The sequence below is a fragment of the Brachyistius frenatus genome, unplaced genomic scaffold (assembly GCF_029030835.1).
Source record: "Brachyistius frenatus isolate BFR_SWC_R1_liver_20210118 unplaced genomic scaffold, ASM2903083v1 Contig_101, whole genome shotgun sequence".
Classification (NCBI taxonomy): Eukaryota; Metazoa; Chordata; class Actinopteri; family Embiotocidae; genus Brachyistius; species Brachyistius frenatus.
Genome location: NW_027210700.1, coordinates 418,445 through 490,533, shown reverse-complemented (window position 1 = coordinate 490,533; position 72,089 = coordinate 418,445). Strand labels below are relative to the sequence as shown.

General features: G+C 42.6%; 1 protein-coding gene across 1 annotated transcript; it reads right to left on the bottom strand.

The window, feature by feature from the left end:
• Window positions 1-23,194: 23,194 nt before the first annotated feature.
• On the bottom strand, window positions 23,195-67,181 carry foxo6b (forkhead box O6 b). The gene is made up of 2 exons (XM_069711487.1): window positions 65,871-67,181; window positions 23,195-25,850 (listed from the first exon to the last, which is right to left on the bottom strand). Exons 1-2 carry the CDS (start codon window positions 66,366-66,368, stop codon window positions 24,123-24,125), a joined length of 2,226 nt encoding a protein of 741 aa, XP_069567588.1. The 5' UTR covers window positions 66,369-67,181; the 3' UTR covers window positions 23,195-24,122.
• Window positions 67,182-72,089: the final 4,908 nt, after the last annotated feature.

Genomic DNA, 72,089 nt, shown 5'->3' with positions numbered 1-72,089 from the left:
CATGTATCGGAGGTTTAAAGAGTATATCCACCAGAGGGCAAATTGTGGCCTAATGATCACTTGCTGAAAACAGAGTATCTTTCATATGACTTGCGATGGTGGTGACTCTGTAGAAACTTTTCCCCGATGGACAGCTGTAAGGTTTTTTTCCTCTGCGCAGCTTCATACCCCACCAGGAGCGTTTCAGAAATGAAACCTTTCATCTGCCCGGTTTTATTGTGTTCCTGATTTGGTCATGTTTGCTTGATTTTTGTAGCCTGGTGCAAACCAGAGATCAATTTCACTGCATGAATATATGTGTCTGGGAATACTCCCTAGAGAATGGTTTGCACACGTTTCTTCCTACTGGGCATAGACCTCGGGTTAATTTTAACCAATCAGCTGGCTGACCCTCTACCACCGCTGCAACTATCTACCTTGTCCACCGAGTTTTTATTCCTGAGCACAGCCTTCAGCGTTTTTTCAGGCCGCTCCCTCCAACATCGAGAGAAAAAAAATACTACTTTAACATTTAAAACATGAATTGATTATATAATAATAATAGTTTACTGGTAAAATGCACCTGTTAGTCTGTTCGCGCCTGTAAGCATTCACTGTTTACAAATTGTATTTAGTTCATTTCTGTGTAAATACATGTACTTCCTGGTGCGAGGCGCCGGCCAAATGAGAGTGAATGGAAATCCTTCAACTTTTGTCAACCACAGCACCTGAGGGTGCTTTTCAATTGGCTGTTTCAGATTTTCCACTGGGCAGATTTTCTATTGGCAGTGACATTTTTTTTAATCTAATTTGATTGGACAACTCTCAATGCTGTTCACCATTACGTAATTACACGGTTGCTCCTGCTTCTCTACTCAAGTGGAACTGTGAAAGATTTGGTTATTTCTCAGGATGAGACCAGTACTCGGCTGAAAGGAGTATCCGGTACCGATAATTTACTTTTAACAAGTACGCTCAGAGCCCGTCTCCTCGTCTACACAGACTGAGACATACTGCCGATGCTGTCAATGGAAAAGAAGCTGGTGACGAAGATGACTGATGTTTTTGTCCTACAGCTGTTTTGTCCAAAATCGAGCTGACCAGCGGTGTAATTTGATCTTAGTGACAGACATTCGCTTTATAGTTCTGGCCCACTTGTTCCATTCCAGGCAAAAACTTTGTATTTATGTTATTTCCCTAATTTATGAGCACCCATTTCTTTTCAGCTCAGTGAGAGCCTCTGCTGTTTTGCATGTTGCAGATCGCGTTTCTGTCCTCTGATCTCTGTGTTTCTCAAAAGGCAGAGCTCAACCTCTGCTGCACTGACAGGTGCGGAGCAGACACGGGTGAAGGGGAGTGAGGGGAGATTGTCTACTCATTAATCGATCGTGTCGATAGTGTTGTTCTCTTGGACACGTTAAAAATAGATAAATAAAAAAAATGCTAAAATGATCCCCAAATATACATGGGTGGCCGTTAATATACCTGGGAGGCCCGCCCCAGTAGATCTATGTATGGGAAACACTGCATGTTCTTCAAACCTTCAGCGAGCTACTCAGAAATGGGTATGAGCTACTGGCAGCTCGCAAGCGACGGGTTGGAGGCCCCTGATGTAGATTTACCTCTTCAAAACAAAAAATACTCAAATGCAACAATCTGTGAAGGTTTTGCAAAAAACAGACACGCTTCAAGGTCCTTGTGAATGTGAATCAATATAGAAAATGAACGGATGTCCACATACTTTTGGATACTCCCTATCTGGGGCTGTTTTCATGGCTACCAAAGGGTGGGTTCTTTGATTCTGAATCAAATCTCAATCCAAAAGTGTTTCAATAGGTTTAGTCAAGGTCTTACTCAATCCAGTGCACATTTAATTGTTACATGAAACATAACGATCTACAAATATCTCACTAAACCATGAAAGCAGAGAAAGGTTTTTGAGAGTGTGCAGAAAAAGGAAAGTTCGTTAATTTGGAAAAACTTAATCTTCTGCCTGTCATTATGGACACTGAGTCCACAGCATCAGAGAGCATCGCCTTTGCTGCAACAAGAGTCGCACAGAAACCAACTGTTATCCTTAGTGCTGTGAGGATGCAGATCATTTAAATTGGAACAGGCTGCTTCACACTCAGTTTCTTTGTGCGATTAGAGTCAGCAGAGTTTACAAGTTGTGTTAGTGTTGGAGTTTTGTGTTTCACTTTGCACACATCAGTCTCTTGGTGATGTCGAACATGTTTCTACAAAGTGCTTAACCTTCACTATGGGGTGTTAGTAGCTCAATAAATCTAAACTCTGGATGTCTCCTGTGTGTGCATGGAGTACACCTTGTAGGTGTTGCTCAAACTACAAAAACAGATATTTTAAATCTATGAATAGATTCATGACTGTAGAGGAAAACCATCACTGTTCTTATGTGAATCAATGTTTCTACCACCAGACCCCAACCAACCAAATGTGGGGCAAAGACATGCTTATGTGGGACAATGTGGAACATGTTAGAGGTAGTCGGAAATTGTTTACCATTAGAAAATCAACACACACAGATTATACAGGTTACAGTTCAGGCCTGTAACATGTAAAGGATTAACAAATAATTTATTTAAATGTAAATGTTTGAAATCCCACGCTCAGTCAATACAGTAAGCTTAAGTAAACTAAAGTTTCACAGGAAATAGTTTTACGGGCGCCGGCTTACTACCACAGCCTGCTGTGGATAAAAGCCAACAGTGTTAAAAATTCCAGCTCGTCAAAATGTTCAATATGTGGGACAAAGGACAAGGGAGGAAAATACTGTGCAGTCCCACTTTATGTGTATTTTTTAAATTTTTAACCAACACTAATGCTCGACAGCAAATCTCTTCAGTCAAATTCCAACATCTAGTGGAAAGCCTATAAACAGAGGAGCGGAGGCCATTTTTGAAGAAACATATTTGACAACATTAAACAGTGATCTTAAAAGGAATATTCTAAAGTTAATTTATGATGTTTCTGGGTGTCCACATACTTTTGTCAGTCGGTAGTTCTTGCATAAATGATAATTATTGTGGTGTTTATTTGTTTGAAAAACCTTGACTGACCTGTCCACACTCGTGCTGAAGTACGGAGAGAGTGAGAGGATGAGAGAGACCGGGCTGACCTCGAGAAGAGAGGCAGATAAAGAGATAAAAGGATAAAGAGGGATGAGAGACGAGATGGAGGATGCAACAGAGGAAAGGGAAGAAACAGCTTGCTCGCTTCCTGTCTTCATCTATATTTCACAGCACTTTCAATTAGTACCAGGGTGGCTGCAGTGCGGCCGAGAGATAAAGAGAGAGACGGAAAGAGAGAGAGAGGGGTTTGCTTCAGGTCACTGTGGCCCTGGTAATGGCCTCTCTCTCTTTAAAGGTGTTTGCAAACATGAAGTCTGTTTGCTTTGGCCTAAAGCAAGGCACACGCTCTTGGTTTGTTACATCTATATGCTCAGGTTATTTTTAATGTGGCAAAACTTCTAGCACGCTGTAATTTATCAAGAGAAGCCACATGGATGAGGCCTTTCATTCACAGGTTGAAAAAAATTAGCAGAAAGATTATTTTTTTTCTGTGCGATGGGGCAGTTTACAACTTGTTCACCCAAACAGGTATGAGAAGAGGTCAAGTTCAAAGTACAGACAAACAAAATTCTCTAAATATGATACTGACATGGTGGAGATTTAGTTTGAAATAGCTTTGGAAAGTGTTTTCAGCTGATAGTGGAAAGATTTTATGTCCTGAATTCACCTGACCCAGGCAGAAGGTTTCTTCATTTACACACCAAGTTCACAAGTTTTTAAAAGTTCAAAAGAAAGGTTTGATATTCGAGGAAATATGTTATGTTTTCAATTCTAATTAAACTCAGATTGGGAAATTTCTAACTGTAAGCAGAAGGAGGTTGGCCTAGACTATTGTAGCATTAAATGTGGGAAGAATAGACTGTATTTAAAAGTGCACGTAGCTTCCGGCTCTGAAAAATGAGGCTGATGCAGAAGTGCCTTAAGCTGCAATACCACCGGGTGCCACTAGAGGTTGGCTCCAAAAAGCCTCCGCCTACATAGACTCCCATTCAACTGGTCGCATAAAATTCTCAGTCATTAAAATTTTTCCACGAGTTACATCGGTCACTCCTTCTTGTTAGTTTCCTGACCATCCATCTGAAAATAAACCTGTCAATAATTATATAATAAGCTTCAAAAAGCTGTGTTTTGGGGGCGTGTCTGTTTGATTGACAGGCCTGTGGTGCAGTCAGGTTATGGCTATCGGTGAGCGGAACGTAGTATCGTCGCATTTCCAATCAGATCGACTCAGATGACCTGCTTGCTCCTCTCTGGTTAGTCCAAATATGGTCACTACCGGGGACTAGCAAGATGGCGATGGCCAAAATTCGAACTCGAGGCTTCAACGGCCGTTCACCAACCAGGAAGCGATCGGAAGCAGGCAGGAAACTCTCTCCAAACTTTGAAAATATGCCCAGCAACACATTTGAAGCTAACACATTGTTTCTCATTATCCAGAGCAGCCCCTAGCAGCCATCAGTGGAATTTCACTTTAAGGCCCTGTGGCACTGGCTTCACTTTTCAGACCCAGATATTTTTTTATATACAGTCTTTATTTTTTTTAACCTCTTGGATGCAACAAAAGAAGCTGAAAACATGTAAATGATGTCACCATTTAAAATGATCTGGAATGTGTTAGAAATGAGCAACAAGCTAATTTAAATAAGTTTTGTGTTTCTAGCCTCAAAAACACAAAAACCTCCATCTCATCGAGACCTGTCCCCAATGTTTGTGATAACTCTGTTTATAGCCATTTGAACCACAGTTAGAAACAACTGGCCTGTTATACAGTAGGTTTGTTGTCAGAGCGGATCAGAGGTATTGGGGCAGAACTGATGTTACCTCTTCTGACCCTCCTGAAGCTGCAGCCACTGGGTTTAAGCACTCAGCTGGGTATCACTAGGATCCAATCATCAGCATGGCTTACCTGTAACCACACAGTGACAAGATCCACAATCAGCCACTGAGGAAAAAAGTCATGACTGAAACCAACATCTGCTGCTTTTGTTAGAATACAACTCAGAGGTGGCCTCAAAGCCAAGAATGTCCAGTTCAAATGTTTCCTCCCATGGAGATGGTTCCCTCTCAGGACAAACTTGTTAAAAGCCCAAGGCCAGACACCATGCTGGACGGTGTCCAATCAATCGAGAATTTGTTTTATTTTCAGCAGGTTGGATGACAGTTCAGTGTGTCTTAAGATCGGTTCGTGTTTTAATGAAGCTCCTTCAGTGCATCCTCAGAAAGTAATGCTCCATCCAACCTTCATCTGGTGCTTTGAGTTATATTTAGAGCTCATTTAAATTTTTATTTTTTGAAATAAAATATGCAAATCTCTCTTTTTTATTATCATAAAACAGATCATAGTCTGACTTAAAAAAAAAATACTGATACAAAAATCTGTGTGAAAACCTGATTTTAAAATAAAACTTTTTATTTCATCAATTGTTTCTCGCTTTTTCAGATATTCTGAAAATCATCAACTACATGTTTCCTCACATTTTTTTCCCAGTCTCAATACTCACAGCATTTTCTGAGTGTCACAAGTGGCCAGTGTTGCCCTGCTGATTAAAACATTCCAACTCCTGGATGTAGGCAATTGACCCATTCCTGATGAAAGTATTACTGAACAAACCTTCTGGGCACAGGCCCAGGGGCCCAAGGGATCTAGGGACCCCTGAGCAACATCTTGGCTAAAATAAAAACATGGTTGGGGTTTGGAAACAAAAAACAACTCATGAAAAACGTCATCACCTCCTGGACCTGAACCTCATCAAGTGGCGATTTATGCCACCAAGCTACCCTGCCTGTCGCCTACTGCCACCAACAAATGTCCTTTGTAATTGGTCTCAAATTACTCCAAATCACATTAAGCGTGTAAGTTTCACAATTTCAAAACCTATAATCTTCACGCCTACACAGGCCAAAGCGTCGCCATGTCACGCTATGCTGTAGTGGACCAGCATTTCTATTTCACGCTTCGACGTGATACTGGGTTACCCTAAACCAGAGCTCCTCTTGGAATATATTGTCAAGAAGTCAAGCTACTACAAAGTGACACAAAAAGACGACAGAAGAAGATGGAAACGACAACAAAGAGATACAAAAACTACCACAATCAAAAAGTGAGGTAAAACGTCCATCACTTAAAAGAAAACGTAAAGCAACTACAAAGAGATGCAATACAAATACAAACATACACAAAACAAAAAATAAATGGACAAAAATACCAAAAAAGATATCCAAAATGACCAAAAAGCAGACTGATGACAAACACTGGCAAGGAAGCACAGAAAATGTACTTTGCTGAGCCTTAACTATGTTGTGGTTTTATTTTTATTTTTTAACTTCTGGGCCACAACGTCTTTTTAACAGATAGATCTGCTTTCCATTTAGTCAAATTCACCCCATCTTAACTGTGGTTAACTGACTTGTCGTGACTCAGCTAACAAATAAATGTATCCTGTACAGATGCTTTCATGACTTTCACACACACACGGAAGGTCAATGTCTGGAGTAGGTAGCCTTCATTTTTGTATGTAAAGTGTTTTCTATGTTATGCTTATTGTACGGGGACATTTAAGCTGATGAATATTGTCTGGTATATCAAGAATACCAAAATACCATCATGATATGAAACAGAATCTATGGTACACGACCAGAGTATTAATCTGCGCCACAGTGATCTGGCAGATGTCCTGAAATACAACAGAAGTCTCTTAGTACCACAGGAATTTACTACAGAAACCTGCAGTACACATGATATAGTACACATAGACCACAATTACATGTACATATACAGTACACTAACTTGTAGGAAAATCCATCCAACAGCCAAGACATCTCTTTAAACCACAACTGTCAACTTGCTGTTGGCCCGAGAGGAAAGGTCAGGCAAGCATTAAAGTCATGTGCACCGCAAATATCCCCTTCCTAAGATCTTTTTCAAATTTCATGTCAATCCATCCATTAACCAACAAGCCATTTCACTAAAAACGCAGTGTGAACCCCACAGAAGAGGGTAAGTCAGGGGATGACCTCAGTCAAACGAATGCATCATTTAGGGACGATGACTGAGCATGGCAATCCTCCTAATAGTTGTTAAGCTATTTCTGCTTTGACCAAAGTGGTGAACCAACACTGACATCCCCGGAGCCATGCTGCTCGTGTGACTAAAAATACTAAATCATTTTAGATTTTCAGCCTTTTAATGCCACATGAAAGAACAAGAGTCGAGGCAATAATGGCTTCAACCATTTTTAAAAGAATCAGTGTGTGCCACAGCTCTGGAAGCATCAGAAAATTTCCATTTACTGGTTCATAAATCTGACAACAGTGGAACATTCATTTGAAACTGTGACCGTGACCTCATTTCACAACACCAGGACCAATACCAAACATGTGACTGAAGACATGTGAATGAACAAGAATGCATATTATAAAAAAGGACTCTGAGTATACTGTTGCAAACCACTGGTGTACATAGTGTACTGGCTGGACTAGAGAAGGGGATTTCAGGGTGCATGTGAGGAAAGACCGTTCCTGCTGCATCCAGCAGCTGTTCTCTGGCACCACCTGCTCCTCCAGGGAGCAGCGGTCTACAGAGAGGGGACGCCAGCCTCGAGGCGTAACCCCAGGCAATGTATGTCAGCCATATGCCTGGCCTGCTGCAGGGACTAGTGAGGCAGGGAAAGAATGACTCCAGTGTTGGGACGGAGACAGAGAGACAGTCATTTCAGGCTGCACTCTGGCTGACAGCTCGGCTGACACCAGGCCAGGTCAAACCCGGGCCAGTGCGAGGGGCACACATTTTGTCAGACATTTTTGATAAAAGTAGAGCCACAGGACACAGAGGAGAAGACGTGACTGCAGGGAATGACGAGGAGTGACACGTCAGGAAATTAATTAACGTAGAAAAAGGAGAGAAACACCTGCCTCTGGGTGTGCAGAGCTGAGCAGCCGTCTGAATCAATGAAGCTGTGTTCGGCTCCCTTTGACCAGCCGGCCAACCCGCGGCGGTTAGCAGCATATGAAAGTGTAATGAGATGTCTATCGCCTGGCTCAACATCACCCCTTCTGTTTCAAGCGAGCCAGAGCTGGATGGCACGACCCTGATATGATAGTGCTGGCTGACACCTTGGGAATTGCACAGAATTACCCCCCCTTACAAAAAATAAGGGAGCAGCATCTGGAGGTGGACAGTGTTTTGGGGGAGATGATTCCTCTGTGATAGATGCAATCTACCTGACATCCAATCAGACTCTCTTCCTGCCTCTCAGGCTCCATCTGATACAGCAGGTTTCCTCACACATCCTCTGAAATGCAGTTTTAATCATGGTAGGGTGGAGAAGAATCAGCATTCAACACTCTGTGGCTCGTGTTCGGCTCGTGTCTTACGCAAAAATCAGTTTTCTTGATACATGCAGTGACACACATGCTGTGAAAAAGAAATTCAACAAAACAAAATTAAAAAATCATATGCTTTCTTCATCTTTGGTGTGAAGTGCTTCTTGAGGTGTCTCCACTTTATTTCCTAGAGATTATCTGTGTGTTGGACACATTCTTCTCTCGAGTTGATTGAATGAATGTGATCTTAGATGACCAGAACTATCTCTACCGCACGGTTCCAGCGCTGGAGAATACATGGAGCACTAAATGACTGAAACCTTTCGTAAAATAGAAGTAAAGCAAGAGTTGACATTGCCGTTGCTTTCCACTGCTCGAGACAGTTTATAGCAAGTAATGGAACAAAGCTTGATGCTGAACTAATAACATTTCCTCTTGGCTGGTTAGTAAACATCCGTTAATGCTAACAGTGGTGATGTAGCGATAGTTTAAAAGGAAACAAATTCTATACTATTATTGACTTTGTCAATATGTTTGGTTAGCTGTCTGGAGATTTGTGGTTCAGACCTGTTAGAATAGCTGCATGTGACTAGTTCAACTAGGAAACCCTAACCCAATCCAAGGCAATTTTATATCGCAAACAAACCAGTTATACTGCCCTTAATTGGACGATTCAAAACATATTTTTATTGCAGCTAATGACAACAAACTGTACTGAAAAACATTCTTAATGTTGTCAATATGGTTTTCCGGTGCAGTTCGTGAAGTCATTTAAGACTACTGCGTAGTATGGCCTACTATGCATGCACACGTTTTTGGGGGTTTTAGTTTATTAGTCTGGTGTAAAGGATAAGTTTAGTATTTAAATAAAGCTATTAATATTACCAAATAATATTCTATCTCTTTGACTGAGCTTTAAACAGATAAATGCAGAGAAGACGAGTATTTGCTTTCTTCATGTAGTGTGCACACTATTTACTTACTTTTTAAAGTTACCATAGAGGACACATTATGTGTGTACAACATAAGTTGTGTAAATCAAAGAGGAGTAACATCTTAATGATAATGTAACTGATAATAACTTATAATAATTGGAGACAGGGGTTCACTGGGAATAAACAACCCATTGTGTTAGTCGCTGTGAAGAAACAGTTCTTTAAGAAGACATTTTTGTGTCTTTTTTATCTCCACCAGAAAAAACATCCCCAAATTCAGTTGGTAACACTTCCACAGTCTCTGTGTCCCCATCACCACACCAGAGTAACGATTCAAAAACTCCAGCATAAATGGACATATTTACTTCCTACATATCAAAACCATAAATTTGAGAGTGAATAACAGCCTCATAACAATGAAGTAACACTGATATTATTGAACATCCACGACAGCAACTCTTGCAAATTTAATACAAGAGAAAAGACGTACAACAATGCTGCATCCGTTTTGTAGCAGTAGGCGGCCTCTTCAGTCAATGTGTCCTGATCTACAATCCTCTAAAAATGGGGGTGGATTGCGTTTTAATAGCAGACAGGACCTGGTCGCGCTACAGGGACCTCCAGGGTGTAAAGGCCCACACCTGTAAACATACCGTATGATCACCTGTGACCCCGGCCTTTAAAGTTGGATAGTGAATGAACTGACATTGAAATCTTTGCTTTTATGGGAGTTTGCGAGGGGTTATGAAGTCACTCTTGCTTGCACAGTTTGATCTTCACTCCTCTCCACCAACACTCCTTTTTCTCGCAGCTTTTCCATCATCTGATATGGTGTTTCATTGATCTGTTTTTGCTGCTGCTTGTTTTGGCATCTCAACAGGGAGTCAACAAGAAAACGTCCCAGGGGCAGCAGAGAGTGGTTAGAAGTAAGAGCGCACTTTGTTACAGGCCAAGAAATTATATACAACCAATAGACTAAATTACAGTTTTACACTGGGGGGGTGCACTACAAAGTAAGTTCAACATACTCAGGCTCTCTTTACCTGAGCTGGCTCAACAAAGCAGAAACTCAGTCAGAGATAATCGTTACTATGACGCTGGTTATCAGCTTTCTCTGTTAACTCAGGCTTTCTGCTTTCAGCTCTGAGTGCGTTCACATAAAAGAGGAAGAGTTTGCAGTACCTGATCAATCAAACATTGTCAATTGTTCTGACAGCAGAGCCACATGTTTTAAAAACGAGGAGCAAACTATAATCTTAAAAAACTATAATGAATTTAAACATATAATTCATTTGAAAGCAGCATATCTGTAGTTGCTAAATGATGGAAGGATGTGCGAAGAAATCGCTGACTGTGTGATTGTGTCACTGAAGTTGAAAGACTTATCCTATAATATCACCTTACCATAAAGTGCACAGGAAGATTGTACTAATTACACGTGGATATTTCATTAATTACATGTATTATTAGATGTATTCTCATGAGGTGTATGAACATTTTAGTCTTATCATTTCACCTGCAGCCCTGGAAGTGTCAAATGGACCGAGGAGCAAATAAGAAATAAATATAAAATCACAATTAAAAGCGAGAAGTAGGTTTACTGTCAGATCTGAAAAGTACAAGTGCAATGCTTTAGTTCATCAATCAGTCCCTGTTGTAGGATGATATCAGTAAAGAACTGTGAAATTAATCTATACCTCATATACAGTAAAAATCAATGGGAAAAGACACTAATCAGAAGGTTGGTGGTTCAATCCCCAGCTCCTCCTGTCCACATGCCTAAGTGTCCTTGAGCAAGACACTGAACCCTAAGTTGCTCCCGATGGTGAACCATCGGTGTGTGAATGTTCTCCTGATGGCAGCACCTTGCATGGTGATCTGTCTCATTAGTGTGTGAATGGGTGAATGGGAAAACCATGTTAAAGAGCTTTGAGACCGAAAGGTGATAAAACGCTATACAAGTACAGACCAGTTACCATTTACACAGAGGTTTGTTGGTCTCTGAACACTCTGCCCCCCTCGCAGAGGACCGTCTCACTCCTCAGCAGACCGTCTCGCTCCTTAGAGGACCGTCTCGCTCCTCAGCAGACCGTCTTGCTCCTTAGAGGACCGTCTCGCTCCTCAGAGGACTGTCTGACTCCTCAGAGGACCGTCTCACTCCTCAGCAGACCATCTCACTCCGCAGAGGACCGTCTCACTCCTCAGAGGACCGTCTCACTCCTCAGAGGACCGTTTCACTCCTCAGAGGACCGTCTGACTCTGCAGAGGACCGTCTCACTCCGCGTACCGAACTGCACTTGGCCTTTTATTATATAATTGAAAGCCATCTGTGCTCCTTTCTTAAAAAGATTAACTTTTTTGCTGGTTTTTACGTTGATTAATTTCTTGCATTTCTGTATTTTCTGTCTTAAACTGCACTATAATTTTTAACCTAATTTTAGCTTACTTCATGTTTTAATCACTGTTTTTAATGTTTTAATCACTGTTCTTAATTGTTTTTAAATGTCCTTTTCTTTTGCCTGATGTTATGGTGCTTTAATGGTTTCATGTGAAGCACTTTGAATTACCTTGTTGAAATGTACTATACAAATAAATGTGCCTTGCCTTATGTTTTTAAACTAAATTCAAATCTGTTTTTAGAATGTTTCAATCAGACATTGTTTTTAATTTACTTAATTCAGGAAATTGTTCCACATAAAATATAAACAACCTTATTTCTGAAGATGCGCAAGTGTGTCATTTTTACCTGTATTTGGAACATTTCTCTTTAGCGTCCAGCAATAGTCTGCCAACATGGGGGGTTTTAGCACTTTTACCAGGTGACACTTTGCCCATGTATATTGAACAAAAACAGACAGGCTGATAGAATGTCAGTTTTGCAGTTATTGGGGTGGTGGGTAAATTATGAAGAAGGAAAGCAGCACGACTCTGGAATACATTTGTTTATGTATTCATGAAAGCAGTAGCAGTGTAGTAGTAATGTTACTATTGTTAATGATTACAAAAAAGATGTCAAATCAATAATTTCAGCAGGTCTTTCTACATAAATAAAATTACATTCTCATGTTTTTATTCTAAATTGCTCCTTTTTCACCCTTTTTCCAAAATCTCAATATGGCTTCTCTTTTTTTCTTTTCTTTTTTTTTTTATCAGAGCACATAGATGAATGATATAATGATGTTGCACAATGATTTTGACAATTATCACATGTGAGCAAAGATGGAGAGAACACAGACACCCCAGACGCTGCAGACAGGCAGGCAGGCCACAATAGTAGCTGGACAGAATTTATTTGTGTTTTTTTAAATACCAGCAGACAATTGTGAAACGTATTTAAAAGAAAGACCAACTTCATTAAACACTACATGGAACACTACATGGTTGATTGACATACGCTTTGTATCGTCAGTGTGATGTGTAATGAATGCTTGTACATATGAAACATATAAGAATAATGTAAACTCCCAAACAGATGAATTGAAAAGTAAATGGTAACTGGTCTGTACTTTATCACCCACTTTATCACCTTTTGGTCTCAAAGCTCTTTAACATGGTTTTGCCATTCACACACTAATGAAACAGATCACCATGCAAGGTGCTGCCATCAGGAGCACATTCACACACTGATGGTTCACCATCGGGAGCAACTTAGGGTTCAGTGTCTTGCTCAAGGACACTTGGGCATGTGGACAGGAGGAGCTGGGGATTGAACCACCAACCTTCTGATTAGTGTTCAACCCACTCTACTGTCTGAGCCACAGCCTCCCTGTAAAAGTCTTTGTCTGAAAGTTACTGGACACATTTCGAAATAAAAAATATCAAGAGTGAGCTGGGAAGAAATTTTGAGATTCTGAGGCAATTTTATGCGTTGTAATAGAATCACGTAGGGGACATTTTATAAACTGTATGGATATATATGCTGTTCTGGAAGACAGAAAGATCATCTTTCATTCTTAGTCTTGCAATTTTCCATTCTCACTTCAAACTCAAATAGCAGATTTAGGCTTTGTCAAACACTTGTGTGGGATAACAATAAAGAGGACCCGCATGCTGGACAACCCGGCAGGCAGGAACAGTTCAGGGACTTCATCTGAAGAGAATAATAGGCTTACTGGCAGGTATCAAAAAAGGTAATGCAATAGCAAGAACACCCACAACATGGAGAACAGGAATGATGATCTGGGATATGGCTGGGGAAAAGAGCTGGTAAACTGAGGGATAATGAGCAAATGGGAAGCAGGTGTGCGAGTAGGTGTGTCGAATCCAGAGATCAGAGGTTATTACAGGGCAGGTAGGTGAGGGAGTCAGGTGACTGGAGAGGGAACGAAATCTGCGAGCATACGGTGGGCAGAAGGACACTGGCAGGCTTAACATTTTAGGATTCAGGAAGGAATCGTGACAGACGCTCCTTCTAGTCACTTCAACCAGTCAGGTTTGGCTTCAACCTTTGTCTGCCAATCATCTCGTCATTGTGTTGTCTGATTGATGCAACCATCCCCCATTAGACCCACCGTCCCATTCAGTGAGCTTATCAGGAACTCCACTTCAGGACTGGATGTCAAGAACTATTCATTAATAATAATGCCACAAAACTACAAACTACAATATCTCAAAAATGCAATACATGTCAATATAAGTGCAGGTCAACAACAATATACATAAATATATGAACAAATATACAATTTACCGTGTGCACCTCTTGGACCATGTGCAGAAATAGTCTAGCTTGGGGTTGTTCACTCCTCTCTGCCTCTGTGCCAGCAAACCGACCCACAATGCCACGGTCATGTGCCCACGCCAACTCTGGGTGTGGCCTGTTACTTTACAGCCTTACATAAAGAATTACTGTACCTTGAGTTCAACCATATAAACTCAACAGATTTCATTTGCATGTTAATGAATCCTGCTCATTCAACATGCCTGCACACACAAGGAACATTTATAAATGTATAGCTGGCTTCAACATGTCTGTGACAGTTACAGTCATACTTCAGAGTGTATTATTAAGAATAAGAAACTCACAAAAAATACATATTTGTCATTTATTGAATTTCATGTTTCTACTGTCTAGTCTTGCACACATGTATCTGTAATTTCTCATAAACTGACACCTACCAAACACACATCAGTCAGCACAGGAATCACTTATGGCAGCGTGACTATCTCACAAAGTGTACACTATTCCACTGTTTTGCAGATGAGTACAGATGGATGGATGAGGCAGCGGGAGTTTTCAGCTGAAGCAGTTCTTATTCTAGCCCCCATCAGTTTTTAGAAGTCCTGCCACTTCGTTCCTTTTTTCCAGATGTGGCCACAGCAGGTGAAAGCCGATGTTTAACAGGTGTTTGTGAGATATCGTGGCTGCCCAGGTTGCATTTAAAGGAGCTGGTTCGTGACAGTTGAGGTAAATATATGATCTTGCCACATCAGTCCTTCATGTGGGGCCTCTAATTGGACCGATATTGACCAATGTGTCATTCAGAGTGCACCAGATAACATTTTAATGTTCCGGTTCTGCCTTTAAATGATCTGAATCATGTGCTCTTCATTTACATATCTGTTGTCATCAAAACCCTGTGATCTCAAAGAAAGTTTTGCTCTGCACTAAACTCAGGTGCTGTGCCATCATGTTACTCTAATAATCAGAAATAACAATAATCTCAGGTTGCTAAAGAGCCAAAGCATTAATGTAAAGGTTGATTAAATGCAAAGTCCTTCCTAAGTTCCTAATAACTGCTGAACAGGAAGTCACTCTACCGTCACAGCTGAGAGCATTTACAATCATAAGACTTTATTTTATCTTCCTATGAATGCATGAAGAAAACTGTATGTCTAAGACATCATTCTTTATGTGGTTAAGAAGAAACGGGAAATGTCCAATCATGCTAACCTAGATGAGGTTTTTGGGTCACACATTACTGGCATAATGTTTTTCAACTTGCAGTATATCATGTGAAATATTATTGTGGCCAAAATGACTGTCGCCCACAGCTTCAGTTTTCTTAGCTGTGAATACAGTCTGGAAACTCAGCTCGTATTAGCGTTTGCACAGCCACTCTGAAGGGTGGACCAATCAGCGACCAGTGTTGGTGGCTAACCGTGCTTATCTCGCCTCTCCTTCATTGTGATTGGATGGCTGGTGACAGTGACGAGCGCAACATTAAAAAATGTTGCCGAATATTAAGCGCATAGCGGAGAATAAATGCTCAGCACCTCGTCAAGCTGCTGCCGTTCATTAAAACAATTTTTAAAATATGCTGTTCTGAAAAAATAATTTGGTGGACTCTGTAGGCAGTAGTAGTGGTGGCAGAGTGTCGGCCGGTTTCAGCGAATGCTGATCGGTTAAAATGAACCCGAGGTCTACGCCCAGTAGGATGGAACGACTGCAAACAATTCACTATTCACACAGTGAACTTGGGTCTGGTTCACACCAGGCTAGTGAAATATATCATCTGACAGAACGTCGGTCATGTACAAGTCAGATGTGTCAATCATACTGTATTCCTACTTGGGATCTTCGATTTAAATTGGTTATAATCAAGCTAACATACATTTGTCAGCTACCCAACACTAACACCTGACTGTGAATATTTCGTAAGAATCCATCTCTACATAGCAACTAGTCTGTGTGATGCAGGCATTTCAGGGCAATTTTTGGCCACATCACACAGAAAAACCTATTTTTCAAAGCATTTTAAACACATATTTCACATTTTGTGGGATTTAAATTACTTTATTAAACAGTATTGTTTTAATATTTAATGAAAGTTGAGTTGAAGAAGGAACAGTGCAATAAAAGGGATTATTTATATGCTGCTATAAGGCATTTTAAACTCACTTTACCTTGACGTATGCTCTGCTTCTTCCCTTTGTATTTACTTTACTGTGGATAAGACCAATAACGTAAATAGAATATGAAATACATTCTCACACTGACTGATCCAGACACATTTCTACGCAAGAAAAACTGGTTTCAAGTCTTCACCCTCCCCCACGTAAGTAACAATCAAGTTCCAGATCAATTAGCATTCCGTATCAAATCTCGCACAGTGTGTACTAAGCCCGAGCTGCGTATTATTGAGGGGATAATTGTTGCCTTGCGGTGGTTTGAAGTTGCTTACTGACTGACTGACTGACACTGATACATACACATACATGAACAGTAATTACTAACAAGCACATAAAGACACATACAGATTGAGTGACACTGATAATTAACACACATGCAACACATGCACTCCTCTTTTTTGTGCATTTCAGAGAGGCCTGTGTACGCCCCAGTCACAATAATCCATCTCCATCATGTCGACACAGCGCTCCATCTCTGGGATTGTCACACTCACTAATTACTCTTTAAGATAATCAGCCTGTGTGGCTGGAGATGCAGCTCACCTCCATGGCTTCATCTTCTCAGGGAATGAGAGGTTTAATCTGTGGCGAGATCAGAGCTACTGGGAGCAGGAGGAGGAGGGATGGGAGGCGGATGGAGGGAGGCGGGTGGAAATGAGACAGAATTTGGGCATCTTAACAAACTCTTAATTACGTTCTCTATCCTCTGCTGGTGGCAGGCGTAAATGGCGGTCCCCAGGGAGCCTCTGATCCACTTTCTGATCTGCAGAACTCACAGCCGAGCTGCTGATCAAAAAGATGGAGCGGCCTAGATGCTTCAAACACATGGGACCTTTTTCCAGCGTGGGACTCGTTGCTTGTCATTGAGCGGAAGTTTGAATTGTCGAAATTCATGCTCAAAAAAGAAAAAAATAAACTCAGCTCTCTTTAAAGACAAGAAAAAAAGCGAATTTGAAGAGAGACAGGGAGTGTTCAATGGCTCCATGAATTGATAATGAGCATTCATGCAACGTGCTGAAGGCGTCTGTCCCATATATGAGGCAGAATTCATTGGAGATGACCTCCACCCACATTCTCGCTGTTCTAATACGCCAGGCGCCGCTTTGATGTTCGCCATCAGCTGAATCCCTGGGGAGGCTCCGCTGTAATAAACCACAGCAGCGAGCGCACAGCAACGCACTCACCACAGGAAGTCCCATCAGCTCATCCCGGCAGCTCTCTGGGAGCTGCATGGGGTCAGGAGGCCACTGAGACTGGATCATGACACATGACTCTACAGTATGTCCGGTGACCAACAGTTATAGTTTACGTCCTCTGTGGATGACAAATAAAATGTACAGTACAGAACAATTCTGTAAAAAAATGGTTCTCTGAAAGGTTTGCATGTAGTGGAGAAGCCTGTAACCAATCAGCATTGACTTCAATGTACCGTATGTTGTGCGCTGAAACTCTACCAATGGAGATGTTTTTGGAACAACTTCAACATCATCGCACTCAGCCACCCACACTGGTTACTGTTTGGGCTGTCCTTCAGAGTGGTTGAGCAAACCTTAATGCAAACAGGGTTTCCAGACTATTATCAAAGTGAAGACTGAAGCTGTGGGTAACAGTCGGGCAGAGCCAGGCTAACTATGTGTTCATAAAATTTGCTTTGGCGTCGCCCGGTGCAAATTCGCAGACATTCGTGTCTTTGCATTGACTTTGTATGTAATCGCTCTGCTGGAATAATTCGCTTTGCGTTTGGTCTGAACACACCATTAGTCTTTACACCTGCCTGGGAGAACTGACCCTCACTGTTAACGGTTATTCCAAGATAATCAACATTAGTGACTTCTTCTGTGAGGGGTCATGATGTTTACACTTCTGTATGCAATTGTGCGACCTCTGAATTTAAGTAATGGCTGCATTTACACCACTGAGCTGCTATTTATGGTCCTGATCTGACCATTGGAGGCAGTTTGGTACGTTGATCAGTGGAAAACTTTACTCTACTTCCTGAGCCAACGGTGCCCATTTGTTAGGAACTCATCGCTGCTGCCTGGTAGCACCGTTGCCACAAGCTTTATCGTTGAACAGATGCTCCGACCCGGTCGCCGTGGCCTCCCTCCCCTACGTGCAGCAGAAGTATCCCACTCTAAATTCCAGCCTCAGATGAAGTCACCTCAGACCGTGTCGAGGGCTGAAACGTATCAGCATTTCTTTGAGATCGGTGTCAAATCTTTCAATTGCCGGAAAGCTTTCAATGAGCCGGAAACCATGTTGTGTTTCTATGACAACCGGCAACAGAGTTATGTCATTAGCTGCAACATAACTGCATATTAAACAGAGTTTTTAATGCATTGATTTGATTTTTTTTTTGTGCCTGACACGTCCCATCCATTTGATTGGTGGAGCTTTTTGGAGTTCTACAGGTCTGCAGGTCAGAAAAAACTGCAACTTCTTTGTTTTGTTTGGGGATTATTTATGTTTGGAATCCAGTTGGAAATATTTGTAATCTAGCAAAGCTAAATGGTGTTTCAGCGGTCATGTGTTAATGATACAGCTTTTTACATCAAACGTTTTATCCTTTTGTTAGACTGCACTAAAATGATTATTTAAAGAACAGTCACCAGTTTTTATCATCAGTTTTTCAAATTTGTTTTCAAAATTACACCTCCGGATGGTATGATTAATTCCAAAACAGACTGATTAGTAGTCGTCGTAGTTCCTTTGGGTTCAGTGAGGAATTTTAAAGTCTCTCAGTAATATTTGGTGACAGACCTTGCACATTATACAGCAGCGTACAGTTTATGCAGATATCATACTCGAGTACAGAGCTCGCATATCAGCCTGCAACCTTTGTCAGATCACAAAACGCCATATCCTGTGAAATATGGGGACGCCTCTGAACTAGCTGCAGAGGAACATGGGAGATTAGGGAGGAAAAGTGCATTAAGATGCTCCGGTTGTAAATATATACGAGGAGAGAGAGAGGGAGAGAGAGAGGGGAGAGGGAGAGGGAGTGTAGGTTTTTAAGTTGCTGTCACCAGGCTGTCACCGTGTCTGTCAGAACAGATCCATCAAGGCTCTGACACATCAGGCTTCACATTTGCATAGAGTGCAGCAGGAGCCCATCTTTATTATGCATTCTGTCTCACACTAACCTTCTTCTCTATACCAGATGAACTAACTAGCTTCCAAGAGGCATATTTTATAGAACGGCATGAGCTGGAAATGATGGAGAGCTGTTATGAGCCTCTGACAGTGTGTGTGTGTGTGTGTGTGTGTGTGTGTGTGTGTGTGTGTGTGTGTGTGTGTGTGTGTGTGTGTGTGTGTGTGTGTGTGTGTGTGTGTGCGTGTGCGTGTGTGATGCCAGGTGCCGCCATCTTCCCAGGTGAACCAGGAACAGCCATCTTGTCAGGTGAGCTGTTGCTAACTACTTATGTACTGCTTTGACTTTCTCTCAGCAGGCTCACGCCACACACAGCAACAGAGGTGAGGGGAGCGATGAGGACACAGTCGTGTGTGTGTGTGTGTGTGTGTGTGTGTGTGTGTGTGTGTGTGTGTGTGTGTGTGTGTGTGTGTGTGTGTGTGTGTGTGTGTGTGTGTGTGTGTGTGTGTGTGTGTGTGTGTGTGTGTGTGTCTGTGTCTGTATGTGTCTGTTTGTGTGTGTTGCACAGTATGGCAGTGCAGATGCAGTCAGTCCCTCAGTGAGGAAGCCTCCACTGGGACAGACACAGCTGTGGCACGGCATCGGGTTGCTAACGAGCCTTATCACACAGGCGCTAGACATGACACACACACACACACACACACACACACACACACACACACACACACACACACACACACACACACACACACACACACACACATTGTGTCACGCGCAAATACACATTCAGACAGACAAAAAACTGAGGTCTGGGGTGATATACTGGTGTGTTAACGTCTCTATGATGTACACTCTCATGAATGCATGTGCACACAAACATGAACAAACACACATGTACACACAGTTTGTTCTCTACATATATTCATGCAAATGAATATATATATATATATATATATATATATATATGTATTTATCTCAACTGTATGCATGTAGCTAAGATGTGGGAACAAGGGCTCATCGATAAGTCAGATGAGGCCAGAAACACGAGCAGTCACACAATCGGGCTGGAAACAAACCCCCAGATTAGTGAAAGCTGATTGTTGCATGAAACAAAAGCAAACATTAAACTTATTACAGAAAAAGTCCGTTGCATGTTTCATCAGTTTATGAACGAAACGTTTAGTTCAAATTTGACGTATCTTACTTACACACACAGTTTTCCTGTGCAATGACAAATTATGTCCAATGTTTTAGGATCGAACTCACAGCCTGTACAATCTTGGAGCAATTTCATCTTTTCTCTGAGCCATAATCTTCATTTATGTTTGCACTTAATTGACCTAATACTGTCATTCTGTTTCCCCATATTATAATTGTACTATAGGTATATCTGTGTCATATGTACTTCATGTATATAAGCTGTTAAATTGTGCATGTCTGTCAATACATTCCCTTTTTACAGGACTCTCCAACATTGTTTGAAAAGGTTTCGATCCACTTTCAGGTGCTATTTGTTTGTGGCCTAAAAGCAAACAGACCAACCAGGCGATTGAAATAGAAGATCTGTGACTTACCTTGAATTCAGAAGCTAAACTGCTTAAAAACAAAACAAAATCTGCTGTTTGTGAACTGTTCGGGATGTGATGTTACAATCGATCTGTATAAGTGATGTATATATTCATGCAAATAATTTGGTAACCATGGCAACACCTATTTGCATGAGCCCGTGAGTGCAGGGATTTTACTACAATCAATCAAACAGTCCGAAGCAGTTTAAACTGCAGTCTCTTGTGTTTGTGTCCTCTGTGGACTTTTGTCAGTTCATTAAGTCCATTAAAAAGATAATGATCCCACAGTAATACCCGCAGAATATTTCTCTCATTTCTGCCCTTTATCTACCGGTTTGTCATTATTCATTGATTTGCTGCTTGATAATACTAATAATGTTATTTTCTTCATGAGGTCTTAGAGCCACTGGACAACATAAATACACGCAGCATTAAAAGTGCAGGCTGACCTTCTGTTGGTCAATGGAAGTTGATTTCAAAACCTCATGGCATCACCCAAAGAGTCCAATCAGTGGGTTACCCATTAGTTTGTATGACTTTATATTTACTCATGTTGGTTAATTTATGGAAACTTTATGTGAACACAAACTGGACCAGAACTAAAAACTCAACATTGCATCATTTGTTTCCTTGATGGGGATCAGATGAACCGAACTATAGGAGTAAAAACACCCTAAGAGTTCTACTGCACGATGTACCGTACACCTGACTGGAGTGCACATGTAGTTGTGTGTGCAGAAAACAGAGACACAAAAAACATCAATGTTCTCATTTGTTTTTATTTTACGGTCACCAGATGAGCAGATACATCATTTTAGAAAAGAAATTGATATTTGCAAAAAAAATTATAATACAATTTTCTCAATATAGATTATGTACAGAATGAAATGTCATCAAACTGAAATAGCATTCTGCTTCTTTGTCATCAAGAAGACAAAGCAGTGAGGGGTCTGAGCGGTCCTCCATAGACCCATCTCCCGAACCAATAAATATAAACTGTATATATTATGTATGCTGCACTCAGCCAGGCATGGACAATACCAGGGCAAAGTTAGTTCTCAACAATATTCCCTTAATCACTTCTTGTACATCACTGTGCTACACACACGCACACACACTCGCACACCCACAAGAAGCTTGACACACAAGTGCACACGGGCCAGAGAACAAATTACAGTTGGGTTACAACAATGGGCCATCTTAACTCATGAAAAGGAAGGAAGAAAGCAAAAGAAATGTGTATGGAAATACCCGTCATTGTCCTTGATCAGGAGGGAGAAGTGCCTGTCTGGTCAAAGCTCACTGGAGCTGGCTGAGTAGCACTTGACATTTGGCCTGATTGAAACAGCCAATTCTACAGAAAGCTACTGAGCTGGAAAATCTCTAACAGTCTCACAGATCCAGCCTACTCATCTAGCTCCTTCCCTCCCATTCAGTATCTCTCTGTGGCCATCTACCTTTCTTCCCTCTCTAGCTCCTACTGTCTGTCTTTAGTGGGACAGGTGCCAGAACAAGGGTTGGTGATTGCACCCCCTTTTTTTTGCCTTTTATCCCTCTGCGATTGAAGAAAACCAAATGCACACAAAAGCTCCTACCCACGCTGTATTGGAACAGGACAGACAACTGCACGATCACAGAACGAGCACAAGAAAAGACGACAGCAAAGTAAAGCTATGGTCGGGGCGGGGCGGGAACGCTTGTGAAGAGGATGCTTGAAGGACTTGAAGGACACTGTAGGCATGCCACTCGCCAGCCGATTCACCTTGTCGCTGGGCACCACCTCTCAAAAATCGCCCTCCTTGTGCTTGGTGACGGGAGGGAAGAATTATGACTTTGTGCCAATGAACGAATACACGCACTTGCATAAATCATCCATCTTGTTTGGCGGTTAATTACTCTTGTTTACCCTCCGAGTAACCTCGGGATGGGGCGGCGTGATAGGAGGGAGCCTGGGAAGAGGAGATAGCGCCAAATAGTAATCTGCTGACGCTGTTCATCAGTGAGCAATTCGCAGGAGTAAAAGCACATAGTGGGCTTGAACCTGGGTGTTAGTGAATTAGACAAGGTTGCCTGGGGTCTGAGGACGGCAGCTCCATCAACATCCTGGCCTGACCGCAGCCGTTCGCTAAGCTGTTCTGGGGTCAGCCGGTGAAGGTGCCACGCCGAGGCAGCCCGGCGCAGGCCAATCAGAGAGCTCCTCAGGATGTACAGCAGGCGCTGATCGTTGCTTATTTCATTACGGGGAAAGCTACATAAATCCACAAAATGGAGAGGAAGAGGCACAGAGGGAATATTTGCATTTCTCCTCTCCTATCATTTCCCCCTCAATGCCCCCCTCCCCACCCTCCCACCCCCCTTTCAATCCCTCCCCTATTTAGTGCCGAGTGACTTTAATCATCACTTTCGCCAAAACACATTAAGCCAGTGTGTCCGGAGTTGAAGAGGGAGAGGGGGGTTGAAAAAACACAGAGTGGCGCATTAGATTTGCAATAGTGATGCATCACTCTGTCATTACTTTGGAGATTAAAGAAGGGATGTTGCATTTCAATGGAGCGGTGCTGATGCTGCCCTGATGGATGACTGTCCTCCTCCGCTGAACCCAACAGGAAAATACCACTGTCCACCAAGTAAAGAAGAAATCCCACTGACCCTGGAGTTCCCTTCCTTCCTACCATGGGCCTAATTCCCCCTTCTTCTAAAAACCTCCTTTTTCCTTCATCCTTAAACCTAAAAGCCTGCCGTGCCTTTTAACCCCCAATCCGAGAGCACCTCTACATTGAAGATATTTATGCAGCTGTTTGATCATGTTCTCAAGTCAAGAACAACACCGCCTTTGTAGGAGGAGATAATACTGTAAAGTGGATTGCATACATTAAACTTAAGCCAACACACAACGTGACTTTGCCTGGTCTTTGTGTTACTGCATCTGTATGAAAAGATGGATGTAAAGTGCTTGAGAGCTTAGGACAGGCAGGATGAGATTGGGAGGCGAGCATAAAAAAACAAAAAAACAAAACTGAAGGGCATGTATAGTGGGGGTGTTGGGTTGCCTTAGCACTGGGCTCATTGGGGGCAGATTCAATATGGAGACAGAAGGCTTTATAAACAGGGCGGGAGAGAGAGAAAGAGTACGAGGGAGCGTAGAGTCCCCAGGAAACAAAATGACAATACGTATTGTCTCAGAAACAGAGAATCACAGTCAGTCAGGCCAAGGGTACAGCCCACCGGCAGCCTAGCCCAGTGGGTGAGCTTTCTGGTCATGTGTCTATCCAAACCCTCGGGCCTGAGTTCACCCTGGCACCCAGCTCTGGTTGCTGTGTGCCGGTGGAGGGCAAGCAAAAGCCCCTAAACTCATGCCCATCCCCATGCCCACTCCTTGGGACAAAGAGCCATCAAAGTTGAAGTCCATGCTCTCTGTGTCCATAAAGTCATTGAGTAGAATGGAGTCCACATCACAGTCCAGACTATTAGGGATGTTCTCCATCTCCAGATTGGCAGCCATTCGACTGTGGGAGCTGTGCTGATGCCCCTGGTAACCCGTGTTCCCCGGCTGATGGTTGTTGTGGTAGTAGCCGTGCCAGGAGTCAGTCATACCCTGGTGGTGAGCTCCAGGGTAGGGCTGGTGACGGGGGTGAGGCGCGGATGCCAGTCGGCAGGGGTCCTGGGGAACGTCCATGACGGCGGCAGGGTTGGGTGGCAGGGAAGGGGATGTTGGGAGGTGAGGGCGAGGCCGGTACTGGTTGGAGGTCTTGAGACTGTAGGGCTGTAGAATGTCAGTGCTGACCCGCGGGGACAGAGCCTGATGGTGAGGCCCGCTGTGCATAGGGTTATGAGGATTGTGAGGGGTGTGATTGTGCATGTGGCTCTGACTGGAGCGAGGGTTGTGATCATGGCTGGGAGATACTTTGTTACTGTGACCATGTTCATGAGTCGGACCGTAGTCGTGGGCGGCGTGGGGCTTGTGGGTGTGACTGTAGTCGAGGCTGGCTTGGTGTTTGTGACCCTGATTGTGGTTCTGATGGTGGGTTGTGTTCTGGTCATGGACTGAGCCATGGCCGTTGTGTAGACTAGGATTGTGAGCGTGCTCTTGGTTGTGATTGTGGTTATGATTGTGGCTGCGATTCTGATTGTGGTTGTGCTGGCTGTGAACACCGTTGGTTCCCTGTGTCATTAGTGTGTGTGTTTCCCGTCCCGGGCCCAGCACTGTGTCCTTGTTGCAGTACGGAGGACCTCCGGTAAGCAGACTCTGCAGGGCGTTGTTCTCTGAGTAGCCCCTAATCGGGCGCTGGAAGCTGACTGGCTTGTTCTCCTGGATGGTCTCCATGGGAGTGTGGAGACGGAGCATGCCCATGGAAGGCTGTCCGTACACAGGCCCGCAATAGGAGCCCTCTGCCTTGGGCCCAGGCACAAAGGGATAACCGTTGCATTTGATTTGTGGTGGCTGAGGGTAACCACTCTCATCTAGACTGATAGCCCCGGTGAGGTCGGTCAGCTGAGGCAGCTCCACAGTGGGGCAGTGGCCCCCGGTGCCCAGGGCCGGGGAGCGGGTGCTGTTGGGGCTGGGGTAGAGTCGGGGGGAAGCTGAGCAGGATAGTCCACCCTCCTCCGGTTCATCAGCCTCCGCCTCAGCTAGAATGGGGGACAGGCAGCCACTCAGCGTGGAGGCAGAGGATGAGGTGCGAGAATGGAGGTCCGTCCAGGTGTCATACTCCTCACCACCCATGCCCACACCTCCTTTCCCTGCTGGACTGCCATGCTCTGGGGAGCCCTGCATGGCTGGTCCAGCTCCCTGACCTTGTCCCCGCCCAAGGCCTATGGCTCCCCCTTTCTTCCGGCTGATGCGACCCTTGGTCTTCAGGTAGCGGGTGCCATTGTCTATAGATGCTGCACGTCGTCTGGGTCCCTTCCCCATCTTCCCTCCCTCTGGGTTGAGCATCCACCAGGAACTCTTCCCTGTGCCCTCATTTTGCACCCGGATAAAGCGACTGTGCAGCGAAAGGTTGTGTCTGATCGAGTTCTGGAACGAGAAAGAGGGATGGGAGGGAGGAGAGAGGAGAAAAGAGATAAATATTAACACCCGAGGGAACATTTAGGGTTAAATAATCATTTCTTGAGAACACAAAGTCATTTCAAATTATGGCCAAACTATCAAGGCTGCACAGCGAGTGAGAAAAAAGATGGATAAAGAAAGAGCGGGAGATGGAGGGGAGAGCAAAGAGGGCAGAGAGAGTGAAGGACCAATCGATACCTCCCTTGACCAGCCTCTCCTCTCCACACGCGCTCACTGAGTCATAATATGGACATGGGTGCAGCCTCCACATCAAACCATCACCAAGGTTACAGAAATGAATCACGCGAGGCAACCCAATCACAGACAGCCCGTATCGATTGCAGGGCCTCCAAATATGAAAGCCTGAGATCTAGCCAGAGACGGGGAGGGAGGGAAGAAGGGAGGGAGGAAGGGGGAGGCGTGATTTGGCAGGAGAAGATCTGGAAGAGCACCAGAATGAAAAAAAATTAACCCTCATACGCAGGCCTGGAATAAGATAGAGGGGAAGTAAACGTGGGGGAGGGAGGGGTGGAGGGACAGGCTCATTTAACCTCTTTTAAAATCATGGGACAATTAACATGACCGTGGGCAACCGCGGCGGATATCGTTATGATGTGAGGAAGTCCTCCTGCGAGCAGCTCTGAAAGGGGACGGATGTGGCGGTTGCGGGTGGGTGTGGAGTGCCGGGTGGTGGTGATGGTGTGTGTGTGTGTGTGTGGGGGGGGGGGGTACATAGGATAAGCCTCTCCAGACCCCTGTTTAAGTGTCTGAGTGACGGCTGTATAGTTAATCCACGGCTCCGCAGCAGCATTTGAAGCCGGTGCCAACCTGGAGTGAGTTGATGAAATCTAAGCCTGCCTAAAGGAGAGCTTAGCAGGGATACACATGATCTCTGCTGGCCAAGTTAGTCTAAGTACAGCATGTTCATCCAAATCTTTCCTGCTTGTGTCATTATTCACACTCTCTCCTACTTTCCTCCCTTCGCCTCTCCGCCCTCTCTTTCTTTCTTTCATTCTCTTTTTTTCTCTTTTCTGATCTTTTGGGAGGAAAAGCCCCCTCTCTTCCTCCCCAAACCTCTACCCAGTGTGCACAATCACACACTTTTCTTTTTCCTCTCTGGAGATATCTATCTATTTCTGCCTTGTTTATTACCTGCACATAGCTCACAATCTCTGTCTCCTGATATCTCAAGCCATTCTCTATCTTCATTCACTCGCCGCCTCCTGTCCAATTTTCCTGCTCTCAGCCCCATTCATCTCCCTCTCTGTGTCCCAGCCTCTCTTGATCACGACATTTCTCATTCTCTCCCCTCTCTCCACATCCATCCTCTCATCACCTTACACAACTTCCACCCCCCCCTTCCACACCCCCCCCCCTGCTCCCCCCCCCCCCATCTTTCATTCATTCATTCATTCACAGTGAAAAGGCAAGGGCACATATTGGAAACAAACAGCAGGAGATGCAAATCTGTGTTCAACGGGGGGCCGGCTTACATTTCACCCTTCAACGCAATCTATACAGTCAGCATATGTAACACCCCCCCTCCTGCACACACTTCACTCTGGCAGCACACAGCCGCGTGGCTGCAAACTGGACGGCCAGCTAAAAGAGGTGATGGCTCTTTGTTGTTGCGGCGTATTATGAAAAGCACAGCATCCAGAACAGCAGGTAATAGGTTTCTCGCAAAATGTTTACAGGGGGAATTCAGCTTAAAGTGGGTTTCAAATCAGTCTTGTCTCGTACCTACTACTATTTTCATTCATGCAGAAAAGCCCCCATCCACACACACACATCCCCACAGCATGAGTCCAAACAGGTAATTTTGTCCCATCCTCCACTCAAATCACGCTGCTTTGACGAGACTCTCTTCACAGACGTGGAAATTGGAGAGATATTTATGTTTTTTTTTCTGCTGTTCAGAGGGGTCCTCTCCAAAACACCAGGTCGACAAAATTGCACAAGCTTGACGCTCGGCGACGAAATAAACCAACTGCACTCCTCAGCCACGGCGCGCCACAGAGAGCAGACTTAATCAAAGCCAAACTGAACGATGACGCCGTGTGAAAGAGGCCGCCGGTGGCGACCCGCATCAGGTGATCTGAGCGTGGCACCCTGACAGGTTCCTACACAACATGACGGCTCAGGCTGAGCGTAGCCATGGCAACAGAGTAAACCAAAAGAGGGAGAAATGAAGAGAGGGGAGGTGATGGTAGGGAGGAGAAGTGGGGGAGGAGGTGGGGAGGCAGCTGATGCTGTTTGATGCTGCAGGCAACTCCAAACAGCCTTTTATCTGAGTCTGTCAGATTCCTGCTTCCAATCCACCAGGGAGACTCAATCACCAGTAGTCCCAACGCCTCACTACCTGTACCAAGCTGTGATTAGCAGTCGTGTGTGTCTGTGTGTGTGTGTGTGTGTGTGTGTGTGAGAGAGAGAGAGAGAGAGAGAGAGAGAGAGAGAGAGAGAGAGAGAGAGAGAGAGAGAGAGAGAGGGGAAAGAGAGCTTCCGTACAACGACTCCGGCAACAATTATAACACAGCAGCCGACTGTTCCTTCACCTGCTGATATATTGTACAGTACTCTCATCTGTTTTGCATTGTCTTCTGTATACACGATTAAAGTGACTTTCTTTTGCTGGCAGAGACATTTCTGTATTGAAACTGCTAATGGAGAAACTCTGGTGTTGTTACTTCCCACTCTGTACTACAATATGCCCAGATGTAATGATTTCTGGTTCTCAGCCCTGTCGGAGCACAGGGGAGCAATAAGGATCCAATGAATCATCAACAAACTAAAACGATGCTATAAGAGGCCTCTAAAGGTCTTTAAACTTGATATAGAGTAGCATCCTGACAAATCATAATCACATGCGTGGAAACTGATCAAGATGAATCAATCAAGATATGCAGTGTGCAATTCATCAAATTAAATTTAATATATATGCATAGTCAGTCAAAATAAGTAAAATGAATTGTAAAGCTGTTGAAATGAACAGGCTCAACATTTTGCTTCTTCTTTTCACTTTGTTTTCTTGTTTTTTGAGGAACAAGTAAAAGTTACACGTTCATTTTTTGCAACAAAACTTTACTCCATAGACAGTTTCTTATAGCTACACCAAAATTATTGCTGTCCTGCAATGATTCCTCCCGTCATCAAGCTTTCTAATGTTCAGTTCCGAATATGTTTATTCAGCTGTACGATCATTTTATAGGATGCAGTTTGTGGTGCTATTGATTGTACTGCTTTATACTGACAGCAGTTATGGTGGACTAAGTATCAGAAATCATCTCACTCTCCCAGTGGCGCCTGGTAGACAAAGGTTTGTATCGCTGAATGTTAACAAAGTCACAAAGGTAGCCTTAACTACAGTCATTGATTGTAACTGTTTCTGTGCCTAAATGTCATCAAACCTGAAGCCGAGTTGTGTCAGATCAGAAACCATTTTTGCAATAGTTCAGAAGGCACTGACAGCTCATCTTTTCCTGCCAACTTATTCAAGCTTGCTGCCACGATCATGTAGTCTTTGTTGACAATTCACTGTCATAAATGTAATTGTGATTAAGGATTTAATTGTCTTTTCCTCTTCCCTTTATGCCATTTTAATTAAAGTCTAATCATATATTAGTAATACACATACAACAAAGAAGAAAAAGAAACATTTCTTGGCCTTGAAAACTGGAACATATAAATAAATTTTAAAAAATATCTGTTTACCTTTAATTGCACAAGACATACATGACATAAATAACGACTTGATTAATGAACTATAACTGAAGTACTGACAGTGACAGTCACCAATACTCCAAATAAACAACGTGGCATGGTGGCGCTCACTCCTCACTCATGAGCCATTAAAACATATGAGAGGAAGAGGGAGGCACAACGATATCATTTCAATAAAAGAGCGCCAGTCAAACTTCTAAAGGTGGAAAACGGTGGATCTGACTCGATACGATTGGAAACACGACAACATTACATCCCGCCCACCTATAGCAGAAACCTGACTGCATCTGTCAATCAAACTCACAGGTCCCCAAAAAATACATATTTTGAGGCCTATTTTCTTATTAATGATGTCAGATGGACCGCCAGAAAACTAATAACAAAGTGTGACTTAAGCTAACAACACCATAAGAACTTATGAAAAAGAGAAAAAAAACTTATTGACTTTGTATTTCATGAGAGAAATTGAATGGGAGTCTGAAGGCTTTTTGGAGCCAACCCCTAGCTCCTCTCAGTGGTATGGCAGTTTATGGCACTTACGGATTGCCGTCATTTTTCACACCCCGAACCAACGTCCCATTTTTTTGTACAGTTTACGTTTTATTCATATGAATGGAAAAGATTCTGACACTTATACAAAATAGTTGTGATCAGCTCAAATAGTTGCAATCAGGCGATAATGTTCTAATTGTAACATCATAGCAAGCTTTAATGGCTAAGTGTAACAGTAAGGACAACGGCACAAAAACAAAAACAAAAAATTAGCAAACCCCTTGATAATCCTTTTAAAGATTTAGAACAATTTATAAATTAATTTACAAATGTGCAGAACTGGACCATCACGGTCCAACAGGAAGTTGCAGAGTCTGCAGGTTATAATGACAACCAGAGGATATAACAGTATAGTGGATATGATTAGCCGACAGTCAGCCACAGAGGAGTAAGCTGATCATTAAATCCTCCAGCCGACCCTTTACCTTGAATGAAACCTGCAGATTTGTCAGCCTTGTGTGGCACAAAGCTGCCCATCCTATCCTCTGTGTACGTATGAACTTGTCAGAAAGAGTGATTCTGGAGTGGGGGAACCGGCTCCCTCTGTTCTCAGCCTCTGCCTTTCTGCTAATGCAGGAGGAACTGGACTGTTGCAGTGAGAACGGTGACTGAATCTGTCCTCACATCCAACCTGCTCCTCTACAGGGAACCCGCTGCATCCGGCTCCGCTACTGTATATTATACATAAATAGTGACTGAGTTTGACCCTGACACACTGCTGCTTTCACTGAGTCAGGGGATAGTCAGTCCAGTGGTTAGCTAATGGCCCATGGACACACAGATCTGTCTGTACACACAATTCTCACACTTTTCCCCTTTTTCAAAATGCCATAGCAGGCAATTTTTCATGACCGAGTTTGAGTGTCCTGGTCAGCAAGATGATCCCACTGGCAGGGCGATATGACTTTGAAACACATAATATTTGTATATGTTCTAATTCATTTCACCTGCAACCATAAATATACACTTTTAATACTGAGTGTAAAAGCTCCTTATAGATGTTGGAAATAGTTTGACAAAACAATCACAACTCTATGTCCACTTACTGTTTTTGTTTTGTGTCATCAGGGTTATTTCTTAAACTGTGGACGGCTTTCAGAGCCACATAAGACATTATACAACCGTTTCCACAAACTGATTAGTGCTCCTCGTAATGAACAAATGAAGCTTCCTCTTGGCTTTCAAAGTGAACGTACAGAGGACGGACAAGAAAACAAAACAAAAACAGGGTCATCTGTGAAGTCTATTTCAGTCGGGTACAGGAGAACTTAAATATATGTTTTGTTTCAGATTGTGTTATCAGCGTGTAAAACTAAGACATGTGTTCCCTTCATGGTTATTAACCCTCTGCATCTACATTTTTATTGAGACCCAGCTGTAAAAAGCCTTTTTAATGGTCATAGACTGTGTCCTCGTCAGCAGGAGGCCGTGTGCTCACGTCCTCCGTTTCAGAACAGCAATAACAGAGCAATGGCTAATTTTCTTGATTATTATTATTTCCAACCCTTTTTTATTCTGGGTAACTTAGCTAACACTAATAAAAATCGATGGCAAATTAACCAGTTTGTGTTGCATAGCAACGAGAATGATGTAACCCTTTGCACTCTCTTTCCCTTTTGCTGTCTCTGTGTCGCAAAGCGATTCTCTCAATGGAGCTTTGTGAGCATGAAGAGCCTCGTCTGTTAATTCTACACAGCAGCAAATATAAAAATACATCTGTGTACTGGATCTTATCAGACCACAGAGGAAGAAATCGTTTCCAGACATTTCCACAACTCTTTGCAGATTGTTAACCCTCTCGACCCTGGAGGTTCCTGTACTGGGACCAGGCTGTATCTGTTATGAAAGCACGACGCACCGACACTTTTTAAGGTTGCACAGTCACTTTAGACTCCAGACTAGTACAATAATTTTAATGGATGCAGCTTGTTGTGCTTCATTTCTATTGGTTGCAGTTGAACATGTCCAACATCCATGTTACTGACTCATTATTACAAGGCTGATATTTTTTCATCTTTAATTTACAGTTTTGGTTAGGCAGAAGTAAAAATGTCAGTTTTACTGTTTTAGTCTAATCTCCTTCTGGCCTGGTGATGTGACAAGCAGACTTACTGTGTTTACAGTTTTTGCAAGTGCTGTTCATTTTGGTCTCTGCTGGTACTGCCTGAATTTGGGAATTTGTATTTTATGGTAGAAATTTAAGAAAAGAAAAAAAGAATATCCCAGGTCTTAAGGGGTTAAAATGTGGACATCAGATGAATAATATCCTGTGTTTTCTGGACTTTTCCAACACCGGCAGTACTTGTTATTGTTATTATGGAAGGATTACGGAACGGGGCTACCAGGCACAAGCCTGAGGCTGAGGGGTCAGTGGGACCCGCATCTTCGCCTGCTAAACACCCCAGACAGAGATCACGATGAAATCAGATGCTAAATGACCACAAAGACATGCACAACAGCTGCGAAGAGACACATCGCAAATACACAGCGATTCAAATTAGCTACAAGGAGACTTAAAATGATGCAAAACAGCTGCAAGACACAGTTAGAGACACAGAACAGTGGTTTGTAGTCGTTTTGTGTCCCTTCACTCAGTCTGGGTGTCGTGCTTCTTATGTTGGAGAACTGGGGCCTTTTACATGTCTGTGCCCGGGGCCTGTTGTTTCATTATCCCTCTCTGATTGTCATTATTATTATCTTCAATCTTTTGGTATTTAGTTATTTAAATATTTTTCTTTTACTTGCTGTGTCGTCTCCTCTCTCTCTTCGGTTTCCCTGTGTGTGTTCTGTGCAGCGCTTTGGTTCGACTTCAGTAAAGTGTCATAAATTGAGCCGAGTTGAGTCCACACACCACGTTACACATGTAAACAAACCCCTTCATATGTATTTCACAACTTGTTCACCTCGATGTGCACGCACACACACAGACTCACACACAGCAACCCCACCCCACCCCCCACCCCAAACTGGCAATCATACTTAATCCCTCTCCAGCCTGAGTAATCCCCGACAATCCAAGGCTAATCCTGGTTAATTCTGGGCACTCCTCAGCTGGGTTTCACCCTGAAACCACAGAGACAGGGTGGGGATTGGTCGGATCATGGCGATTGAGGGTGGGCGCGCCGTTGATAGACATAATTGGTCAGGCAGTTATTGTGAGCCAACAAAAACAAGCACAGGTTTTCACGGGTCTTCAAAATATGTCCAGATTGACCCCGTGCTATTTGTCACATCCCAGTCGCTGCTCCGGGTACAAAACATGTTTTTCATCGGAGTTAGGATGTCCAGGCTAATGCTAGGCTCTGGTACTTGCTTGTTATAGGAACATGATCCGGAGAGCAGAGTAACCTTTTCTGTATGATTTGAAGGAAACAAACAGCTAAAACAAACAAACCAAAACAGCAGCGGTACAGTACGAGCCATTCCTCTGCTGTAAAGGGCTTCTGAGAAGTCATTAGCCTCTATTCAATCAGCTCTACCTAGCGATGCTCCATGTTCAATTCTTCCTAGTGGCTATTGATCTTGATTCCGAAATGAAGCACTTAAGACGCCTTGATCAAGCTGCTTCTTAATCTAGCGTTAAGGAGATTGAGACCTTTTCACCTCCTGTCTCAGACAGACTTATTACTTTGGCACAGGGGTACAGTGGCAGTCAAAGCACACTTCACTATCACAGCCTCAGTTTGGGTTTTATAGTCTATTTAAGCCCCTTTGGTGCAGAGCAGGCGGCAGGAACGCTTTTACTCTCTGCCATTTTGAAAAAGCTGTCAATATACACAAAGCCAAGAGTGTTAATGAAGCAATATGTCACTGACAGGCGATGGATGGGGATGCTTTGTTAAAAACAAGGAGGCCTCTGGTGCTTGCAGGCTCCACTGTGTGCCTTTCGATGCCTTTCGATTGAGTTTGCACACGGAAACTACAGGATATGTGTCTTTGAACTGACGGTATACTCATGAGAGCGTGAAAGCAAGAAGTAAAAAAGAAACTGATTTACCTTCTGCTGCAGCTCTGTCAGCAGCGAGACAGGGGAACAGGTTGCAGAGGAGTTCTGCTTCTGGACATTTTTATAGGCTGTTTTTACCTCTCTGTCCTCGCAGGAGAGGAGCCTCTTGGAGGGGATTCTTTAGAGGATTCAGTAGAACATCATGTAGTGGGTTTTATAGTGCTTTCTGCTTCACATTTTAAGGAGCCCACCTCTAATTTATGACACATTCCACGGCACATTCAAGAGGACTGTTACGTTTTAAATTCCATGCAACGCCCCATTAGATGTGGTCCGGCACAATCCAGCCGAGTGTTGTGGGGATTGTTCTACGCCGCCGTGTTGAGAAGTAGTGAGACTAGGCAAAGCCGTTTTCTCCCGTTGCTCAACCATTATTTATTAATCCATTTCACACAGCCAGGAGTCATTATGCACGGTCCTGTCAATGAGTATCTCTCTATGCCGCACATTTATTTGATAATAAGCAGGAGTGGGGGAGAAGATAAAAGCGCTGACTGCGTTCATTGTGGAGCGTTTTCTGCAGGCGGGGAGACTTAAATGAGAGCAGCCAGGCTCTGTGTGGGAATGGGTCTCGTCTGCTAAGCCTGTCTGGAGGCAATCGATGGAAATTAGTCAACGCTAAAGATTCACTTCCTGTGACTGATGTCACGGGCAGCACTTGTCTCTTTGAAGGGAAATAAAGAAGTGGGAGGCTGAGGGATTAATGGGGTTGGAGAAGGTGTGAGCATGCGGAGTTTGGGTGGGGGCTAAGCTGGGAAAAAAGATGCTATTCTCTTGGCAGATTGGAGGAAAATAGTAGGTCAGAGCATCCGGAGGAATGCAGCGTAGCTTGGAACATTAAAGGGACACAATAACTTGGCTGTGTATATGGCCAACAACAACATACACCAATCAGTATCGATGGAGAATAATGCTTCTGCAACTGTTGAAACATCAGTAAAAATGACTAGTAGTGACTGAAATACGTAATTTAGCATCAGAAAAAGGCTCTTTAGACAAACTCCACATAGATCATTTAAAAAAGCTGCAATACTGAATGTAAGGAATTGTTTTTTGGTTTAAAGCGCAGTTCAGAAACACTGTAATTCAGCAGGTTAAAACAAAGACTACACTACATCTGCAAGGCTCTTTGTAACTGGCAGGTTCTTCGGGTCCTCATAGTCTCAGAGAACTCATCAAACAACAGGAACCCTTCTTTTTTTGTGTTGGGGATGAATAACAGTGTTTACAGTTCTAGCAGCAGTTTCCGTTGTGCACTTGCAGTAGCTGTGACAATTGGATCAGAGATAGCATCTCCAGCAGTTGTACTGAGGCCGCCCCCTGAAAGGTGCACCAGTTAGCTTCTCCTCAAAGTACAGCCGAGGGACTAGAGCCAGCCCTCAGGCGACAGAAGGCCTTTCACTCCCCCTTACTCCCTGTGGAGCTTCACAAGCTCCGGGGGGGCAGACATGGAAAGAAGGCAGACAGGGAGAGGAGAATAGACGGGTGGAGAGAGGCAGGAAGCGAGAAGCCGGCTGGGGCTAACCTGAGAAAAGGTAGACGGGAAGAGAGCCTGAGGGGCCGGGGGCGGACAGCAAGCCCAATTCCCAGCGAAGAGGCCTCTAATTGGAGCTGCCGGCCTGCCGAGGCAGCCTCTCCCTCTGCGGATGGACATAAGGAGCCAAGTGAAGGCGGAGAGCCCGGGGGCGGGAGGAGAGGGCAGATAAAAATAGAGCCGGCAGATTAACAAGCATCTGAAAGCAGGGCAGGGGATCGGAAAATCCTCCCTGCGTGCCAGAGATGCCCGGTCCACAGGCCACAGCCGGCTCTGTGAATCTGTGAAGACTGACAGAGCCGGAGTGGCCACGAGTGGTGCTTCCTTCCTGTTGGCCTTCCTTACATCACAAACACTGGAGGGGGGGGGGGTACTATGTCCTGCTCAAGGACTCAGCTTAAACTTTAATGACGTACTGTAATAGTCATCTTTCTGGGCTAAAATTACAATATTTTTTGCTTTGATTGATTCCAACAAAGATTTTCAAATACAATTGTCAGCTATCACAACTCTGTAGCTAATATTTTTCACAGGAAGCTCTTTTATAAGATCTTTTTTAAGGATTTGTGGGAGAAAGTTTTAAAAATAGAAGCAATTCAAGGGATGTGTTCCCTCATCCCTATTATCTATTTGACATTTGTTATATTAAAGCTTCACTTTTTTCTCTCCAGCCATTGTTTTGTAAAAATCTATAGCTAAGCTAAGTCCACTTAGTTGTTTACTCTTTTGGTCCTTCGTAATGTTACTTTTCAAGCTATTATAAATGAATAATGTTCATTTTCATTGTTCATGTAAGTTTTTTGTTTTTAGCTATCAAACTTCTAAAGGTTGGCAAGCTAGCAAGACTATTATATGAGCTATTTGGCTCATTTGCCAGCGTCCAACCTTGTTTTCATTTGATAGCTCAAAACAAAAGAACTGAAGAGTAAATGCTCAATTATTATACTTTATTTTGTGTGTTTGGTCTAATTTGGACTATGCTAGGACTGTTTGATAATATAACAAACTTTATAAATACTCATGCAGACAGTTTTTAATGGATCATTTCCAATAAAACCTCAAAAACAGCATTAAAAAAAAGACAACAAATCCCCTCAATTATAGTAACAGGAGTAGTTTGTCACCTCCACCTTTGACTCATAAAAGGAGTCACCTCCACGGCTGTGATTTCTATCCCTCCCCTGGGAGCTTTCACACGCCAGGTGTAGCATCGTGACACCTATGGGAGCCAAAGGAGAAGCTGATAAACAGGCCTGATCACACCTGCCATCAGGTCTCAGGAGAGCACCACCCACCTCAACACTCAGCTGTCACATCCATCCACACACTGGAGGCTGTGCGACACCTCCAGCAAATGTAGTGATCCACAGTCAAAAGCTGATACACTGGCAGAAACACATTAATAAAAAGCAACAAAGGCTACATTTCCTTGACAAATCTGAGAGATATCCACACACACCAGGCTCTGCCGCACACTTTGTTAGAAGAACAACAACTATCTCTTGTGTTCGAATGAGTTCAATCTGTTGGCCTTTTGTAAGAGAGTTTCCAAACAGAAAGTGGTAGCCTTGAACGAATAAAAGACACCCGAAGACGAGGTGAGCAACTTTCAACGTATGTATCTTAATTTTAGGTTAGTACAAAAAAGCACTGAAAAGATACTTGATCATGACTATGAGTATTGAACACTTTGTAACAAATACTCATTATTAGTTGGAAAGAAATGAGCTATTGTTGAATATTCAGAGCCCGACAACCTTTGCTCTCAAACTGCTGCTCTATTTAAGTATCATACTACTTCAACATTTACCGCCTCAACAGGGAACATCACCTGTCTGGTAATTTGACCAAATTGCCATTTTGTTGCACTTCATTCACTCAGTCTGACAATGTGTTCATATTAACTGATCTTTGTCTGGAAACACATATTTGATCTTGTTTTCTCCTTTAACCACGAGTGACATATCTGTCCTCATAATGCCATTTTCAGTTCACATGGAGGTAGTGTAGCTAGAAGCAGTTGTTTTCACAATGACTGAAGAAATTCTTAAAAAGAAACGTGGCATATAAAGATTCATCTTAATCATCCCGTCTGTCCGTGGCTGTGAAGTGATACAGAAGTGAGTGAGTAGACTACAGCAAAGGAAAGCAAAAGTCCTACAGCTGACAGGATGAACATACCTTGTCTATTTGGGCATCAGGGCTTGTATGGACAAGAGAAATTATTACATGCATCTATAACTATGGTAACAATGGGCAAATGAGTTTTATTAAGATGAACTTAACCCTGTAAGGCTATTTTGTCAAATGTCCACCAGAAAAACATCCCTATGGAGCAGTTACTGTTACTGTCAGTAACAGCTCCATAACTGTGAAGCCAAAATGACATGAAAGACTTTTGTCTCGGAATACAATAAATCTCCTTGTCTCCATCAGGTCAGAGGGAGATTTGAAAAATTTCAGCAGAAATTGTAATTTTTACTTCCGCCTAATCAAAACTGTAATTTAGGAGGTTGAATAACAGCCTTGTAACAATGAATCAGTGACACTAATCTAAACCTCTTCTAAAAATTCTCAACTACAAATCTACAAGATTTGATGCAACAGACAATACGGAAAACATTGTTACGTCCATTTTAATCATATCAGTAGCAGGTGGTCTTTTCATTGAATGTGCCCCGTTTTAAAACCTTTGAAAAGTGTCGTTTGGTTGTGTTTTAATACCAGATAGAGTCTCTCCTGGTTCAGGGACCTCCCGTGTGGAAAGGGTTAAGACTTTGGAGTATATTCTTGAGGAGTTATTTTTATAAGTCAATTTGCAACAACCTGAATAACTGTATCAATTTCATCCACGCTTGTCACTATTTGTGTGGCAATTGTGTCATGGTTTTTCATGAATGTAACATTCTTAATCCTGCCAACTCAAAGCCAAGAGACGTGTGATTCAGTCTGGAACCAAGCCTGAACATCACAGTAGTACACTATAAAACCTTCACAGGAGCTTCATTTCATAAACTAACACAGTTCAGTAAGTTACAGGAATCCTTGCAAAGACCTCAAATCGCTTCCATCCATCAAAAACAGCCACTTTATCCTGTATGTGGTCCCAGGGGGGTCAGAGCCTCAGCTGACTTTCTGTGTTGGTCAACAAAGAAATCATTCACACTATTTAACCTGAAACACATGACTTTGGAGAAGACCACGCAGGCAAAGGAAAACATGGAGACTCCACACCAGAAGCTGACAGTCCGAGTCTTGCAATGAGGTCTTGCAGTGGCTAACCACTGCACCACCACGCATCTCCCCTTATATAGCAACATTTGTCAAAACAAAATGCTTACACACATCTATCTGGATCATGTTTCAGTGCTGCCTGGGCGGCGTGTCTCCACTCATAATGGATCATCATTAGTTGCATCTTTAATTGTTTCCCAGTAATCTGATACCTGCTTTGGGGCCCACACTCAAATACCAGACCTAGTCTGGAATAGTAATGATGAATACTTCACTGTATCGTTTGATCCAATTACTCCTTCTTTTTTTTTAATTCACTCTGCTTTGGACACCCACTTCAGAAAGTCGCTGAATGTGACTTGAGATTGATTGGGTTTTTTTTCCCAGAAAACAATTTTGCCAATTCACACTGTCACAGTGATTTCTTTTAAGAGAAGCACATCTCTCATCAGACGTGTTGTTTTGATGTATGCCAGTTTTAAAAGGGAGGGGGGGGATCACATCTCTTCTACTGTATGAGTGGTTTATGTTGACTGTCATTAATCCAGATCAAGGCTACGTATTTCTGTTTCGTGGAAATGAAAAGAAATTGAAAATATATCGGGGAAGATGATGCACATATTGTAAAGTTGTAAATTTCTCAAAACTAAACTAATTGTGACGTGTTGACGTCACAAAACTCTGACAGCTTGTTTCTCACCCTCGCAAAGACAAAGCCACACAAACACACCAACACACCCATCTCGTGCTTCGCTAGCATGGCATGCTGGGCCGGCTCATTACTACAATGTCAAGCTACTAGTTGCTAAGGAGACCTGAGGGAGAGGGAGGGTTCCTGTTGCCATGGCAGCAAGCCTGCATCCTGCCAACTGTCTTCCCCCATGAGACCTGACCATCGTAGACAGAGAGAGAGAGCGAAAGAGAGACGAGGAGGAAAAGTGAGGGCAGAGTAGAGAGAAGGGAGAACGGCTGGAGGGGGTTATGGTTAAGATGTTGAAAGAGGAGGACTTGTAAAGATGCCTGCGAGGCTTTTTTGGAGAACCACAGAGACTGTTGCAATAATGCACAGAGAAAATTGATGGGGTGAGAAGGAGAAGAGGGAGTCCTTGAAAAAAGACTCCCCCCCTAATCACCCATGCAACAGCTTTCCCATGGCTAACATGCTTGATGCCCGGACGACCACAACTAGATCCAGGCGTTGACAAAGACGGCAAAATGACGGGAAGCGCCCCGAATCCAAAACCCCTTCTCAACTCTTTCAATCCCCGGCCCATAATGCCATGCGTGTCCCCAAGTGAACCGCCCGCCTCTCAGCTTTTACTACACGAGCCGAAGATCTGACAGAGCTTTTGGACGAGTGTTCACAGAGCCCATCCGTCATGGAAAGAAATCTGCTTTGGTGAGAATGAGCAGTAATGAACGACGGATGGGAAGGAGCGAGAGGGATGGGGGGTGTGGGTGAGTGTGGGAGGGGGGGGGGCATCTGTGAGGGATGAGCAGAGAGAGATTAAGCTGATTGGGGAGCGCAGAAGAAGGGCGAGGAGGAGGTCACACGAGGCAAAAGAAGAGAGAAGAAGTCCTCAGTCTCAAATTCAAATTAGCCTTATTGGTTTTCAAGGACACTGAATTGTTTCCATCCTCCATTTCTTCCTCTGTCACTGCCCCCCCCCCCTCCACCCGCCCCACCATCCCCCTCTAGCGCACATCTATTTTCTTCTCGTTTCTTTTTTCTCCTCTCTGACTTCACTGGCTCTTATTAAATCATTCTTTTCATTGCCTCGGACTGGTTCGTCGTACTGAGGAATACATGTGTGTCAGGGGAGCTATAATTGCAGAGCTACAACATATTATTACCTAAAGCCCTCACCACTCAAACACCTCTACACACAGTTTTGCCACCTGATTTGAACCCGAGCACTGCATTTCAAATGGGTTTATAATACCAAAATCTCATTTTTTTTTGGTTTGCAGAAAGCTTTAGACTCACGGTCAGTTGAGGTTAACTTTAAAATGTTATCTATTGATGGATTTCTCTCCTGTGTCTGACTGATCCATAACCGTGTTCATGTTTCCAACCGTAGTGTGGGTTGATTTCTCTGGAAAGACAATATTTTGTAATATCCAATGCTGATGATGTAAAAATAAAGTCTTTGTCCAAAGGTTGTGATTATGGAAAATGGACGATGGTCAAGGTATCGTTAAGATTACGGAAACTATTGAACGAGACATTGGGTGCAAATCATCATTAAATATGAACAGAATTAAGAGATGCTGGTCTGGTGTGTCATGTGTCTCCAGTAGAAATGCAGTACCCAGGGGTAAAGGGGAAATATGACAGTACCAGTAGCCAATAAATTACATTAGCCTGGTGAGGTAATCATTAGGAATAGAGTATATAAATCAAAAACTGAGGCCATGTTGCAACAACTGGTAAAAACAAAAACAAAAAAAAACAGTGGCTGAGAGTTCTGATACACGCCCCTAATTTGACGGCTCCCGACCAAAGTTTAGGTTTCTGGATGGGTTCTGATTGTTTTGCTGTGTAAGGTTTTGGGGTTGGATTGGGTTTGGTTCAGGTCATTTTGAATGTGCTTGATCAAGAAATGTATCTTTCCCTCTCTTGTTGTTTGAAAGAAAGTAGAAAATAATCCGGGGCTTGATGACCCAGGTAAAGCCTGGGTTCTGGTCTCAGATTTAGGCCCACGTAGAACACTACACTGGCCATATAAAGTGTACAGTAAATCTGAACACTGCAGAATAATAATTTATATTAATCTGGAAGGAGGGCTAGGTTATGCTAGAAAAAGAACGTGTTAACACAAAGTCCGAAAGCAAAAGTATCCATAGCCTCTCTGAAGGGTCATTGTAGAGAGGGGGGAACTCTTTTAAAGTCCTTTGACCATTATTTGATCTGATAATTGGTTCCATCAAAACCAACTGTTAAATCCATACATCGTTTCCAGATTCACAGGCAAAGCCGACAATTAACCTAAATTAATTCCCATAGTGTCAAGAGGTCTGGTGCTGGGAAATAGTTGCAAACTTTGTTGTTGCCACAAAACATGTAATGCCTTATTGGCAAGTAAAGTGTCTTTATGTCTTGTTCTGAGGGGCAGCTGTCCCACGTATATTAGTGGCTTTCCCTGATTAGCTACACCATATCCAAATACTTTTGTATGGAGCTGTTTTAAAAGGTTGTAGCTACAGATTTATAAAATGGACAGTTTGTTTTGTTTTGTTTTGTTTTGTTTTGTTTTGTTTTGTTTTGTTTTGTTTTGTTTTGTTTTGTTTTGTTTTGTTTTGTGAGGTACTCTGTGTATTACCTGAAGTAGATGGGGGTCAGCACTAGCCTGGTGTTCCCTGACCCAAATTCACATTGTTAATATATGTGTCTGGGTACGCTCCATCCAGCATTATTTCCAGTTGTTGAATCCTCGTGGGCATTGACCTCAGGTTAACTTTGAGACTGGTTGACCAGCCTTTAATCGGCATTAACCAATGGACGTTACAAAACGCAACCACCACTGCCATTGTTGGAACCACTTCAGCTGCTGTTTGGTCCACCATTCAGGGGGGCTGAGCGAACCTCATGCTAACCTCAAGTGTCAAAATTATAATCACAGCAAAGACTCAAGTGGCGAGCAATAGGTGGGCGGAGCCAAACTGGGTCAGCACAGTTCCAAATTGGAGAAGCAGTCAGCTATATCGGCACCGAAGATAAGCCACTGTGTGTACTGTTGTGTATAGGGTCGGCAAGAACAGGTCATTTAGCCAAGTGGCAACCAACCATGATATCACCCACCATCTTGCTAGTTCGGAGTGGTTTGGAGCCAGAAGTGACCATATTTGGACGAGCTGGGTTTGGAGCAAGCGATGAATCTAACTCGATCTGACTGGACACCAGGCGATAGTATGTCCCACCTACCAATAGCTTTAACCTGACTGTACCACAGGTCTGTCAATCAAATTGACACCCCCCCCCAAAAACACACATAATGACGGGATTGTTTTTAGTTGGACCTCCAGAAAATGAATAAGAAGGAGTGACTTTAGCTAACAACACTGAGATAACTTGTGGACAAAAAATGTTTTGATTGAAAATCTTTTAGATAAGTTAAATGGGAGTCTATGGAGCCAACCTCTAGTGGCATTTGGTGGTATTGCAGCTTAAAGTACTTCTGCATCGGCCTAATTTTTCAGACCTGGAAGCTACGTCCACTTTCATATACAAAGTCCATTGTTTTAGTCACCTAAAAATATTAATTGTGTAAAAAGTGTACGCTACATTTCAAATATTTTCGCCAGCCTTCCCGTCAGACAGCCAAGTTTCCAAGTGTTCCATTACATCAAGCTACGCTCACTTCAAAGCCACCACAGTCCTTTCACCGAAAAAAAAATGTTACCTCTCAGAACTCACAGTTGTAGATCTACGGCTGCCTCACTATTGTGCAAATGACAAAAACATAGATCTTGTGTTCCGATTTGTTCCTGCCAGGTCCAGGTCTCAGACTGAGGCCTGAGGAGACCCCTGACACACACACACACACACACACACACACACACACACACACACACACACACACACACACACACACACACACACACACACACACACACACACACACACACACACACACACACACACACACACACAGCACAGAGCAGTCCCACATACTTGCGTCCAACCAATTTTGTGCAATGTGCAAACATGCTGTAACTGTCCCAACCAATTCAAAGCTCTCCTCTTTCCCTCGCTCTGTTCCTCTCTCTCTGGTTTTGATCACACACTCTCTCTCTCTCTTTGTGTCTCTCTCTCAGTCTGTTTCTCATTGCAAGGGAATGTGGCGTCTGTGTCTTTGTCAAAGACGCTGGGAAACAAGAAGCTTCATCAGCCTCAGCCTCATCTGATTCTCTTCTCTTCCCTCCCTTCACTCAGTCTCAGCCTGATACACACACACACACACACACACACACACACACACACACACACACACACACACACACACACACACACACACACACACACACACACACCACAGACATGGTTTTATTGACTTATTCATGCATGGGTTTGTTTTGGGGGCAGAGCTCCTGTCTGCCAGTCTGACAGACACCCGTGAACCCTTGAGACTCCCCTCCCCATCTTTGTCTCCACACACACACACACACACACACACACACACACACACACACACACACACACACACACACACACACACACACACACACACACACACACACACACACACACACACACACACACACCCCCGACCCCTGAGTCCCCCCTAACCCGAGCATGGCACAGTGGGTACTCTGGAGCAATCAGGGTTCACTCAGGTTTCTCCTCCATCGTTTCCCCTCCCCTCTTCTGTTGTTTCCCACCTCTCTCTTCACTTTCTACTTCTCTTCTCTCCTCTCTGCTGGGGAGAAGGGGAAGGTATGCCCACATTTCCCAGAACAAAGACAGCCCAATTAAGTCAGTTTGAGTTAAGGTCTGTGTGGCAGAGAAGGATCGGAAGCGAGGAAGCTGAAGAGAGAAAGCGACGGCGGAGGAGCGAACGGAGAGGAGAGGGGAAGAGAGAGACAGTCTAAGGAAGAGGGAAAAGAGGGGGTAAAAAGAAGTAGAAGAAAAGAAAAAAAAAGAGGAGCGCAAGTCACTTTGTAGCGGAAGCGGGTCGACTTCGTTTTTAGCTCCTCAATGGGAGACTATGAAATATTAATAACTGCTCCAGCCATATACTTCAGAGGCCTATGGTAAAACTTAAAGTCTAATGAGACGCCGCTCATGAATTGCTAATGGGGATGCTGGAATGTGTGTTTTTTGAGTGTGTTTGAGTATCTGCACATGTGTGTGTGTGTGTGAGTGAAGGGAGGGGGGGTCAAGCTGGTAACTGAGGGGTGGAGTATAGCAGAGCTTCCAGTCTTTCAAAGAGCAGGCGAGAAACTTCATTAGAGGCTTGAAGTTCTTCCTGCCGCACATCTAAGCTTCGTCGTGCTTTCTTGAAATGAGAATTTCCTTCACTGTTTTCGACGGTCCGACCGCAGCTGACAAAGTTTGAAACCGTCCTGCTAATTGAAACAAAATGGAAGTGGAGGTTTTTCCCGTACTCGCGGCCTGTTTGGGTGTAGGGTCTGGCCGCCCAGTGGGCCTACACAGGACAAAGCGTGTATCAATAATGGATGTATAGATGTTTTTTTCTTTGTGTTTGTCAGTCTTTTGGAACAGATCCATTCTTTAATTCATGGATAGAGTTTGTGATGTTCGAAAGACAAAAAATGCTTCAAGAATTCAATGTTTCCTTCTGTTTCTTACTCCCTTCACCACATGTGTTCATAGTATGGATGTCTAACTAAATGATTTATAAAGGTGTGTAATAAAACTTAATAATAAAGCAGTGGTTCGCTATTTTTGTGGTTTAAAGTGAAGCAACGTGAACTTGAATGCCAGTGTGCCTGAGTTGGACTGTTTTCACCAAAAAGTGATTGTTGAGCTGTTAGAGGCCTGAAAAAACTAATTTATTTATGATTTCACAAATTAGAAAATGAGATGAAGACTTTGTCTGAAATCACTCTCCGTTAACTCATATAGTGCTCTAATTTACCCTGCACCATTGTGTTTGAGTGTGTGAATGCTGAGTGTGTAAATACTGAATATTCACTATACAGGGCCCCCAAAAATTCCACAGTGGATGGACAATAGTGGGTTAGTGTCATAAATATAACAATGTTGGACCAATTAAAATGTATACCTGATGATGGTGAAGAAAAAGGCTCAGCAAAATGAATGTTTGTGCCAACTTGTATGCCAATCCATCCAATAGTAATCCATATATTCAGTCTGGTACAAAGTGGTGGACCAAAGGTAGACAGCTTATCCACCTGGAGGGTTCTGGTTCTGGAACTGGTGTTTTTTTAACAGGGAATCTACTCTGTGGTTCCCAAAGGGTGTGAACTTCTCCGTTTCACAATAGGGCTGTCATGATCAGGACATTTTAGCTGATGATTAATTGTCATACAAATAATTGTGATTAACCATTCTATCTTATTTGGTTAATTTTTCTACCACTATTTTCGTATAATCATTGAAACAGTGATGGAAGTATGACATTCCTCTTAGTTTCATCCAACTGTTTTTACACAAATGAGTAGACGATTCTAACGATTATGAAAAGTGATGATAATGCTCAAATAATTGTGATTATGTGATTGTGACAAGCCTTGTTCAGAATCTAGGTTTTTCTTTTGGTGGACACAGGAAAAAAATGTCCAATTGAGGATCATAAATCAGAACAGAATCTGTTCTTTCTTGGAGGAAATGTTGTGTATTGAAATTGTCAGCTTTAGAGGTGTTACTTTTAGCCTGGCTTAATATATAAGAAGGGACTCTTATTTTGTAGCAGAACTTGGTTTTTGTCCTAAACATTTTCAACTTCAATTGTGATGCAACAGAAATGAAGCACAACCATCCATTTTAGTTGTAGTAGTACAAGGCGGTCTCTGTGTTAGGTGTGCCACGCTCGACAACCTCGGTGATGTGTTGCATTTGAAATCACGGACACGGCCTGGCGTAAAACTCTCCGTCTGTTGATGATGCTCCGTCAGAATAAATGCCGAACGTCTGAACCACATGCAGTGCATGCACCGAGTTTTACAGCTGCAGAAACACCTTTATCAGGTTTCAATATGTAACTGCTACTGGCTTATGACAAAGTAAGAAAGTCATTATCTTTTATTAATTAACTTATTGACACAAAACTGTCGGACTGATGGTTTATTACAGCATACTAATTACTTCTTAACACTTTTAGCTGATTTTAATGGCTTATTTAAAAGGAAGAAAGGCATTTATTAATGACTTGGCTATTAATTACTCACCAGCTAAATAGTTTTTGAAACCTAAAAGTTGCTGTTTTTAGTGTCTTGTAACTGCCCGCTGAAATATTTATGATCTTACCATTAAAAAGCCAGTAGATAGTAACTCATAAACCTTCTTTTAAAGTGTGCTATATAAGATGGTTTATTCAACTAAATAGAAGTACTACTGACGTAAAAGTCCCTGCTCCCCCACAGTGCGCTTTGTATTCCTGTGTAACTCCCTCATATTGGTGTGCGGCCCAGATATTTGGTAGAACAGCGAAGTACCTGGCCGAGTCTCCCTCTCTAATCTGTGTCAGAGCCAGCAGGCCTCGCGGAGCCTTGCATAACCCCCCGGCTGAGCGTATAGTGGCGGGGCTGAGCCATCGGCTGGGGGACTGTGGGTCGTGTGCGGTCTTGGGACTGAGGGGAGCCCAGGGGTGTCGCCACGCATCACAGTGTTGCTTACTGACCTCATTTCTTACCTCCCTGAAACTCCCCCGGCAGGGCGCTGATGTAGCGACACCGAACTGAGCTTCGATTATTCAAAATCAAATATGAACATGTCAGTGCCATTCTCTGATGTATATACTGCATCAATTACAGAATTGATCAATACCATACTGTCTGACAGTGGGAGTAAATTACCCTGAATTGATTCAAATAAGCTATTTTGATCAGATTTCCATATGCATGACTGTTTATTATTAGTAGGGGCCAATTAGTAATTAGGAGCCAGAGCAGCAGAAGGATAGAGTTAGTGTTGCGCACAAGCTAATGAAAGAACAGAAAGATACTCAGTTATTATTATATTGAGAAAGTAGGCTACATCCACAAGATGGATTTTGAAGGTTTTGCTAAGAATGTGAAGTGGCAACGATTTATTTCCGAGCGGCGTTGGGTTGTTTTCCGCTTCATCTCAGGTTAGTTAATGTGTGCATAAATACATTTAATGTTGGGAATCTCACTTGGCAGCAGATTTTAAGATCAGTGTTGGCAATCAAAACCAATAAGTATCAAACCTGAATCTGGAAGGAGACAGTAAGAAAGTTTGAGGTAAGACTTCAGCATCACAATGTGAATAAGTAGTTTCTGTTAAAGGGGAATAAATAATGTGTGTCAGGTGGAGAGAAGAGGCAGGTTGAAAGGTACAGTTTGTGATTTTCATTCAATAAACTTTTTGCCAAATTCAGTGAATTTCTCCTCAGTCTGATAGCTGTCCATTGTGTGTGTGTGTGTTTGTGTGTGTGTGTGTGTTAAAAAAAAACAACTGGTGTTTGTACACAGCCCTCTGTAAATGATATTTTGTACCAAAATGTTTGTTTTGCTTCAGTTATGAGAAAGACTCATCCATTTCCACGTTATATAAGGTTTAATCATCTAGCACACTGGTTAATGTCGCAATGCACATCAAAAAATGTGGGGGGCGGAGCTCCAGAAGGAGCCCAGAAGGGGCGGGGACTATTTGTTTGTCTGGTGAGTTCAAATATCAACAGTCTTTCTGTAAAAACTGACTACATCTTTAAGATTTTAATTAGCAATAAAAACCCTTTAAGAGCAGTTTGAATGTAGCATCCATATGATGGCTGCAGCTAACAATTGTATTCAGTATCGGTTAATTAAACCCTCTTTTCCTGATCAATCACTCAATCATTGGTCTATTAACATGGTAATACCCAATATTTAAAATCAACTATATCAAATGGTTTATAACTGTCAACAACTCCTCCTGCAGGCTTTTGCTGATCAAATATTTTATGGACAGCACATACTGTCCCCCAGAGTAACTGTTGCACACAGACTAAAGTATTTACTAAGCTTATCATCATGTCAAACCTGCATCATTGTTAATGACTAATGCATTCCCATCACTATTTTCCTTCTTTTTTTTTTAATAATTTAAGTTCTCTGCCTCAAGTAAACGAAGAAAACAGGGTTTTGCAACACTGCAGGAATCTCACTGAAATGGGCCACTTTCCATTCAGCCAGATTCAATACGTGGTCATTTGCATAAAAATGCATGGATGTTAAGTCAGCTGCTCAATAAGCATGCGATAGTATGGAAGGGGAGGGGCGCTCTCTGTGGATAACGTATACATAGTGTGTGGTCTATTTGTGCGTTTGTCATCTGCTCTACATATATGTCTGCTGACGTGACTGAACAAATGGGCGTGATTAGTTAATGTAGATCTATCTATCTCACCGTGAGCGCTTATGCAAGTTGGCGTGCATGGTGCATGTGTGTCACACATGCATAGTAAATATGCAGCGTTGTGATGTGCAGGAGTTCATTACTCTATTGGAGTGTGTGTGTGTGTGTGTGTGTGTGTGTGTGTGTGTGTGTGTGTGTGTGTGTGTGTGTGTGTGTGTGTGTGTGTGTGTGTGTGTGTGTGTGTGTGTGTGTGTGTGTGTGTGTGAAGGGAAGGAGGGGGTGCAGATTTCCGCATGAGTGGGGCTTGTCAGTGGGCATCAGTCAGCCAGGCAGCGACAGGCGGAGCAGATCATTAGCAGAGACGGAGAGGGGAAAGGGAAAGAGAGGGAACGGGAGAATGGGGAAGGCGCGGGAAAGAGGGAGTGCAGGGACAGAGCGGAGGGAAGGCCTCAGTATTGCGTCTTTAATATCCATCTTGCAAGAATTACACAGACAGGCCTGTGTGCTGTTCAGTCACGCAACCGCAACGCTACACTGCCATCCTGTCCTCATACTGCCCTCCCATCAGTTTCACTACTGTACGCTTCAACTGACATCACATCTGTCAATATCTCCGGAGAGATGCTGCAATTTAACTGGATTTTATGACAATAATAATCAATCAATAATCCTCAGTTTCCATGAGCCTTCTAAACTTAGCTCGACTAGAGTAAAGTCAACATCAGGTAACCTGAACTCCACTGAAAACAGTTGACGCTAGGGTTAATAGTAATGCTACAGTAATCATGCATTCGATCAGATCAGAATAAAATGTTTCTTTAGTGTTGAACACATTTTCAGTTAATTAAACTGCATCACAAGACGTGGGTTAACAAAGGTCTGCTGGGGTCCAAATGGCATAAATTTCACACATGGGCTCCTTGTGGATGTTTGTGTGCCTGCACGCTACAGGTGCACCAAACGTGCTGGAGAACCAGAATAGACACTGAATTTAAAGAATGAAGAGGTCTGTCTTTATTGGCATCTCGACTTATCTCGATTTATTCATAAATAGAAAAAAATAAAAAAAACAGATTGGGATTTTGCTCATTTAGTCCCAAGAATGGGACTTAATGCCAAACCCCACAGATCCTTCAATTCCCATGATGCAACTTGACAGTGCATTTTGCTAGAGTTTCCTTGGCTTGTAAACATAGATGTCTTTCAATTGTCACGCTCTGAGGTTTTAATCATTTGTAGCCTGCGAGCCGCCACCAAAATAACCCTAACGACATCATTATGACATCATCAGTTGGTCATTGACATTTCGGGCTGACGTAAGAGAAATTTTGTTTTAATAGAGCTTGGCACTCATTTTTACCCACATAATATGTATTATAAACAAATTTGAATGTAGCATTGAATTGTTAAGCTCTTGATTGTAATGGATAAATCTGATGTATAAATAATTTCTAAATGATTCATATGTTAAAGCTTGATCCTAACATGAACTAATACATATATTTTTCTGATAAATGTAATGGAGTACAAAGTACAATACTTTTGAGACTGTTCTCCCAATAAAATGATCACATAAGTTGTTTGTACAGCATTTCATTATTACAACCTATAATTATAGTATAGTTATTGTTGATGAGATTCCAGCAGTTGTGTGAGAATCAGTATTTGAAATGCCCCCAAATTACATATGTTTACAGCCAAGTGACAGCAGCCTCTAGTTTCTGTGGTAATTATGATTTACCACAGAAGAAAGTCAGGTGACATTGCTGTCAACCTCAGTTCACACAGGGAGGAGGTCGGGAGGATGGATGTGTCAACAAAACACTGGACCGGACACAAGAGATTGATGTTTGTTTCCTGTTTAAAACTGACAGTCAACATTGTTTATTTGATGATGCCTTTCCATAAGCCTTAACCACGTCTGTTGTTGTAACCATGGCAACGGAGATCCTCAACCTCAATGTCGTACTTAAATCAATTCAAACCATGATCTTTTTCTAAACCTAACTAAGCTGTTTTGTAGGGTTAACTTTTTTTCAGCAATGAGTTAAACATATCTCCTTCTGCCAGTACAACCCTAGTGGTCATAACAAAAGGAAGGGACAAACCAACAATATGTTTTTTTCTTCATTCGAGAGGATTTTCGTCTTAAATGAAGAAGTAAAAAGTGGATTTAAATGGAAGTCAAGTCAAATAGAACAATAGTACTTCGCTTCCGTATGTGTACTTACCGTGAGTAAATATACCTAGTGATGTTTCACCCATGATATTTATCCAATCAGGGGTGGACGATACTGTTGGCCAGAACACATAACAAGCCTATTATCATCATCATCACTATATTATATTGGCATAACCTTATTCATAACCACAGCAAATTAAAAATGTGGCACAAAGTTCTCATCAGGCCTCATTATACAAACTACACCTGCTGCAATGTGGCGGCATTGGAAAACACCTGGAAAAAAGTGTGTGATGTTTGTTGTAGGCATATTTTAGCAGGCTCATTATCTAACAATTAACAGGGTTATGAGGCATCGAGAAACGAGAGCTTACTTTTGTAATGTCACGGGAATCAATTATCAGGTATCCTCAATAAATAATCAGAAACTCAAACTGTTCTAACAAATAAAATATCACTTCACGCATGTGTTTAGTCACACCTGGCGACCTGGGGACAACCTGCTGTAAACTCTGACAGCACTTCTAACATGTTTTTATTTCACACCATGTTCAGTAACCAGTCTTTATCCGTCCTCGCTCTCTCCTGTAAAGTGTAGGAAGACCTTGTTTAATTCCGCCACTCTCCTCCGCATCCTGACTGTTTTGCATTTTGCCCTTTCATAGTTCGCCGGCTGGGGCCATAACTTATCTTTTAGTGCTGCGTCTTGCAGTGACCACCTTCCACTCAACAACACCATTAAACAGGCAGATTAATGCTGCTATTAAATCCACACATCGACTTTGGTGGCACTCATCAAAGACGGTATATATGACTAGCGGTATCAAGGATTTGATGAAGTCAGACTTTCAGAGGGCCAATAAATCAGTTAGGGAGGTGCAATCTAACACTTCACAAGGTAGAGGCTGACAAAGAAGGAAACAGATACTCAACAAATAAGTCTTTGCGGAAAATAAACCCATTGTATTCAGCTGTGTATGTGTATTGCTGGATTAACCTACTGGAGGACCTCTGGACAAAAAATTCCATTGGGCCTTAATCGCGATAGTGTGACAAAATGTCCCTTTCTTTAGGAAGATGTGCAATGTGAGCACACGGCCCCTGTAAAACACAGAGACAAAAAATGAGCTCAGTCTGCAGGGTCCTGCTTTGGTGATGTTGGTTCAAGTTCTTGTGCATTTAATTAAATTTCCAAAATCCAACAGACCCCAAGTGAATCCGGGGTCTTTTGGGGACCCAGGTGGTCTGGGATCCCCTAGACTACCCAATGCTTTGCCCCTATTGATCGTCCATCTATCACTTTCTGTTGACTGTGTAACACACCCTGCAGACTGACAGCTTCATTACAGGCCCCAACACCCAGAAAACAACTTTATTAGGAATATACACCAGGTAACAAGAATATTAAAAGAATATAAAACATAACAATAAATAGCTTATAACTTTGACGCAGGGCCCCCCAAAAAAATCAGGGCCACAAAATTAGCTTACACTGCACAACCCACTTTAGTTGATGTAGGCTCCTTCATTGATGACGTTTGTCTAACAAATCTCCAATAATCAAATCACTGGAAACCAACTAACAAACAGCAACTCTGAGACCTCTGGGGCCACTGGGGGTCTTGGTTTTTAAAAGTGCTTCCATTTCTATTGCTGATACATGTGATTACCATTCAATTAATATCGCGGCATTTCAAGACTTAAATGATCATTAAATCCCCAAATCTTGCTGGCAATAAGTGCTGGACAGTAGCGCTGTAATGACTTGATGTTTTTTTCTATTTATGTAAGTAGGTTAAAACCACAGTTTTCCCTTTAGCGTCACGCTAAAGGAAAGGAAAAGATTATTGAAAAAATAAATTCTTGCCGTGCCTTGGATTTTTAAATAATGCAGCATTTTGAGCCTTGAGAAAGTGTTGCATTTCCTTTTATCAAGTCAGCTGATTAATTTCAAGTTCACTGCAGTAGGCATAATGCATGTTAGATTATGGGATATCTTTTGGTAATGAAATTGTGGTGAAATATGGCACTAAAGAAAACAGAGTTTGGGGTCATAAATGTGCCTGGTAAATTCTCTGGTCTCTGATCTCGGTAGAGTTTGCCGAAGGCCGAGTATTATCGTCATTCAGACCATTCACAGCCGTAATACACAAGGTCATTTAGCTGGTACTTGTTGATATCGTGCTGTAATTTTTAATGAATACGTTGATAAATACCATCCTTAGGCCCTGATGCTCGCAAAGCAAAAAGTCGTTTTAGCAAGAGCTACGAGCCACATACATTCACAAGTTTTACTAAATAAGCTACTGGCTAATAGCCGGCCACCAAACCTTTACCAGACAAACAAGACAGTGTTTTAAAGGCTATGAAAGAATCCTTTTTCTGTCAAGTTAATCTAATTGTACTCAAATCAACCTCATCAGAAATTGTACTTAATAGAATTGACCTTGCAGCAGTCGTTTCACTTATCTCCTCTTTGTTGTAAGCGGTACATTTAGCCGTTATGTTTGTGCAGCCAGCGCTGCAGGTGGTTGCTGTTACTGAATTACAAAGCCGAACATGGAACTGGCTCGTGTGTGAGTAAATTCACCTTTAAGAGTCGTTTTTAAAGCATAGCAGTGATGAGAGATGGGGGCCTGCTCTGGAGGAGAATAATAAATCAAGGCCAATACAGTGGTGACCAAACATACTGTAGACCTTATGCTAAGCTAGGTCACCACTGGCCACGGCTGAAATATTATCCCAATAAAACTTTGCAGCACATCTATTTTCTCTCTCGAAAGCGGCGCTACAATACCGAAAAGTACATCTAAATCAAATAAATTCTACCAGACACAGTCTATTGTGGATCTGAGTGCGATTTCTGTGGAGGAGTGGGCTTTTAATCTACAGCCCACAGATTTAAATGTCTTTACGTGAGCTGGAAGCGATGGAAGCCACAGCCGAGAGACAGAGGATGACAGGACAGAGTTTAGATTACAGAGGAACGTGGAGGGAGGAAGACGGAGGGGAATGGGGGAGAGGTAGGGTGGTGGGGGTGGTGGGTGGTGGGCAAATGGAGAGACAGAAAGAGTCGAGAGTTCATTTGAGGCTAGCTGTCGTCAGGCGCGGCGTCAGCCATCACATGGGCAGAATGCTAAACGCCTATCTCTGAATCCTGACCTATTTTCATCAAACTGACACAGAAATCCACTGAGGGGCCGTCTTATGCTGCTAACCTCTGTCTGCCTCCTGGACCGCCATCAGCAAGCCATCACACACACACACACACACACACACACACACACACACTAGACACACACACACACTTTGTTCAATCTGTACATACCATAATGTAAATCTGCTTAGCTGTGATTTAAAGCAATTTAGTAATGTTTGATTAATAATCTCCAAAATGACTAGGTTGTAAATTATTCTTACTCAGCTCCAGCTTGAAAGGCTTTTATTGTAATTTGTCCAAATATGTCATTGGACTGATGAATATTCATTAGTGAAAACACTCTTCGCTGACCTGTCATTGTGCTGACAATAGACAGTGAGCATGTTGTTCTTTTGCTGCATCCAGGCTCAACTTGACATTTTTTAACAGACACCTTCCCAAGTGTAGCAACCAAACTGATTTAACAGACATTTTACAAAGACAATGGGCCAATAATTCTGGTTAAAACACAGCAAATGATCCTGCTCTTAAGAAACTAATGGCTTTAATTTTCAACAAGCTTTTATCAGCTATGATCAAAGTGCAATAACAGACATATTGAAACAGACATAATGAAAATGGATTCAATTGCCAGCAAATGAATGTGACTTGATTGATGCTGAACATCACCTCAACATGACTAAACCACACGGAGAACAATACGCATTAAGGGAGATTGATAGTACTGTAAAATGATGGAGTGAAGCCCTTTACTTGAATCCTCTGTTGTTCTTTAACCATTGCAGCCATTCGTTTCCCATCCGTCAGTGTGCAAAAATATTTCTGAAACTCCACCAGTCTAATCCCGTAACGTCCATCTCACATCTCACATGACAGTTTATATGGTCTTTTTTAGATGATGTAAATAAGGCAAAGTCAATAGGGTTCATACAAGAATATATTTGTCTCCTAAACCACTTTGATTGTGGCAAAAGAAAAAAGGGAATCGTTTATCACGTGATGCCAAAAAAGGCATGTTGTAACAGTGATTCCTGACGAGAATCAGATCAAGGCAACATGACAGTCCTAGAGCGAAACACGAGAAGACTCAGATCATGATGTTACACTGTTGCAGTGGAGAATGTTTCTTTACAGCCAGATGTTGGAGTGTAAGAAATGCTCTATGTTCTAAATTGTATAATTTTGTCATGCATAAATTCTCGTATCCTAATGATTTTACATAAAATTGTCATATTGGCCTAAATAAAACAAGATATTTTATGGAGGTTTGTCATGGACTGCCAATATGGTAATTTTATTTGTATCTTTAACCTTGCTCGTAGCTTGGCTGTGTGGATGGCGGTTTGTTAGACTAAAACATCTTGCCAGGATGGATCTACAGTTGTAATTGATTCTGGTGATTATTTAATTTAATAATCGATAAGAGTGGCTTTGATTGAAATGCCTTAAAATGACTATGTGAACATTCACATTCATTCATGCCCACTTCAGGATGAGTTGCTATCATCAGGTCAATGTTTTTCTCCAGTACCTTGGCTTATAACTAAACCAACAAGACATCAAACCCAAGCAACTACACAGGTCTTCTCTACATTCTGAACACGAATCATAAGAGTGTAAAAGCTATTTGGTTAGGTTTAGGTAACAAAAACCACTTGGAAAGGTTTGAGGAAAGACAAGGGTTTTAGTTTGGCAATTTTTTTCACCATCATGGTTAAAAGTAACGTTTGATTCTGTTTAAAACAAGAAAAAAAACTGCAGTCTCCAGTTTTTTTTACCTATCCATCGACCTCGAGCCCCTCTCTTCCAACGCTTTGGGTCTAGGCCGCCTCACTCCCTCCCTAGCTCACTGTCACAATGTCTCATTTTTTATGGGACAGTCAACTGTCAAATTATTGACATTTCTGTCAGCCTCAGGTAAAAGTAAAAGAGTGAACTTGGTGAAAATGACACGTCCGGAACATCAGTAAGTTATCTCTGCATTTGAGGTATGTTTCCATACAGACATACATTAAGTATTTAGTTCAAAGCACAGTGCAGATGCAAAGTACAGCCTCTCCACTTTAAGCTTCACCAGCAATCTTAATCAATAATTCCTTTGTCAAAAGTGTTACATTAATATTTGTAAAAATGCAGAATGTTTGTACATCACTAAAAGCTCTGAATCTATCAGTAATACAATTTTTAGTAGAAAATTTCAATATAATAAAAAATGCAACAAGTTCTCTAAAAGCACTTGCATTTACCACTTTGAAAGGAGTCATCTCACAACAATTGTTCTTGAATAAGGATCAGGTCCAACAAGTGCACACTGGAAAGAAAACTCCTCATGTCAAAGGATTCATTCAATTCAAGTCAGACTAACTCAGAGATCGATATTAGCAATCCCCAAAACACTAGAACCAAGGAGCTGCCCGTCCATATCTTCTCACCAACTTCCTACTGACAAAGGCTTTGTAAATATGGCTGAATATAATTCTAACATCTACTACACAGTAATCACCTGTCTCCAAACAATAAGTTCACCGTGAAATAGCAGTCTATTATGTAAATGAAACATTCGTCTGATAGTACTTGTCAAACCACAGCGGTTCTGTTGTTTTTACATGCCCTCCACAATTCAGCTTTTCAGAAGATTTGGGGTTGAAAAGCCATGATCTAGGTCGTCCAGCGTGGCGCTGAGAGCTTCACTCCCCAGCAGCATTAATCACAGGGCTGCTGTCCTCTGACTGATTACCTCCCATCAATCTTAGTTTGTTGAGCCCTCCGACAGGAGAAAGCCCTCATGAAGATCTGATTAAAAATGTAAGTGACTCAATAGGAGCACGTGCCTGGCCACAGAGTCGATACTCTGTGACAGACAAAAGCTCTGGGTGGGACTTATCTACTCATCTCCAAATGTCCATTCATGTGCTCGTGCAGAGATCCAGGCCTGATCTCAGTGAGGGCACCTGCTGTATAGAGGTGAGGTCTGGAAGAGAACCACTGGAGATCTGTGTGTGTGTGTGTGTGTGTGTGTGTGTGTGTGTGTGTGTGTGTGTGTGTGTGTGTGTGTGTGTGTGTGTGTGTGTGTGTGTGTGTGTGTGTGTGTGTGTGTGTGTGTGTGTGTGTGTGTGTGGTAGTCATTTGCAGCTGCAGACAGGAGGGGGAGTGACTTTGAGAGTGTCTGAGAGGCACATCCTGCCTGCAATTAAGGTGGAATCAGAGAGAGATCTGCGCTGCCTTGATAATGAGCCTCATCTGAATTATTAACTAGAGCTGTACCCCCCGGACCTGGACTCCCATCAGGCCCAGCTACACAACAACAAGAGCAGCGGCACATACACACACATACACACACACGGAATCTTCAGATCCATACAAAACCACGATCAAACCCATTTTACCATGTGCAGGAACTCAAAAACTAATCCCATTTGCAGTAAAAAATAAGGGCAACACATTACTTGAAGTGGTCCTCATAAGGCACCATAAGGCATCCAAAATCCATTATAAACACACTGTGAGTGCATAATGATTTATTAAAATTGGTGCATACTATAATGAGTACAATATGAAGAAAGTTGGGGGTGAATACTTTATGAGGCAACTCTGTCATTAATCACATTAAAATTTAGTGCAATTTCAGATGCATGATTACATTATAAAATGTCCTCTGTGATTCCAGGGGGATTATCTTCAGTCTGATGCTGCTGTGAATTGATGGCTTTAATAGGATGACTGACTGCACAGTAACTCTCTGTGTAATGTTTAACTAGTCTCAAAGTGTGACATCAAACAATTTAGGAAAATATAAGGCTGTTGAATTGTGTTCTCAGCTTTTGAAGTTAATGGTTGCAAAAAATATGAAATAACTTTTTTATGATAACTACATCACTGAGCATTTTTTAGCTTCTTAATTTCAAATTGTGTATATGATGTCACACTTGACATTGTAATTTTTTTTTCCATCTCTCCAAGCAGAAATTCATAATGAATGGAAACCAGTTGTTTACTTTACACTAAAAGCAGGCATTTTGAAAACCACCCTATTGTGTCATAAAATTTTCTAAATGTATCTTGTCGTCACTGTAGACAGTCATTGTCCTTTAGGAAATAAATGGAAATGAATGGCTGACTGACAGCAAACACCAAAATTTGTAAAACACAACAGCATGATTTGTAAAATGGCCACTTGTTAGGTAAAATAATGTGGTTGATTTTCATACTACATGGAAATGAATGGAAAACAATGGATGTCTGAAGCGCTCACGTACATTTTTGTAAGATGAAAATCACACAATCACACAAGTGTTTTACACATTTGGATGTTTGGCGTCCAACACTTCAGGCAGCTATTCAATTCTAATTATTTCCTTATGAAAAAAACAAAACATTAACAGACTCATTGAACATCCATTTGTTGATTAATCCAGTTATATAAAGTAATCCGAATCTAACTACACAATTGATTGAGTAAACTAACAAGGCGTGGATGATCCAAGACTGGATAATGATATCGTTAAACCGTCAAAGAACTGATGTCTTGACGCGTTTTGGATTCAATAGAGGCCAAAATTAGAGATATAAGTACACTGTTTAAAATGTTAAGTTTAGGATTAGGGTAAATTGTTTTTACTGAAATTAACATGTACAAGTTAATTTGACCACAACTGACATTTATTCAAATAAATCTCGTCAACATTCATTTTTCTCAATGTTACATTATTTTCAAGTACTTGTGTAATGTAAGCAAAACTTCTGTATTGCATTACCTGGCAAAACTAACCTAACGTTCTGTTTATTCAGTAGATTTCCATACTAAATAGAAATATATGTCTGGCTGAAGTGGTTGACAAAATTCAACCATATTTCTAAAATGCAAGAGTAGGTTTGCAGAATAACTCCTTGTGCTGTAAAGTAAAAAAAAATTAAGGGGCTCTCAATAAAAAATCAAAACTAAACTGTATAACATGCATTTGAAAATGGTCACAAAAATGCTGTTAATACATGGCTCGCTGTACTTGTCTACTAAGCGACTGCCATATTCTGAACAAACAAATGGAAACCGATGGCTTCCTGAAGCAGTAGATGATTAAATACTTTGACATCTTTAAAATACAACAGCATAGTTTGAATTTTTTTTTATTTGTGGTGTAAAGTTCAGTGGATGTGACTCGTTGAAAGTGAGCTACAGCGTGTAAAACCCCTGGTGTGGTCCTTTAAGGTTCGCAATGCACCAGCAGAATGTGGTGGCCTGTTCCTGAGTCACAGTCTGACAGCGAGGACAGAGGACTGAATGTTTTTGACTCGTGCTCTGCTCATCGTCTGATCCAGACACCAGAACATTTTGAAACCCCGAGGTCTGGTAGACAACACGGAGAGAATGTGTGCTGGGCCGACATTTTACGACACACCACCAGGCATGAATCCCAAGATCCGCCTGCCTCTGACTGTTTTGTGTCTGGACTTGGTTCTCTCTCTGGAATTTCCGTCTGTAGAGAGTTTCTCAACGTTTTCTTCCAGCTGATTTATTCCAACCGATTGAAGTGTGAGGGTTGAGGGCGAGAATATTATGTTCTATTCCAACCACTATGACTCATTTTAAGCAGTGAACACCCCGCCTCCACTGCTGGTGCATCCCTTGTTTACATCCTCGCACTTCTCCAGATTGAAGTGATATCTATTCAGATGCCTTTTGAAGCTCGGCATCAACCGACAAGGCAACTGATCCCCTCGGATCAGAATCTGTCCGTCTCTGCGTGGCCTCCTTTTCCATTCATGCCCTCAACGACTTTTCCCAACTGCTTTCCTTCCATTCACAGGACTGATCAGATGAGTTTTACCAAAGTCTCAGATCCAACAACCAACCCCCCCTTGCCTTCCAAATTCCTTTTCCCATTCCCCGCCCCCAGTTAACCCAGTGCCAAGCCCGCCAACTCAAGAGCTGCCTCTCCTTCTGCTGCGCCTTTGTGATAATAACAATAACTGTGTAGCGGTGCAGAGGGCTTTCTGTTGAGCCAGCGCCAGGCCGGCTGGCACAGGGAACCCTCTAAGCCTGTTCCACCATCTCCAACCAATTCCCCTCTGTCTGGGCTGGCACTGGAGCATCACAGGCATTAAGGCTGCTATCAATGTGCTCAGCAGCAGGGGCCACCACCACCACTCGCTCTATCTTCTCTCTCTCTGCCTCTCTCTTCCTCTCCCACTCAATTCCAAATCCAATTCAAGGATTAAAAAAGGTTTTATTGGCAAGACAAATAATACCTTGTTCTTCAAAATGTCTCTTTGCCCCCTCACTCCTCCCTCCCTCTCTCTCTCTCCCTCCTGCGCTCTGCACCTTATTTTCTTCTCCATCTCCCACAAGTGGAATCTCGGCAGAACAAGGTGATGGCCATCAGCGTGGGCGGTGATACTTTATGTGAAGTGCATTGTGATGTATTACAAGCAGATTAGGAACATATTAGACGTAAAGATCCACTTTAACTCAGAAATCAGGGAAGTAGAGGAAGGAGAAATAAACTATTTTTAGGGATGACATCAATTTAATTTACATAGCAATCAAAACACAGAAGATTTTATACTCCATACTTTTTTATGATTACGTTGTCTTTAAAATTAAGCTCTTTAACAACATAATCAACACTTATGGTAAATGTACTAAATAGTGCCTGTAGATGATCTTCTTTAAGCTTTTATTGGGAGTGTTATGAAAAGGAAAGCAGTTTCAAAACTCCTGTGTTCTGCTGGATTCGCGTCTAAACTCTATTTGGGTAAACACATTTGGTGTTTTTGTTAAGTACACCTGTACAGTCTGAAGCAATCCAATACACCTGTTTGCCGTACACTAAAGTCATCTTTTATGAAGCCTTGCTGTTCATTTTTGGACACTGCTATAGAGGTTTTGATACAGCGTGTTTAGCATTGTGATAAGGATTAGTGATGTTGCTGCACTGGACAGAATTATATTTAGAGCTGTTTCTTATACTATGATCACCTCGTGTGTAAGTGAGGGAGAAAAAAACGAGAGGAATCTCTCAGTATGATGAAATCCATGCAACGCTACCTTTTAAATGTGTGACTGAATTTACACACTTATTGACAAAGTCGTCAAAGACTGAACATAATGAGCGTCGTAAACAAAAAATTGATGGTAGAGCTGTTGTATTGAATTGCAATAGATTCCAGAGTCTGCACTGTGAGGCTTTACGAGAGCTTATTCCTGATATGATTATGTTTAATTTTTTGTCTTCAGCCCCTGTCGACACTCAGCTGTTCCTCACTGACCTAAAACTGACCTGCTCAGTCCTTTTCAACCCCACTGAGCCTAACTGCTGCAGTAAATTTGAGACCAAAACCTCCCCCCCCCCATCGAGACCCTTCACTTCCTCCCCAGAGTAATTAAACACATGACACAGAGATTGAGATTTTAACTCTTTCTAAATGAATTCCAAATGAATAAAGCCAACAGCTTTTTCACAGCAGACATTTTGGCTTGTTGCAGGAGAAGCACATGTGTAGCTGATAACATTAAAAAGGACTGCATTCCTTTTCAGTGAGATATCTCCAGGATCTTTATATTTTACAGTCTGGTTCACTGTCATAACTTACTAGAACAGTTGATGGAACTGTGCCAGCGTTAACGAAATCTGCCTGAGTTGTGCTTTTGCAACGATGACAGTACTGTTAAAGAGGTTCACACACTACGTCCCGCCCACCGATGGCCGTGACGGACTGCACCACAGGCCTGTCAATCAAACAGACACGCCCCCCAAAACACAGCTTTTTATAAACTTTTTTTTTATAAAAAATGACGGGATTATTTTCAAATGGACCACCAGAAAACTAATAAGAAGGAGCGATTTAAGATAGCTTCCCGAAATAACTCACGGAGACATTGTATTGACTAGCTGAATGGGAGTCTATGGAGCGGGAGGCTTTTTGGAACCAACCTCTAGCTGCACTCGGTGGTATTGCAGCTTAAGGCACTTCCACATTGGCCTCATTTTTCACATCTGGAAGCTACGTCCACTTTTATATACAGTCAGTGTGAGAGCGTGACAGAGATGGGGAATGGTACTCAACTCCCTCCCCCAGCCAGACCCGGACCGTGGATATTGCAGTTCATGTTTGGAAAGATGCCCCTCAGCCACCAGAGTGCCCCAAGACGACTAAACATTTTGTCAGTTGTTTGCGTGGAAGTGCAGCTGAAAACTGATCAAACCTTCTGCCAGGAAGCTGCATTCATGTGCAATCACATAGATGGGAAAATATGACTTGGCTGAAATGAAGGTAATTAAATGTAAGAATCTCTGCAGCTGATTCTAATGTTAAATCAACCGTAGGAAACACCATAAAACAAGGCAAATCTAATGAGTTAAAGACCAAAAATAAGAATTCATTCTTCTTCTGAATGTCTTTATATCCCAAAGTGATTACAACAGTCATACACCCACGATGTGCCTCTAACATGCTGCTGTTAAAGCCTTCAGGTAGAGTCAGAGAGCTTCTACCTGCCTGCTGCTGCATCCGTGTACAGAACAGCCTGCAGACAGACCACAGCTCAGCACATCTATTCCCACACACATTCACTTGTGAAATGAACATTATAGTGTGTGTATATGTGTGAGAGAATGCGAACCGCCCCCCCTCACCGGCACCGTGACTGCCTACGGAGCTGAACTTGCTTCACACGACCAAACACAGCCTCCCACTTCTGATGCAAAAACAAACATGGCCAAAACACTTGACCACAATTACTTAACCACAGTCGGAGAAATCCATACATAGTCATCATAGCAACCCTGCTGCCACACACATACGCAACACTCAGTGTGTGTGTGTGTGTGTGTGTGTGTGTGTGTGTGTGTGTGTGTGTGTGTGTGTGTGTGTGTGTGTGTGTGTGTGTGTGTGTCTGTACAGTATGTGTGACCACAATCAAAGAAATCCATACACTATCACAAGACACAGACAAGAAGTGTGCGAACACATGAAAGGAATCCGATCCGCCGCCACCGCTCACTTGACGCCAGAACAAGTGACTGACACCTCGCCAGTGTGTGCGTACAGTATGTATACACTGTGTGTTTGTTTGTGTGTGGTATTAAGGGGCCGGAGAAGCTGCTGGCCCAGATGAAGACAAAGAGCCCAGCGGCTGGACTGAGCAGCAGCTCTCAGACAGGATTACACAACAGCTCTTAAAGACTGCTTTTAATAGCAAGACTCTGGATCTTATTTCCCTCCCACTCATCCCATCCATCCATCCATATACACCCTCCTTCCACCACCCCACCCCAACCCCACCTTCCATCAGAGCTCTTCAGTCTAACCAGAAACAAATAAGACAGTGGGACAGTGGATACAAATTGTACGTAAATGTGTTTGTTTGTTTGTTATGGTGAACATTTCTGTACCTCCCAGTTTAAAATCTCATTAAAGGCGCTGCCAACTGTTGCAGTCCAACATGTGTGTATACGTCTCCCCCCTCTCCTTTCTTTTTTTTCTTTGTTATTGTTGTTGAGCTTTGTTATGATTGAATCAAGTTGGTTTTCGGACTCGTAACCTCTCTCCGCCAATCAGCTTCCTGGCCGGACTGGCCAATCAAAACCTCCATGCAAAGCTGCAACTGGAGTCAGCCAGGCATCAAGCTGGGCATCCTTGGTCAGTGCAAAACAAGAGACGGGGATTTACACCCCGGCTTTAAATCCAATTTTTCCGATTTTAAGATGGAGATTAATCTGCGCCTCGGTACTGTTCAGTGGAGGCTGGTATGGAGTCAAAACACTGAGGAAAGCTTTAGTGTGAGAGGGACAAAAAGACGAGAGACAGTGGTACTTATCACAAAATGCTGTGAGGATATGATAACATGACAGGAGCAGCAGCGAGAGGATTTCAGACCAACTCAGTGTCCCACACAGATGGTGTAAAATGCCCGTTAATCCCGCTGCGACTCGTGTTTCCTCTTCTCTGTACTTGATACAGTATCCTCTGGTTGTCTCAGTCAAGCAACAATACAAAGTGAAAAAATGCTACTTCAAAAAGCATAAAAAATCATTTTAAAGGGGCACTCCGCCAAATTTACACAGAAAGTTCAGTTCAATTATTACAAATATTCCTCTGCCTGGAAAAAAAATATATTAACTGTGGTTAGGGAGGGAGCTTCAACGTTTGGAAAAATAACCCTGATGATGCCATAGTTTTGTCAGCAATGCTTCGGCTTGTGATTTGTAACAAACAAGCCCGTGTTATTGAACTGGAGGTGCAAGGTTTAATACCATGAAAAGTCAGACAGACACTTTCGAGATGCAAAACGGGAGTTGTGGGATCCAGTGTTCAAAACATATTGAGAACAAAAAAAAAAATCAGGAAATCTGAGCTGCTGCAGCTTTATTTTGAAAACTGTCTCATGTGAGTCCCCAAACTCTATACAACTAAAATACTAACCTCTTCTCATCCATCTTTAAGGCTGTCATTATGTTGAATAATGTATGGTTGTCCTTTCAACGCTCCTGATAATACAGAGGCAGTAAAAGTCTGCTATCAAATTTAAAAACATGGGAGTAGTTGAGACTGCTTCTCAGTACTATCAGATTTAAGAGTGTATCAGCTTTGGAAACTCCCATTAATTGTGGTGCTGACCCTTATGAAACTCTCACTATGCACAAAAACACAAATACTCAAATTTTATTTTTGCTCTCCTCTCCTGAATGTCTAATTCACATGGGATTTAAAATAATTTATACCCCGTTTTGGTCTTGGTTGATGTGCTTACTTGAACATGTAATGCCAGATTATTCTTGGTCTGAATATTCAAAACATGAAATGCAGAAGTTTAACTTTGTCAAACATGAAGAACAGTATGAGGAGAAGCTACAATACAGGGTTTGAAAACAAAAGACTATTAATCCTAACACAGAATGGGTGGTAAATTTAAGTAGATTATAGCGACCAATCTATTAGATTAACCTCATATTAATTTGAATGTAAGGGATAATCTGTAGTTACATCTGTTTGCTGTGACACCCAATGTCATCATTCTCTTGTTATTGTCCTTTTAAACCCCTCGCCTTGTGCCATGCTTTGGTACAGCCTGTGCGTAATTCGGCGTGCGCGCAATGGATAGCAGGGGGTGGGGGGGTGGCTCCAAACGGTTTATCCCGAGTACCCAACCGGCGGCATGGGTGATGCTCCGGTCGAGCAGCCGAAAATCGGACCAGAGGCGCACTCTGTCCCCCGCGTGACCCGAGAATGCTGAGAAATATAGGCTTGAAACCAGACATGCGTCACAGGGTGCCTATCCAAAAAGGAACTGTGAAGAGGGAGAGTTGGCTCCGTGTGGCTTCTCCTATATGCACAGGCTGCAATCCCCAAATACGATGAACCCAGTGAACCTGTATCCAGCCACGCTCACCGCCCCTTTCCACTCACTGTACTGTGGAGGGACATGGGGACACGCCACTGAATATAAATTGTTTGAACCAAGGGTCAATTATGTGGCTTTCAAATATGCAGAATAGGAGTTATGTTGCAGACACAAACTGTAGCTAAATATAGTGTAGCTTCTCCACTAAAACCTTCACCATGTGGTCTCAGAAAATTCTTTCATGTGGCCTACCTTCCATCCGGCTGAACTGTTGCTGTCGCCTTTATCCTTGAAATAAGGAACAAAGCGAACCATCCAGTCATATATCTGGGACAGGGTGAGCCTCTTCTCCGGGGTGCTCTCGATGGCACGGGTGATGAGATCTGCATACGACAGGTTTCCCCACGCGTTCCGCCGGGACGACTTGGCTTTGCGCAGCTGGCCGGCCACGTCAAGCGCAGCCCCGGACATGCAGGCAGGAGCGACCACAACCGGGGCCGGGGCGCCGGCTGGATGCTTGATCTCCGCCGGTGCGCCGCCTTTTCTCTCGGCCCGGCATGCGGGCACGTTGTACTGCTCCACTTTGACCGACGCCAGAGCCAGACCTCGGCTCGCCTCTTCTCCCCCGGGGAAATCTTCGGGACACGGCAGTGGCCAGGTGCACGACCGCGACCGACTGTGAGGCTCAAATTCCGAATCGATATCAACCTGATGCGCATCCATGCCGCTGTTCTCCATCATCATCAGCATGATGATCTCCCGCTGAATAGATGTCAAAACCGGGCAAGGTCACTATCACAAAAAGCCTGTCAATTTTGACGTCTGCCAGTGAGTTCAAATGCCCAAAACTGGTCCCTTGTACAAAGAAAAAAAGAATAGTGTTGTATTGTTTCAAACACAGAGATGATCAACCAGTATGAAAAGCCGGCAGCGGTGTGGGATATTATCATTCTCCTCAGTGCAACAATGTGGCATCACATCAGGACAGATGAAGGTGTATCCGAGGCATCAACAACAGTATCAGTGTCTCTTCCATGTTAATTGCACAACACCGGCTGTGTGGCTGCATGCAGGACCAAGTGACGGTCAAACATCCATTGTGAAAGGCAGACACACTTGGAGAATGTCTCTGTTCTCGCTCCGGCTGCAGCAACAGTTGATCCTTGTGACAGATGAGGTCCAGTGCAGGTTAAAAAGACCGCTCATCAAACTCCCCCAAATTAATTGACTTGAGAATTTCCCCCAGGCTCTGATCCCAGCTCTACCAGCGTCTTTCTGCAAGATTGGTTGGTCACCGGCTTCAGCTGAAACTCACTGCGAGCGCAATTACTCCCTTAGAAATAGAAACAGGCTCTCATGAATCATTTATATGAAACCGTGAATTTCCAGACGAGAAAAAAAGCCCCTCATGGATTTGATTTGGAGCATCCTCTGTCTCCTCTCCGCGCTGCCAGACGCATCACTTGGTGTGGATATTTCTACCTTTGTCTTTAGCTTTCCGTGCACATGTCACATGGGGTACCGTCTCTCTGCCTATTGCTCTGTCTTTATACTACAAGCCTGCGTGTCTCTGAAGGCTTCAAGCCACTTAACTGTAGCCTGGAATAAAGTGGAATAAGTGCTGCTTCCATATAATTGGACGCCGCCTGGATCAAGTCACTCCCTCCAGAACAGGTTTCCAGAGGGGGAGGAGGGTGTGTGTGTGCGCGAGTGTGTGAGGTGGCGGTGATATTCCCAACAATAACGTTTCTATACAGGCACTCATTTTTAGCGTTTACAGCAAATCTCGCACGTGTAGTTTATCTTCCTGGTGATCAACTCAATTCATCATGTTAATGTAACTTGCTGCTTCGTTTTTGTTATTTATAATCTAAGCAGCAAAAGACTGCAACTAATCAATGAATGCAGCCCCTTTAAAGAAACGTGTCACTTTTAATGTTTTAACATTTGAAATTGTGACCGTTTCTGTTTTTAAGGATGTCCAAAAGTAAAAACCTACTTTTTCATTTCTGAATCCTTTAGGATGATTACACATGTTGTTTTAAGTCACACTAAAAATCAGCAAATAAAATAACTAGGAGTAAATTCATATCTATAAGTAACATTTCTTGATTGATATCAGTTTTCTTTTTTTTTTCTTTTTTTTTATCAATCCAGTAATGCATCATGTTGTTTCAAAGTATTCTCCACACACAGGATGCGATTCAGGGATATAAATCTTGGTGCTTTACCTGTTTAACAATTCACTGGCCTTGAAGTGGTCAAGTGTAAACAGACTGAGTCAAAATGCAAGCTATGTGCACTTTTTATTGGACAATTCGGAAAGACCTGGAGTTTTTCTTTTAACTGCCAATACCAGAATTTTTTTTAATTCTTGCTTGGCAGTTTAGGAGTGGAAAAAAATTGAGGCTATGGTATGGTCAAGGTTGGGGAGCTAAAGATTTTGGTTACAGGTAGAAAAGCAGATGTTAATGGCAGGTCTTTGGGGCGTAAGCCCTAGTCTCCTGCATAAAAGTCAGCCACACTGCTTCCTGCATCAGCAAACTGTCTCAGTGGAAGTAAATCTTCAGGTGCGGAATCATTTCATGTGGATATAATTCCTGGAGGTGTTGGGATGGTTTTGAAATGCAGATAGTAAAGTCTATATAAATAATACAGAGGTGATAACCTCGATGTCCAAATAGTTGAGGTACTACGGAACGACAGGGACTAAACTCACAATATAAAAGGTGTATTGTTTAGATTTTCACTCACGGTATAACATGCTAAGTGTTTTACATTTTGCCCCAACAGTTCCTTGAACATTAAAAGCTACTACCATCAGTGCGGGGTCATTTCCTTCCATATCAAGACGACTTATTTGTCCTGCAGCGTATTGTGGCCCATTGTTATGTTTTGCTGCTAAGCGACCTCTCGTGATCGTGATCAATTTCAGCAAACATTGCAAGACAACAACACTAGCCTCCTGATGGCCATAGTAGTTTTGATCATAGTAAAAGTGGCATCGTTACAGAGCCACAATGGAAGGAGGTCAGGGTGGACGGATGGGTTGAACAATGAGCGATGAGAGGAGCAAATTAAAACTCTACTGCCTGTGGTCAGATTTCAGGTGAGTTTTATGTAGTTCCTTAAACGGTTCTTGGGTGCCTTGAAAAGTTCCTTTGATGGAATTGAGTTAAAAAATGTACAACACGGTCAATGTTCTACTTTACAGATTTAAAGGTTTTTACTGATTTTCATTGACATACTTCTATTCTCTCTCCCATAGTTTTTGCTTACTGTTTGTTGTGTTGTGTTGCAGTTCCCCCCCCCCCCCGCTTTCTTTTGCAGATATCCCAAACCCAGAGCTGCATGTCTCTGGTCTGCGGTTACCAACCCCACCAACACTTCATTGTCCTGGATCTCTATGCTGTTCTTCTCTCTCTGCTCTACCCTCTCACTCAACCGGTCGAGGCAGATGGCCGCCCACCTCTGAGCCTGGTTTTTCCTTCCTTCTGTCAGAGGTTTTTCCTTCTGTTAAAGGGGAGTTTAAATTGTTGGGTTCCTTTGTATAATGTTGTAAAATTGTGTTGTAAGGATTTGACCTTGTTAAGTACCCTGAAACATGTTGTTATTTGGTGCTATATAAATAAAATTTAATTGATGTGCCTATTCCTGTTTTTTTCCTCCTAATAAATATAGCACAACCATTTCATTTCCTCACAGGAACTTTGTCTCTTCATGCATCGACCTAAAACCGAACTAAAATCACATCGGACAAAGTGAAGGGATGAGGACATTTTTCCTGTTCACAAAGTGCAGAACATCACGGCCTCGTGATTTAAGCTTGACGGGTCAAAGACTCAAACTACCAACTCCCCTCGCTGTCTTTGTCATACACCACTGCCTTTGGTGGGTCTCAGTCCATAAAGCTGGCTCCATCAATAGCTGCTCTGTGTTGTAAGCTCCTCTGGAAACCCCCAACATTGATAGAGGCTGCCACTCTCTGACAGCCGGTTGTCAGTGACAACCATAACCTCAAATGCACCTAAATGGAATGCTTTCATGAGAACTAAATGGGCCTATCAACAAGAGAGCGAGCGATCAGTGTTCGTGTGTGTGAGAGAAGCAGAGTAGAAGAAAAAAAGAGAGAGATGCTGTAAATGGGAACAAACAGAGGGAAAATTCAAAACACATGGCTCTGCGGTTTAGAGAGGAGATTTTTATGCGCCGCAGAGAAGTTGTAACAGGAATGTGGTGTGACTCCCATCATATGGAATGAAAACACTGAAGCGGTGCCAGCAGGGTGGATATAGGGTGTTCAGCTGTGGCTTACAGCAAAGTCCTCGTCATCACGACTAGGTGATGTACCGTCGCAGCGTAAACATGAAGAACATGAGTCACACGGTTGGACTCGACACAAGGCAGACGGAGAATTACATGGTTTCATGCGGGGGGGGGAGTAGATTTGTCAAAGATACTGTGGTCACTTGAGCAAAATATGAAGTGACTACAAGTAGAGTCCAAACATTCAGCTCTTCCAAGAAACATATTTTTACGTTAGGGTTTCATTTCCAGCAGTTATTTGTCACATTAAGAGATTGTGTGCCAAGTGGATTTGTGCGAGATTCATGTTTATCCATTGTCCCTCTGTTTTCTAACCATCCAATATTCATGATATGTATATTGACTGTCACCACCACCTCCGGCACACTGCCTCTTTTTACTGATCTCTAAGTCCATTGGTGCCCAAATAAATGGATGCAGTGAAAGGTAAATAACCTCGCAAACCAAATATCTCTTCACCCAGGCTTTACATCAGTCTCAAAGGAAGTTTTGAAGAAATATACAAAAAGTAAAGGGACCGCTAATGGTGATGAATCCACAGAGAATTATCTCCGGACTTTGTAGTTCCCCAAAGCTCTTTCTTGATCTTTTAGCTCAAAGTTTTGATATCACGGCCCACGATGTTGATGCTTTGGTTCAGTTTTACAGCTCTCATTACCCAACCCGGTATCAGGTGTAAGTGTTTAATACACCTGCCGGTCCACTAGAGGACAGCGTGTCAGTGTCACGGCTTTGCTTCGCCTGGGCATCGAAAATCATGTGGTTTAGGAAAACAAAGTGGAAAACCATGTGGTTAGATTCAGGAGAAAACACATAAGGTTGGGTTGGCTCCCAAAACTACTCTGTCAGGGCTAGAGAGACATTTCTTTAAACAAATCCATGTTGCTTTCACGTCGATTCGTACCCTGACCTCCTGGGTAACCGTCAGCTGTGTTATCCATCTGAAAACCCCAACACCTTTGTCAAATGACCTCTGTCACACAACCTTCATACATCTACTTTTTACGCACGTTCTGCATCGGCCTAATTTTTAAGACCTGGAAGCTACGTCCACTTTTATGTACAGTCTTTGTTCACGCCGAGGCAAGACCAACTGTCATGCTGACTCGCTGCCCTCTAGTGGACTGGCAGGTGTATACCGGGCTGCATCAAACCCACTTCCAGCTGCAGGCAGATGTTCACTCAAAAAAAGCTATTTGGATACTACTTGTCCAACTGTGAGCATACAAGGTTAGCGACTAGCTGCCATCAGGTGGCCAGAAATGCAACTCCAAATGAATAATAATATTACTTCATGTCTGTGCATATTATTAAACTGGCAAGTATTTGCCCAGATGTTCACAAGAGCTTTTTTTTTTTTTTACAAGGGGATACTATTTTATTACTATGTCGACAGCAAACAAAAATTCTGCTTCTGTTTCACTGTTTCCAAGTAGCTAAAAAAAAAAAATAAAAAAAAAATACTCAGGTAATGCAACTTTAACCATTGAGCTAGCAGATTAAAAAGCTCATGAGGCTTGTTTTGTAGGGCACTGACATGACCTACTTTGTCATTGAGGTATGGAGACTTGTTGTGAAAGGCCTAAACCACAATGTGTTGTTTTTACACTGTTTCTACATTGCATGAGAAGGGAAGCTTTGGAGTTGTTTATAGGTTGGCCATTGTTGGGCTAGATATTTTCTTCTGCTTCCAGTTTTGTGCTAAAATTAGCCGAAACATATTCCAACTCATGCTGGATTACAACACATCTTTAATATAACACAGAAACATAATTCAAAAAAAATGTCTGTGTGTCCCTTTACAGCATGTTGAAAATGGTAACATCTTTTAAAATTACACAGAAATGGGTACATAATGGTCACTTCTTTGTTAGAAACTAATTTGATTTCTCTGGGCCTTAGCTGATCACCAACTGTGGCTCGGGGTTTACCCTCTTTTCCAACACTAAATATTCCAAGGCCCCTTATACCTTCGAGTGAGCACTAATTGCCTCTTCTCCACAGGTCTCCCTGCTTCATTTTCATGCCTTATCCAGTGAGCCAGTCAGTCAACCTGCGGGATTATTGATGTGTTTACCGGTGGAGGGGGGATGCCACTCCCTGCCTTGGGAAACCCTGAGGCTTTCAACTGTTGAGTAACACTGA

What these genes read in the sequence shown, in the direction of transcription:
- foxo6b (XM_069711487.1), bottom strand. Translation starts at nt 66,368, where the DNA reads ATGCTGATGATGATGGAGAACAGCGGCATGGATGCGCATCAGGTTGAT. An exon ending in ACAGTTCAGCCGGATGGAAG is followed by an intron (nt 25,851 to 65,870) that starts GTAGGCCACATG and finishes TTCTCGTTCCAG; the next exon opens with AACTCGATCAGACACAACCT.